The 70,837-nt window shown below is 37.9% G+C and overlaps 2 protein-coding genes and 1 long non-coding RNA gene across 4 annotated transcripts; all 3 read right to left on the reverse strand.

Moving 5' to 3' along the window:
* Nucleotides 1–4,242: 4,242 nt before the first annotated feature.
* LOC139116906 (galactose-3-O-sulfotransferase 3-like) lies at nt 4,243–10,909 on the reverse strand. Its single transcript, XM_070679635.1, has 7 exons — nt 10,839–10,909; nt 10,168–10,295; nt 9,718–9,818; nt 8,026–9,131; nt 7,430–7,570; nt 6,337–6,644; nt 4,243–5,454 (listed from the first exon to the last, which is right to left on the reverse strand). The coding sequence occupies exons 2-7, from the start codon at nt 10,198–10,200 to the stop codon at nt 5,326–5,328; spliced, it is 1,818 nt and encodes a 605-aa protein (XP_070535736.1). The 5' UTR covers nt 10,201–10,295; nt 10,839–10,909; the 3' UTR covers nt 4,243–5,325.
* Nucleotides 10,910–20,557: 9,648 nt separating this feature from the next.
* On the reverse strand, nt 20,558–54,400 carry LOC139116907 (uncharacterized). 2 transcript variants are annotated; one of them, XR_011548414.1, is made up of 5 exons: nt 54,186–54,400; nt 35,650–36,755; nt 35,109–35,249; nt 22,193–22,500; nt 20,558–21,424 (listed from the first exon to the last, which is right to left on the reverse strand). XR_011548414.1 is itself a non-coding variant. In XM_070679636.1 (4 exons), exons 1-4 carry the CDS (start codon nt 35,660–35,662, stop codon nt 21,290–21,292), a joined length of 597 nt encoding a protein of 198 aa, XP_070535737.1. In that variant the 5' UTR covers nt 35,663–36,755; the 3' UTR covers nt 20,558–21,289. The 2 variants fall into 2 exon arrangements, 1 of the variants encoding a protein (XP_070535737.1); XM_070679636.1 differs by lacking the exon at nt 54,186–54,400.
* Nucleotides 38,271–43,223, reverse strand: LOC139116908 (uncharacterized). Its single transcript, XR_011548415.1, has 4 exons — nt 43,135–43,223; nt 42,340–42,482; nt 41,582–41,674; nt 38,271–38,829 (listed from the first exon to the last, which is right to left on the reverse strand). It is a non-coding gene; the product is annotated as an uncharacterized lncRNA (long non-coding RNA).
* Nucleotides 54,401–70,837: the final 16,437 nt, after the last annotated feature.

A 70,837-nucleotide genomic window follows, 5' to 3' on the forward strand; every position in this document is an offset into this window, starting at 1 on the left:
CTCATTAATTATGTGCATATCTAATTTTGAGCGAGCCAATAGAGCCAGAGGTCTGATTTTTGGTTTGTAGGGATAACTTAGCAATACAATTTTTTTGACAAAATGTCATGTGACCTCAATGACCCTTGACCTCAAATATACATATTTGTGCATAACTCAGTAACCACAAGTGCTACACTCTTCATATTTGGTATGAAGGGACACCTTATGACGCCACATATTGTTCCTCATTAATTATGCGCATATCTAACTTTGAGCGAGCCAATAGAGCTAGAGGTATGATTTTTGGTATGTAGGGATAACTTAGCAATACAATTTTTTTGACAAAATGTCATGTGACCTCGGTGACCTTTGACCTCAATACATATTTGTCCATAACTCAGGAACCATTAATGCTACACCCTTCATATTTGGTATGATGGGACACCTTATGACGCCACATATTGTACCTCATTAATTATGTGCATATCTTATTTTGAGCAAGCCAATAGAGGTAAATGTACGATTTTTAGTATATAGGGATAGACTATAGGATAGAAATTTTTTGACAAAATGTCATGTGACCTCTATAACCTTATACCTACAATACACGATAATGTCAATAAATAAGTAACCACAAGTGCTATGTCCTTTATATTGAGTAGGTTGGAAGAACTTATGACAACACATGCTTAACCTCGTTAATTATGCCCATATATAATTGTGGCCAAGCCAATAGAGCTGGAGGTCTGAATTTTGGCATATATGGATTAATTAGCAATACAATGATTTGATTTGATAGGATAATAGACCTTAAGATGTCACATCTTGTACCTCATTTATTATGCACATATGTATTTCTTGGCTGGCCAATACAACTAGAGGTCTGATCTTTTTTCCTGATTTAGAACCATAACTTATACATGCCTCTTGTTTCAAATTGGGAACAATGACATAGACCTATGTGTCCATAGATCTGAACATATACACTCCAGTGATACTTCTTAATGACCTCATTTCCCTGCCCCATCAAGACTAATACTCCTATTACAAGTGGGGACTATGTCATTGACAATGACTTGTTCTATGAAAATTTCAGCTATTATCTTGCGCCATCACAGTCAACTTAACAAATCTGATTTTCTCTCTCTTTTTTGACGGTCAAGCCAGATGTCGTTTGAAGATTGTAATTTTGCTTTGTTTTGTTATAGTTTTTTTCTGAATAACAGTAGAATACTTTTTTTTTTTTTTTTATTTTGAGTTATACCTAAATCGTTACATGTGCGTCGAGTAGGGCTTTTTAAAAGTTTTTTCCCCGTAATCAACATTATAAAGTACTTTTGAGAGGTCTATGCACAATGTTAAGAAGCTACGTAAGTAAGTATATGTTTATGATTTCCCCCAAATCACTGCAAACGGATTTATGTAACGCCTTTCTCCTAATGAAGATCAAAAGAATCTGTAACAATTCGCGATTAAACTGTCCCTTTTTTCGAATTAGATTGTTCTTTTAATTGTTTTTCTTACTTCATTCGAAGCTTCGATCGAAAAACACAGAGTTTTTATCGTACGCCATCTTTATCAGTAAGCGCACTTTCACATATCTGTAACAATTCAGAGATACTTTAAGGTAAACTTGTTCGTATAAAAATAACACCTATAAAAAATGGATCACAAAATTTTGATTAAAAAAATCGTACGCTATTTGTAAGCATCTTTGAAAAATTTATTTAGAAAGCAAAATAGACAGCGTATTTTCACACCAACGGTAAATATGTTTGAAACGGCGCCACATACGCCATACGTTACAGTTACGGTATTACGCGCATCGAAATTGAAAATCTGAAACCTTTGCTTAAACTTTCTGTCAGGAAAGTTTAACCATATCGCTTTCGAAATCGAGAACAACACCAGAAGTCACATTGCAAAATTTGGTACCAGCGAAACAAATTACCCAAGATTTACCGACTCTTGAAATTCAAAATGGAAAGCATCCCTGTGTTAATTCTATTCACTGAAAAGTACGGTAAAGACTTTTATTATTCAACACCTTCAAAATGAGCCCCAACGAGTGGTTGACCAAAAGAATGTTGTAAAAGTTTGAGAGTCCGAACATTTGTCCCTGAGACGCATTCCATTTTAAAGTATAACAGTATTGGATAACAATTGCACGACACAAACGTGAAATATGCAGGATAAGATAAACGTTAGGATATTTCAAAATGTACAGTCAATACTGGGAGGATTAAGAATAAAATAAACCAAAAAGATCATATCTGGTCTTTGTTAAGCGTGTATATGCTACAAAGGATTGTCTTGGAACATGAGACACTATACGTATCCGAATAATTCATTTTAGAACCATTTCTGAAAGGTCACCAATGCACCGAAATATTCACAATGGAATATTTCTGTGCATTGGTGACCTTTCAAAATTTCGCTCAATTTAACTCCAATAGTAGACCTTCAAAAGCACGCACGTGTAGTTTAAAATATTATCTGAAATATACGTAGCAATATAAATTTAGTCTTTGATATTTACAGCGGGACTACGTGACTAGCAAAGGTACATCAAGTTGGAACTTCGGCTCCGCAGAACTTCTTCTCGTAAAAGTAAAGTTTGAGTCTTCTTGCAAAGGTTTGACCTCCCAATACACCTTTAGGGACTGGTCAGTTTCTTCGGCCTGGGGGGCCGGTGGATTCATGGGGGGGGGGGGTCACCCTGTTTTTGACTTTGGTGATAGGGGGGGTCACCATGTTTTTGAAATGCCCAATAGGGGGGGGGGGGTCAGTGTGTTTTTGAATTTCGACACAGGCTCATCATTGCCTAAAATGCATCGTGTCAGCCACAAATTTCATCCAGTTGCATTTTTCGGCGCGCCCTTCGGGCGCGTAACTTTAATAATCAGACATATTTTCAGCACGCCCAACTTTAACATATCAGGCATACATATATCAGAGATATATGTATGTTCAATATTTTTCAGCGTGCTCTTCAAGCGCATTACTTTAATATATCAGACATTTTTCAGCACACCCTTCCTGTGCATTACTTTAATATACAAGACATATATATCAGAGATATCAGGATGTTTCACATTTTTCTTCGCGCCCTTCGGGCGCCATACTTTAATAAATCAGAGATATATGCCAGAGATATCTTGATGTTTGCTAAGTGAAAGTGTACTATTATGAAATCTGCATTTCATATGAAAAGCATGACAAATTCCTGATACTTTTCTGTTCTCTCTATGAGAATTCAGTATGAGAAAGCAACATGCACAATATCAATGTTACAACAAAAGGTCATCTCAAACTCCGCACACATCAGATTTGGCTAAAATGCCTCTCTATTGTTCCTCAGGAGATTTAATTGGATGGCTGGCAAGTCTTAACACCCATCAAAGTTTTTGATTTACTGCTTTTTCCTGTTTGATATTAATGATTGACATTCATTTCTGTACAACAGTTCAGGACATCTGGTTAAGCATAGAAAGTGTGAAATACATTCACAGCTCATTCAAAATGTACTGTATTCAAACTTTAAGATTGACACTTTGAAATTCCTATCTTACAACTGACATGCCAACAATTTCATTAAAACACAGAATGACTTAAAATATAAATGTATGTAAAATAACATAATATATATATATATATATATATATATATATATATATATATATATATATATATATATACATATATATATATATTACAGTATTATATTATTACATATTACAGTTGTCGCGTGCGGGGGGGGGGGTCACCCTGTTTTCAAAATTTGGAATGGGGGGGTCACCCTGTTTTCAAAATTTGGAATAGGGGGGTCAGCCACTTTTTGACGTCGGCAAAAGATAATCCACCGGGCCCCCCCAGGCCAAAGAAACTGACCAGTCCCTTATAATATCTCTTTAAACACATATGAGTAGTTTGAAATGTAATCTGAAAAATTATACATTTAAATTTAGTATGTGATATATACTAACATTAACCTTTTTCCTATAAGCATTTTAGATTGTCCCTGTGTGATAGAGCCATATGCATCAATTTGGACCTGTTTGCAACCTCATTTTATTGATTGCTATATTCATATCCTGTTGTGAACGATGTAACCACTTTTACTTAGTTTTCTTGATTGCCAGCTGGTTAATCACGTGTTGATTCGTGTCGAATGAAACAAACAAGTGTTGGTGTGCGTTGTACACTTGGTTTAGTAACCCTTTATTTTAGAGTGTTATTGAATAAAAGACAAGAAATATTGCAACAGATCTAATAGATTTATAGATAGGCACAGTGACAATACAAAACTAAGAGTGAAAAGACAAAACTACTCCTAAAGTACCCAGTTTAGTCTCTCACACATAAAACGTCTTAGTCTGTAAAGTTTATCTAAACTGAACAATCTGCTGCTGAAAGAGTTTCTTTGGAGAGCAATTTTACTGTATCAAGGATAGAATTGAAATCTCGTTTCTCGTGTCCCAAAAGGGAGACTACAATTAAATCATTTATTGTGTGACGTCTATTTGCCTATCTTACTACACAATTTACCTCAGGCCTTTGCTCCGCTTATTAAATGCCTGGTATATCGAACGTCACAAGCGCCTCAGGACTCAATTGTAACACGTTGATGACGTCACGGGCTGCATAGTCATCGTTTGACTGAAAGGTAACCGGAATTATTTTCAACTTCACAACTTCGGAATTTAAAATGGTAAAGTTACGTTTTACATAGGAAATACTGTTCTTACAAAATTATGCAGAAAAATCGACACCTCGCGTAACAACGATTTAAACATACCAATGCGCCATTCGAAAATGAAAATCATTCTATTTTTTCAACAGATTTTGTCTAACATGAATATAAAGCATATTGTAGTCATTTATTGTAAACCACCAAAAATTAGAGTCAAAATTATGTAAGAGAGGCATGTAAAAAATACTATAGCGCAAACATTGGACTATGTACCCTCGAGGCAGGAGACCATTTGCCTTCCTTACATCGGGCAAATTGTTACCTACATACAGTCGGGTACATTGTCCAATGTTTGGGCGATAATATATATTAATCTATATTTTCGCCACAAAAAAATATAATCTAGGCTCACGACATACACACGTTCACCTTGATGCAACAAACAAAGTATATTAAACCAATGCATTATCTGTTTCATGCTGAATTGTTCTCACAGTGGAGGTTACCTTCCTGGTACATTTATAACTTTCACTAGGGCTAACATGATAATAATAATGGAATATTCACAAAGTAACAACAAGAAAACTTCAAGATGATATATCGTGATATGTTGTTTATATGTACAGGATTAAACTGTAACAAATGTAAAATTAGAGCTCTCTAGTCTGTGATTGACATGGCCAATCTTGCTGTAATGACACATCGTCCAATCCAATGAAGAAGTTGCTAAGTGTGTCTTTGCTTGTAGAAAATTGTCCTGATACGGCTTCAAAGGCTACCTGGGTAATAAAAAGAGACGAAAGGATCAAAGATTGCTAAAAATTGAGCCCCTGGCTTACAATACCACCATACAACAATTATCAGACAGTCTAAGACAAGCCGTCTCGAAAGGGGAATGTTTCGGTGAGCATTTATACCAAACATTTAAGGACAAAAGAAATTCTTTGCTGAGGATTAAACTGCAAAGTAAGTTAGTCATGCACGAAGATTTCTGAAGCATATAATTGATTACAACTTATAGGATTCGGACTTCTGGCCACCTGTGTACGTAACCCTATGCATTTCATGAGATATAACCTTAATTATTGTTATCTTACAATGCAGGCAAGGAATAAATGAATGAATGAATGAATGAATGAATGAATGAATGAATGAATGAATGAATGAATGAATGAATGAATGAATGAATGAATGAATGAATGAATAAATAAATAAATAAATAAATAAATAAATAAATAAATACATTGTATGCTTCTGAAAATATACATTAAAATATGGATGAGAACGAGTTCAAACAGATAAACTTTATTTCTGAAGGGCAGGAAAATTGCCACCTATTCCGCATATTGGAAAAAGCACATTCTGCATACGCATGGAAAACATATATCGATAATAATTTTGGGGAAAGTTTCTGCGAATGAATTGAATCGTGCTTTAACACGAGACAGTTATATGTTTATTTCATCTCACTTATTAATAATGGGTCTGTTACATCAAAATTTTACCTGAAGTTATTTTTAGAGATACGTATGCCTCGCATTATGAACAATATGGCGTTATGCAGTACTTGTGGTGAAGTTATTTTTCGAAGATCAAAAGCCATGAGTACGTGCAGATTTGATAGAAATATAAACTCATTAAATTACATGAAACACACTTACCTGCACTGTGAAGTTGTCGTTTTTTGTTATATTCAACGAAACCGAATTCCATTTACCAAAATAAACAGATGTGTCCATCATTTCCCAAACCGTTACGCAGTTTGCCAATCTCGCCTTTGTGGTTTCAGGGACCAAGCATACTTGGAGAGTGAAGTTTCTTCCAATTATATCCTCACTGGGGTAATAGTAAAAGCTGAGACAGTATTGGCTAGCGTTACGTAAGTATTCTGGTATCATCACACGTGCTCGTCTCTTCTCCTTGGTATCGTTGTTCCCGTTTCCTTTGTATTGGGCAACAAGAAATGTGCCTGGAGTGAAAAGTGATGATTTTATTCTTACTTTAGGGGACATTTAGATTAAGACAAGCGAGCTTATTTCAGAATTTGACGGTTTCATTCCAAAATTGCCCAAGTAGTTACTTTCAGGAAATAATAAATCATCAGGCTAAATGTGTAAGATATGTGGGCGTAAAGGTCATTAAAACGTCTTCCTGTAGTTAAGAAAATGATCTATATTGAGCGATGTCCCCGCGCTTCAAAGATAAAATCGTAATGTCCACGTTAGCTTGTTACATTTCATAGCTTGACCCTTATTGATTTCATCTTGTTACTTTGTTTAATATATTCTTCAACACAGTAGGAAAATCCGCGAGAAAAAATATTTGCCCCTGATATCCATGTGACGTTGTCTGAAGTATGTTGAACACAATATATTTTTGAACATTGCGAAATATTAAAAAACTGCGAAAAAATGCGTCCCCTTGTATCCCTCTGACGGTAGGGTGTTGAAAACAGATTACGAGATTAAGTTCGACTAATGTAGACTTTTCAATTAATGAAACGAATCATCAGTGATGTCCATCAAAAGCTTTGAATTATTGACACCTTCTATGCAATCGTACGAGTTCAATTGGACTTGAACGACAATCGGGTCACCGAATATTGGGCTATTCACATCCTACGCTGTTACAACCTCATTACATCTCTCAATCTAAATAACGTACCATCTGGAGGATTTGACTAACATCGGACACTTCAGGTCATTTCAGTCAAATATTGTTCCGTATCAAAACGCGAAAGCGGTTTAAACGTACCATCGGTAGAGTTTGTGGTAACGTCTTCGATACGGAGTCCTTGGTCGAAAGCCCATTCGTATCCATTTTCCCTGGCAAACTTGAACCCACAATTTGCCCTATATTCAAAACCACATATTTTCTGCTTATGGGAATCTGGATCTGTAGACATAGACAAAACCAATGTGAAAATTCATACACTGGCACTATATTAATGCACATTAAATAACCGTCAAGTGGGTCCAATTATCTGTCAAACATTAAAAATGATTAATTTCGTAACATTTATCATAACCATGCGGCATGATACGATGACTCATTATCAGATATGTAATTCTTCAATACAGTTCGGGTTGCACAAGCTCTTGCGCCTGACTTATTGTCATAGAAGTAAATTTTGAATAACAACTGGAACAGAATATCTGTGACATAAGTGGGACGGCTGGACGATATTGTTGACCAAAGTGCAAAGAGTGTTTCTACTAGACTTCACACTGTAAATTTTGTTTTTGCACCACGTTGGTTCGGTATGCGGAATCGAAATCCAACTCTCAACGTTTAAGAGCATACAAACATTCCGTATGTTGCAGATATATTTCAATAAATATATGACGTACCTTGGGAATCCATTAAATAATAGTACCCTGATGATTGCCTTTGCATTATCCTGTGTATTATGTCTTGGTTGTACTCTGTCAACAGCTTGCACAACGTAAAAGATGAGTTCTGTGTTTTGTAGACAACCTGTTTGCGGCTGCCAGAAGCCTTAGTAGCTGTCGTCACGGTGCAATTTGATAGAGTTTCTCTAAGTTGCCTTTTCATTTTGTCCAGGTCCCTCTTCCAGTCTTTTCCATACGCTTTTACACGTCTCCATAGAGTTTTGTTGAATGTCTGGTACAACATATTGTCCGCACTGTTCCATTCTTTTATCTTCTTACAGAGGTCTGAAGTCAAAGTGGCTCGAGTTGTGTTCAGAGGTCGCATGTTTCTAGCAATGTACATGACGTCTTTCCAATCCCAGCGTAACAGTTTCTTCAGTAATAACAACGACTCGTCGAAGTATTCTGTGATAAGCATCAAATCAATTTCGTCTTCCAATTTTCTTATAAAGGTATTGAGAACATCGGTATCGTTGTGATAGATATGGTCCAATCCAAGATCAAAGGCTTGCACATTGCGTGTAAAAAACATGATCGTCTTTCCGTATTTTGCCTTCGTTTTTTCCCAATAAAATTCTGGATCTCTAAAGTATTCTTGGAGAGTCTCCTCGATACTGATATTCTTTTTGATGCTTTTGACAACAGCCGGTATTTTGTAATACACAAAATCCGATTCAAAGTGTGAGCATGTCTCTCGTAATATTGAGATATACTTGGTGGCTGGATTCATGAATGTTTCAAAAGCTGATCTATTGTAGCGTACATGTACGGTCATCATGTTGTACTTGTAGTTGGTCCAATCTCCGGGCTTCACACCAAGGGGTGGTAGAAATAATTTACGTGGACTGTCTTCACGAATTGGAATAATGTTGAAATGTCCGCTATGTTTGTTAGTCTTCATTAGTGCCAACGACAGGTTGTTGGTCATGGCGAATCGGTTCAAAATGGACGATATTGTTGTACTTGCTGTTTTTCGTGTCTTGATGAAGCAAACATCATATATTGGCATACTCTGGCCTTTTCTCCAAGGAGCAATGTACGTTAATGTTCCCTTATCTAGAAAACTTATGAGAAATACTAAAAATAACGTTTCGTCATACAGACCCAATTAGAAAAGAAAATATGTCCCGTTCAAGCAAATGCAATTCATTGCCTTTAATGCAGCAGGACTCTTATATTGACGGGGCATGTTTGATATCATATTAATGAATAAAATAGCTTCATTAAAAAATGCAAAAAATAAACAACATACATGTATGTTTGGGAAAATATGTTCGTATTTAAAATTACTTAGCACAACACAATTTGGTTTGAGTGTTTGTTACTGCAGTCACTCGTTGACGACAGTGCTATGTTCGAATATGCAGCTTCTATACATGATCGACACCGAGCATATGTCCAAACAGGAATTTCAGTCTATGAGGTACTGGTGTTGCCATGGTATCCACTTCACGGCGAAATGGTGTATGATGCCGAAAAGCTGATGACTGTCCGCTTCCTGCAGCGTTAAACTGTCTACGGTGTCAAGATCGTTGCCCCCCCCTCCCCCCGTCTGAGACACTGCAAATCCTATTAGCGAAAAGTCTCGGACAATGTCGTGTTGCTGTGATAGTAAGGTGTGTCGGGATATTAACGGAAACATCGAGTTACCTTAATGTGTGCCAGCTGGTAATCCTCTGATCCGATAGCATGACTAATGCCACGTAAGAGCACACTCCCACCAGAAAAGTCAGGCAAAATATTTTGAGGACCTTGATGTAGATATGTAGGAAAACAGTGCTTAGCACAAAGGACAGAACATTTACGATGTCACGTGCAGATCCGACATTTACGGACAGCAGTAGAAAAATATTTATTTCGCATGATCAAAAAGACCATTCGATTGTTGTTTTTGTTTACCTATGTTATGATTGGGCTTAGGCATTGCAGCTTCGTATAGAAATGTGTCCCTTATGAATCGTAACAGACTGTCTCTGTAACAGTTCCAATTGCTACGTATTATACACACTGTTTGCGGAATTTGCAGCAAGAATTTACAACAAGACAATTTAAAGGAGAGTAATATACCAGAAATAGAGTTAATGTAAAGAGTTTACTCACTTGTTTGTGCGCCAGCATTTTCTGTTTATACATGCAAACCACCAGTATATATTTCTGTTCAGGTTTTACATACGACGAAGTACCGAACGTTTGACGTCAATTCTATGATTTGTTTACATGGTACAATTCTATATTGAAGAAGTTAATAATCAACTTGTGAAGCGGGATTTTATGAGATACAGTTTTGTCATCAATGACAAACCTTGTAGTTTTTGACTTAATGCAACGTTTATGCGTCTATTTGTGTTATTGTCGTGAATATTTTTCGCTATAGTTTTAATATCCGAAGTGTTCAGAGACATAGCTGATGAAAAACCCTGCACTGCGAAGTCGTGTTGACACGATTACTTTCAGAGATTATGGCAAATATGTCAAGAGTGACAGCTAGATTTTGTCCGGTTAGAAATGCAGAATCGACGTGGTGAAAAATGATTCCATTAGTATGTAACTATGCAGATATTTTCCATTAGTTTAGGCCTTGATAGGGTTCTCCTCCAACTTCTCATCTTACTGCAAGCCCCTCCCCATCCAATAGATGTGTCATGTTATATTAAGCACTCGGGTACAAACCTGGCGAAATACCTAGCAGTGGCTTTTCTCGAGAAGTCATCCAACACCGACAACATAAATTTCGGAATAAATACCGAAGCATTGTTTAACAAACAACTTACCACTGGTTAGGCTGCATAGTTCACCTCTGTGACGTAATCACCGCTGGTTTTCGGCTCTTACCCATGGCTACCGACCATTACATCATCGCTCGATTGTTCCCGTCTGCTGAACAAAGAAAGAAATTATGCAAGAATATATAATTTTCAGTCAGTTGTGTCGCCACCGAGGCGTCAATTAAGAATTTCGTGATTACTTCAAGGCTATATAATACTATGAACTCTTAACCCACATAAAGTAAATAAACGATTGTACATCACAGATTAGTGTTGCGTGGAAACGACGAAAATTAAAGGTTCCACCCACTATACTTTGATGTCTTTCCACAGGGGTTCGTGAACTGCCAATTCAAAGATGATACAGAATAACGCTATTAAACCTAGTTTTGTGTACGGGCCTTTTTTCTTGTTCTCTTCTCTCGCCCCATGCTTCCTTGATCTGTGAGTCATAAAGTCAATAGTACGGGTGCAGTGATTGCGCGCGTTGAATTTATTTCCAGCTTGGGGCTACATTCGAATTCAGATTTCGTATCCCCATGGAGTAATTTTACCCCCATAGTTTCCCGAACCAAACATCCTATGTCAACATTGAATGAACAAAAAAAATCATTTACATTTGAGTCATTGCCGTACATGCGAAAGGAGGGATTGATTGTCTGTCACCATAGTTACCAAGTCACGTCTAAGAAAAATCATAGACGGTAATCGTCATTTCACCGAATGCCATCATAGAAGAACAGAGTCGGAGACTTAAAAGTGAAGCCGTGCAAATAGCTTCAACGTTATTTCAGGCAACCAGTTCAATATGTAGGCTTGTAACCGTGCATTATATGTAACAACCTACGATTTCCAAACAAGTTTGCATATATCTAAATTTTGTTTCCCCTAATATAAATACAGCATTTGTATACAAAGAGCTAGAGTCGCGAGTCAGATTTGAGGTAGAACGCGCCTCAGGGACAGATATTCGGACTCTCAAATTTTTACAATTCTTTTCTTATCTACCACTTATGGAGGGGACTCATTTTAAAGCTCTTGGAAAAAGAAAAACTTTCACAGTCTTAGTTTTTCGTAACCCCGAGATTTATTTTTCCGCATTGAGTTAACACAAGGAGGGCGGCCATTTTGAATGTCAAATATCGCAAAATATTGGGTAATTTGTTTCGCTAGTTCCAAACTTTTCTCAGTGACGCCGATTTTTATTGTTGATTTGGTAAAAGACTGGTTGAGAATTTTACTCAGGAAAGTTTGAGCAAAAATTTAACTCTTTCACTTTCTAGGCGCGTCAAGGTGGAGCTGCACTTTGCGAACAGTTTTTTCAAGGGAATATTTCCCACCTAAGATGACAAGTAAACCCCCTTTTACTATATAAAATCTAAAGTTTAGTTTGGTGGTAATAGTTTACTTAGCTACTTGAAGGATGAAGGGTATATTTGGGTACAAAACCTCGACTTTGGAATTAATGATAAACATTGAACACGATTGGAACTAATTTGGGATAATTGCATTTTCATATTTTTAAAATTTCCCAAATGTGTTAGGTGCTCTATAGCCGATTGTTGCAATACAAAAAATAACTCATAAAAACAAGTGTGCACCTTAAAAAGGAGAGCAGATGAGCTTACATTTGCAGGTTACACAGACATTACTTCACCGTCCAATTATCCCAAATTAGTTCCAATCGTGTTCTATGGTAAGCCAGTCATATTTCGAGGTACCTATGCATTTCATCTGCTCATCCAACGTGGATCACGATTAAATCATGGACCCTAGAGATTAAGTAGGGTCTATGATAAAATACAACTAGAGTTCCACTCTTCACTTTGAAGATAATTCCTTTCATCACAGTTACTCTACCCACGTGGGGTAGAGTAACAATAAACGTGCTTTCATTATATCTGTATAAAAAGTCCATTGTTAAAGTTATGACTTACCGCTTCCGCGAGGACAAAACTACAGACTGCCTCCAGCCACTTGGCTTATCTCGGCAGCATTTACAGTCAGGGGCATTGCTTTCACCCAGCGATCTGCGCAACAGCCCACCACTAAACTTCAACAGTCCGCTCAAGTTTATTCCTCTAATTTACTCTGTATTGATATTTATGCCCAAAGACGTGGAGCAAGTCTAGGACAAAACTTCAAGTTGATATGAATTGGTCTCGAAATTGGGCATCACTTTTTTTCGTCGCCGAGAAGCAAAGAGCACGTTAAACTTGTGTATATGTTGCATCATAGTTCTCGATAAAAATGTCAATTTAAAAACAGAGAAAATTTTGCAATATCATAATTTCTTGTCTTTGGTAGAGCAACTGCAGTGCAACTATTTTGTAACCTATATACTTGTTAGTTAGGTGCAGTATACACAAAACTTACAACAATTTCAAAGTTTAGAGTCAGTTGAGGGTAAAGTACTAGTGGTTTGCAGTTTTGCAATTTTTATACCAACGACATGAAAAATATCAAATGTTGTAATTCAGTGTGTACAACGACAAACGGCTTACAAAACGTTAGCTGAGTGTTCATTTGTTGTTTTTTACGCTTCCAGGTCAGTGATGAAAGGACAGTGTTTTCACAACCATCTGAGTGTTTAGCGATTTTCTGTTTTCAAACCGATGGTTTCTTGTGTAACTTTTTCAAACACGTCAGTCTAAAAGGAACATGCATGCGTCACTGATTCAAAAGTTAGATCCCCTCAGTCTCTCTTTCCGGACCTCGTTCGCTTTCAGGCTGACGCAATTTGAAATCAAGGTAAAGTGCACGGTGCGCCCCTGGCGGTAGGGACAGACAAGGCAAGAAGCCAAGCTCGATTCGCTGTTCATCTTTTACACCCCACCGCTCGCGACGCACTTTACCATGATTGGTAGATCATGCATGAGCAAGATGAAGCGAGATCTGGAAGGCGAGACCACTGTAGTTCCGTTATCCATCCAATAAGATTATGATATGCTTTGAAACTTTTCAACCGAAACCGACTAAAAAGCTCGGTTTTCAAAAGCTCGGTGGAGAAAGCTTACTGTTTCGCACAAAGCAAGAAATGGAGGCTTTATCGAATTTTTAAAGATGTTGAGTTAAGGTACTATGTGTGCTTCGGGAAGGAATATTCAGAGTATCAATTTTTTACAATACTTGTCTGATCTACTGCTGACTGGGGCCTATTTCAAAGTTCTTCTAGTAGTATTGATAACTTTTCAACGTCTTAATTTTTTGAAAATCAAATATTGTTTTTTACCATCGGAGGCAACATAGGCGTGCCATCTAGAATTTTAAATATCGGTAAATATTAAGCAGGTTTTTTTTTTCTCTGGTACCAAATTTTGCACTACGACCTTTAATTTTTATTCTTGACTTGGTAAGATAGTGGTTGAAAGCTTCATTTTGAGCAAAAGTTTAACTTAAAAATCTTTCACTTTCGAGGCTAGGCACAATGAGTGAAAAGAGTAGACAGAAGTGAATGTCTGGGCACTTTTATCTGTCGATTATATCATAAACCAGTGACAGAAGAACTGAATATATCTCATTAAGAGGTCATTGAGAGTGACCATACCGTATGACTAGACCGGCATTCCATCAAAGACGGTATCTAATGGTACTGTCTTTAGTTTCATGTTTCAGTGGTTCTGTAAAGCATTTTGAATTAGGTTCACCTTTCTTAGTGAAATGGGAATTCGAAATAAATGTGGAACTCTCAATTTGGCTAACAAAACACCTTTGACCATTGTTAATGTGCAGAAATGGTTGAATTAGCTACATCTTAAATTTCAGTCGAGACCACTCAATTCTTTCTAAATTAGCTAGAAAGGCATGCTAGCTAAAAGACTTGTTTTTACAAATATTCCCTTCACAAGGGGTGATGGGGGATTTACTGTTGATTAACTATTTACACCTGATCCCTAACGCAAATCGATTGCTTGCCGAAAGACTTTGTCGAAAAGACTGAGAGAAGCTATGATCGTATTCTCGTCCTCCGTGGCTCGTCGCTTGGCTTTTCCTATGCTGCAGTTACTTGCTGGTCATCGCGTTCACCCTACGATGTACCGTGACGCATCAGCATGAAACACGACGGTCTACTGAAGTTTTATCCTTCAGTTCACTCTGTTTAGATATTTACAAGGCCACAGACTTGCAACAAGTCTATATCTCGCCTTACACAAATCTTAGACGGTACAATTTTCGCTTCTACCATGGAATGGACAAGCCCATTAGTCGCCCAGCTTATTGGATGTTGTAATAAAGATTTTTAATCTATCCAGTCATCCCTGTCCCCCATTCCTACTAATCGCTCTTATCTTTTGCTACGTTCGGGATATGTAGTGTGGCTAAGTGTAGTTTGTGGTCGCCACGTAAAGATCGCGACAACACAGCTATTACCATCGTCCAGTCGCACGGGTCATTAGTTCGACTATCTCCTACGCACATCTCTCACGCAACATTAAATCGAGACAAATTTTGCTGATGAAATGTATTTGTTTTATTACGACATAATTAAACCTACAGACTTGGACAAGTCTAACCATAGAGGTAATTGTAGCCTACACTTTAAAATCCAAAGTCGTTAACTTTAGCTCTCCCTTAATCAGCTCTCCCTTAATCAAAGCGATTATTTTACTGCTGTGCTTACGCAGATAAGTCCAACAGACAGACAGACAGACAGACATCGCTGCGACATTAGTTCACGTCTGTGAACACATAAGCTAACCAGATGTGAACTGAAAATGCTCACGTGTTTCATTATATATTGCTGTTTTGTGTAAATTTAACTTTTGCCACAAGTTTGCACTTATTGTGACTGATGCACAGGAAGATTTTACCAGCTCATACCCGGCCATAATAACTGAACGCTCCCCTAGCATAGGTATGATATTGCATTCATTTCATTCACAATCTAAACATATCTGAACACGTCGGAAATTCAAGGTCTGAACACAGGGGCGTATGAATGACCAATTAAATTATAAGAAAGAATAAAGAATGCTCTATTAACAGTATGGGGGTCAACGCAGAAATCCTGTACGAAAAGTGCACCGAGAGAGGGCGCACTACATACTGCATACATGATTACCAATGAATCGTCATGACTTACATGCACAGAGCGAGGAAAAACAAGGGCGAGAGGAGAGAACAAGAAAAAAAGGCTCGTACACAAAACTTGGTTTAAAAGCAGCATTATTTATTCTTTCTTATACTTTAATAGGTCATTCAAAAGCCCCGCTGGTCTGAATAGCAACAACAAGTGCATTTTTGGCAGGTGTCATAAGCTTGTTGACAACCCTGTGAGCGGCTAACATGTATTATTATTATAAATTATTATTAATCTTTATTTCGGGCCATGAATGCCCATAATATAAAATAAATAGATGCAAAAAAAATATACAGGAGTTAAAAATGAGCAAAAAACTTAATAAAGAACCTTTCTACAATGTTTCCAAAAAGCTGAATGAAGCTGTATTAATCTATTCCTCTCTATTTATATATAGGACAAACCCCCATCGGTGTTTGAATCTAGCAAAAGTGGCCAAGGGTTTCAATCGAAGGGGAGAACGTTGGTCGCTTACACGGGAAGTGTTTTCATACATGTCCTTATTTATTACTAGTACTACTCTCTTACCCTCTTATTCAGGAACATCAGTTATCGCCGCAGTGGGGGGGGGGGGGGTTGAGGGGGATATCAGCAGTGTTGTCCTTAGAAGCCGGGTGCCGGGTAAATAACCCGCCTGTTGTGCATTTTTCCCGGCTACTTTTAACGTAATCAGATTGTTTTTATAGACGGCACACGTACGATTAGCAGTTTCGCGACCCCTTTCCCCACTTGGAACTGCACAAACATAAAACAGTCTCTAAATACCCATTTGTGGCTTTTTGAGCCCGATCTTTCACTTATTAAAGAGTGTGATTGGCTGATGGACGCGCCTATGGTGTTGCCTTTGTTACGAGCATCGCGATTGGTTTGATTAGTATGAAGGTCATCTTTGGTCATCTTTAACCTGTTAACGATGGCGTCAAAAAGAAATGTGGCGTCGGCCACTGACATCTTGCCGATGGAATATTTTTTCCCAAAGAAAGCCCGTTCAAAAGGTAAACTTGAATCCAATAATAGATTTAGTTTATGTATGAAAAACTTCAATTTCGCTGAATTTGTGAGAGAAAAGCACTTAAGAGATGTGATTTTGATCGACGATTCGAAGTTCACGAGAGTGGCAAGCCATATGTACTGGTTTTCCGCCGCCGCGCTGGCTGCCAACGTCACTACGAGTATGATAATCTTCTCAACAAATCAAGTTCAGAGCAATACCAACGCATTTTCTAGATTTAAAAAAATGAGCTAGAACTGAAACAACTGTTTATTTGAATGGGTATTTTATTTTAGTTGATTATTTTTACGTACTAGAATCCCACGGTCACAGGCATGTGTGTTGCCGATCCGCCAGTCACAGGCAGTTGTGTTTCCGACCGTTTTAGCTGTTCTCTCTGACAGCCTCGTCTACCTCAGTACTGATACGCTATACGTGTCTGCGTGTATACGCACTGTTAAAATTAAGGGTATGCCAGGATATTTCATTTTACTGGGTGTCATTTTTCGATAATAATGTTCATCGATAGAGTATGTTACTAAAGGACCACGTCAAAAGATCGATGTCGGATAAATATCTAAATTCTTTAAAAAGTTTTTCATCCGACAAAAACGATATTGTAGTTTGATTTGGTTGAGAATACTTAAGAAATGATTATGTAATTAAATATTTTTGCTCCTTAAATTGCTGTAATTGCAACTAGAAAACTTCTTTTTTTTCTAGTTGTCTGTAATAGACATTTTTATATCGATGCATGTGTTTACATTATAGTGAATTATCTTACCCGGTAAGTAGTTTTAACAAAAGTAAATGTGTTTTTCATTAGAATACTGTCGTTTTTGTCAATTTTCCACCCTGATTGTGTTTTAAGTATGACTGGAAATATCACAGTAAATAAAATGGTAACATCTGATAAATATTCATCAATTAAGTTTCAAGAAGAGGGACAAAACTTAAAGAATTAAGTTTTTTATCCGACATCTATCTTTTGACGTGGTCCGTAAGGTTAATTAGCTCTTTTCTGATTGAATTGAATATGAGCCACGTCTAAGACACACAACAAAAGTACTGTTTCCGTCTCAGCTAAATATTCAATGAATTAGTTAAATGTCACCTCAGATTCCACCAGAGAACACCATTTCCAATACAAAATTTCATTTTTCGCCTTGCGAGAGGGGGACACCCCCTCTCGCTCTCTCTCCCCCCTCGTTCGCACCGCTCATTTCACTCGCCGCTTGGTCGCTTCGCTCCCTCGCAGTCCACCCGTCTACTTTCTGAAATTACCTGGCCACTTTTAAATATAAGGACAACACTGATCAGTGACCAAGTTTTTGTTTCCAAACCCCGTCAGTATGATGCTGCAGATCAAATGCATTCTCAATGTAAACTGATCTGTCAATTTCATCTTCGGGTATCGGGTATGGCAATATATTTTTTCGGAGCTAGATAGAATTTTATTTATCATAATGACGTGAAATATACCATGAATTGGGCTTGTAACCAACAACAACAACAAAAACTGCTGTGAGTTGTTTACAAATGATATCCAAACTTTTCAATCTGAATTTTAAATAAAAACAGGATCGATTTTACACGTCAATCATCAATCAATCAATCAATCAATCTATTTATAAAGCGCCTGTATCCTATAAATCAATAGTTCAAAGGCGCTGGACAGAATTAAGCAAAAGCTTTAGTGAATAAGTAAGTTTTCAGGTTCTTTCTGAAGCTGGTGGCTGATGGCATCTGTCTAATTTCAAGAGGAAGTTTATTCCACAGTCTAGGCGCGGCGCGCGAAAATGATCGACCACCATAAGAGTCAAGATTGTAGCTTGGTTCCTTCAAAAGACATTTAGCAGATGAACGGAGAATCCTTGTACATTGCTTTTCCTGGATGAGGTCGGTTATGTAGGTTGGCGCCAATCCGTTGAGTGCTTTATAGGTAGTATAGAGAACTTTGAATTGTATCCTTGACTGCACTGGTAACCAATGAAGCTTCTTGAGAATAGGTGTAATGTGTTGACGTTTCTTGGTACGGGTGACGACTCTTGCAGCGGAATTCTGTGCATGTTGAAGTGGTTTGATGTGGTCGTAAGCTAAGCCATATAAAAGTGCATTACCGTAGTCCAGTTTTGATGAAAGTATAGCTTGGACAAGCTGTTGACAAGTGTTGGTGGTGAGATAATTACGGATATGGCCGATTTTTCGAAGGTGAAAGTAAATAGAACGGCATGTAGTGGATATATGTTTCCGGTAGGAGAGGTGACTATCAAATTCGACGCCAATATTCCGTGCTGAATCTGTGAGTGAAACAGGACTTGAACCAATGATGATGTCAGCAATTTGGCATGGCGCACGGCTAAATTTGGAACGAATAAGTAGCACTTCTGTTTTTTCATCACTTAGTTTTAACATGTTGTGAGTCATCCAGAGCTTGATGTCATGTACTGCCTTTTCCATAATATGACTGAAGACTGGGTATCAGATGGTGCAAAAGATAAGTACAATTGATTGTCATCTGCGTAGAGATGGAATTTAAGGTTGTGTCGTCTGATAAGCTCACCAAGTGGGATGATGTAAATACAGAAAAGGAGAGGACCAAGCACAGATCCTTGTGGGACACCAGACTCCAGTCGCTGTGATGCTGATAGTGTGCCCTCTATGTTCACGCATTGATATCGATTTGTGATGTATGAGGTGAACCATTTCAATGGTATGCCTGAAATACCAAGGTCAGAGAGCCTGGAAATGAGAATGGCGTGATCAATCGTATCAAAGGCTGCTGAGAGGTCCAGAAGCACAAGAAGAACATGCTTGCCTGTGTCGAGTGAATGCAAATGTCATCATGGACTTTGAGAAGAGCCGTTTCCGTACTGTGGAATTTCCTATAGGCAGATTGTAGCGGTTCCAATAACCCGTGCTCCGATAGATACGAACTCAATTGTAACGCAACCACTTTCTCCAGGATTTTAGAGAAAAATGACAGGTTGGAGACCGGCCGGTAGTTTTTGAAATTATTACAGTCACGCGACGCTTTCTTTAGTATTGGCGTTACCATAGCCGATTTGAACAAATCTGGGACAAGACCCTGCTTAAGTGATGCATTTATAATGCCGGACAGGTTCTTTGCGAGTTTATGCGCGCATTGTCTCACAAGTGAAGTTGGAATCGGGTCCAGCATGCAAGATTTAGGTGGAGAAGTGGCAATAATGTGTTGTACCTGTTCTTGATCGATGTCTTGAAATTCATCTAATGTTTTGCCGGCTACTATGTTAATATCAGGCAAATTATATGATTGTCCAGAGAGATTCAGAGTGGAGCGTATGCCTTTGATCTTATTGATGAAGTAACTACTAAACTGATCACGTCAAGGAAGTACATAGAAATTTATGAATTTCATCGTAGTTCACGTTGTCGAAGAAGCAGTCGATGTAAAGAAAAAAGAAATTTACACATTCAAGAGAGCAGTCTGCTGCAATTCACAAAGTAGTCTGCACGATCGGTGGGGGGGGGGGGGGATGAGAGCGCCATCAAGCGTCGGATCTCTCAGTCTAGTCAAAGCGCATTACAGATGATTTATTTAATATATCTAACACAAAGTAATTAAGTGCAATAGTCATTTACAGACCTCGCAATACTTTTGAAAGTAGAGTTGACATAAATTTAGAATTATCTTTCAGTAATTATAAACAAGGCGGTAAAGTCTTATATTTAAAACTAATATTTCATGTACAAGTAAGCTGGTTCGTCTAGACTGTGGTAATTTTTTTCGAAATTAAATGTATACTGTCACCTGTTCCAATTTTGTCACAGTTACCATGGAAAGAGATAATCTAACCAATCACAGATTTTAAGCAGGTGACCTTATAAAAACAGCGCCCTCATATGGGCATTTTGAATACCAAGGAACGCCCCTTTTACCATGTATGGACACATTTAGATTACAGATGACTGTATACCTTTAAAGACAGCTTGCTATCGTGCATAGAAGTTTGGTCAGTTTATTCATCTGATGACCTAGGGTTCTAGTCGATTTGAAAGTTTTTTATATCGCGTTACCTTAGGCCTTTAAAATTTGCAAATAATATCTTGAGCAGTCGCGTGACCTTGGCAGCCATTTTTGATTTTATAAAATACCAATTTAATCTTTAAAAAATTTCAACTCTCCAATGAATCAATTGTTTCATGTTTCGTCTACATTTTGATGATGAATTGTTACCACAATGGAGGTCACCTTCATGGTAAATCTACAACTTCCCCCTGGGCTAACAAGATAATCTTATATCTAATGTAATATTCACATAATAACGACGAGAAAAACTGCAGGATGATATATCGTGATATGTTGTGTATATAGTACAACGTTTGAACTGTACAAATGCAAATTTAAATATCTCTATCTACTGTCTGTGCTGGACACGGCCTATTACGCTGTAATGACACATCGTCCAGTCCAATAAAGAAGTTGTTAAGTGTATCCTTGCTTGCAGAATATTGTCTTGATACGGCTTCAAATGCGACCTGGGTAATGAAAAGAGACGAAAGGATCAACGATTGTTAAAAGTTGAACCCCTGGCTCACAGTACCATCGTACAACAATTATCAAACAGAAGTCAAAGACAAGCCGTCTCTGAATGGGAATATTTCGGAGAGCATTTATACGAAAGAAATTCTTAGCTGCGGATTAAACTGCTCAGTAAGTTAGTCATTCACGAAGATTTCTGAAACATATAATTGATTACAACTTAGGATTCGGACTTCAGACCACCTATGTGTACGTAACCCTATGAATTGCATTAGATATACCCTTAGTTACTGTTATATTATAATGCTGGCAAGGAATAATTAAAAATAAATAAATAAATTGTATGCCTCCGAAATAAGAGAAAAAATAGATTTAAATATAATAGGGATAAGAACCATTTCAAATAGATAAACTTTATTTCTGAAGGGCAGGAAAATTACCATCCAATCATCATACTGGAAAAAGCACATTATGAATACGCATGGAAAAAACAAATATCGATAACAATTTTCTTGAAAGTTTTTGCGAATGAATTGAATCGTGCTTCAATACGAGACAGTTATATGTAAATTTCATCTCACTTATTAATAATGGGTCTGTGACATCAAAATTTTACCTGAAATTATTTTTAGAGATACGTATGCTTTACATTGTTAAAAGCATGGCGTTATGCAGTACTGTTGGTGAAGTTATTTATCTACTATTAAAGCCGTGAGAGACTTAATGGAACTCTAAACTTTTTAAATTACATGAAACACACTTACCTGCACTGTGAAGTTGTTGTTAGTTGTTATATTCAACGAAACGGAATTCCATTCACCAAAGTAAACAAAAGTGTCCATCATTTTCCAAACGGTTACACAGTTTGCCAATCTCGCCGTTTTGGTTTCAGGGACCAGGCATACTTGGAGAGTGAAGTTTCTTCCAATTATATCCTCACTGGGGTAATAGTAAAAGCTGAGACAGTTTTTGCCAGTGTTACGTAGGTGTTCTGGTATCATCACACGTGCTCGTTTCTCCTCTTTGGTATCGTTGTTCCCGTTTCCTTTGTATTGGGCAACAAGAAATGTGCCTGGAGTGAAAAGTGGTGATTTTATTCTTACTTTAGTGGGCATTTAGATTAAGACAAGCTAGGTTATTTCAGAATTTGATGGTTTCACTCAAGTACCTTCCAAGTACCTTCCCGATAGTAATAAATCATGAGGATACATGTGCAAGATATGTGGGCGTATAGGATTTTGAAACGTCTTCCTGTTGATAAGAAAATAATCTATATTGAACGATGCCCTAAAGCTTCAAAAATGCGCAACTTAGATTTAATCGAAATGTTTTCGTCGGCTTGTTACATTTGTCCATAGCTGGACCCTTATTTATTTCACCTTGTTACTTTGTTCAGTTTATTATTCAACACTGCAAAAGAAAATCCGCGACAAAAAATTGTCTCCGGATAACCATGTGACGATGTCTGAAGTGTGTTGAACACAGTATATTGTTAAACGGTAACAGGACAGTTACTCCCTCGACATTTAGTCTCCGGACATTTGCCACCTACCATTTAGCCCCCGGCTATTTACCACCGGACACTTACCACTCGGACACTTACCACACAAGACATTTACCACCCGGACAATTACCCCCTCTCTTAAAAATTAAATTTAAAGGGTGTCTAATTCATTATCTTTATTTTCAAACAGTTTCAAAATATGTTTTGACATAGCATAGACACTGCCTATGATTCAAACAGCCTTATGGAGTGTATTTTATATGTTGGTGATGAAGGAGTTAGTAAATATTTTATGAAACATCTAAAGTACATTCTACCTGTAAAACTTAAGATGTGTGTAACTTTCGATGCAACCCAGTTTTGACTAAAATTGGACAAAAATGGAAAAAAGAGACAAATATTATTAGTTGACTAGTGTTAGGATCAAGGTTAGGTTTAGGCTAAGGCAATAAAATGATTCGTATAGAGACATCATTTTTAGCTCACGTGTGTAAACACGTGGGCTATTGTCATAGCGATGTCTGTCTGTCTGTCCGTGTGTGTGTGTGTGTGTGGTGTGTGTGTGTGTGTCTGTCTGTCTGTCTGTCTGTTTACACGATAACTCAAAAACGCCTGAACGGATTCAAGTCAGATTTGGTACACAGGTACCATATGCTACTTGCAAGAACTGATTAGATTTTGGTTAGTGTGGCTTGCATATTAATGAAGTTATGCAATATCGTTTTTTTCCGTACAATGGTTTCCCTATGGAGACGGTAATGACAGAGTAGACATATATCAAGAAATACTGCACAAAATTCCATGAAACTTTTCACAGATGACAATCTCAGAACATTATGATGGTACTGTGAGTGTCATGTCAATTACCTTCTTATTTGCATATTTAATGAACTTTTGTTATTAGTGAGATAACTCTGAAATTCCTGTTCCAAACTTGATGATACTTGCAACAAATATTGATCTGATATATATCTAATTATACTTTGAAGCATTGGGCAGTGTCAAGTTAATAAATAGGTCATCGGCATATTTTATGAAGTTTTGTAATTAGTCATATAACTCCAATATAACTTGACCAAATGTGAAGAAATCTGCTGCAGATACTGATCCGACTATTATCTAACTGTAGTGTAAAGCAATAAGTAGTGTAAAATTAATTAAGGGTTCATTTGCATATTTAATGAAATTTGTAATTAGGTATATAACTCTGAAATTACGGCACCCAAGTCTTTGAAATTGGGTACAGATATTGTTTTGATAAATATCTAATTGTAATGAGAAGCATTTGGCAGTGTCAAGTTAACAAATAGGTCATTTGCATATTTTATGAAGTTTTGTAATTAGTGATATAACTCCAAGATAACTGCACCAAATGTGATGACATCTGCTTCATATACTGATCCGACAGATATCTAATTGTGGTGTAGAGAATTTACGTGTGTGAAGTTAATTAAGGGTTCATTTGCATATTTAATGAACTTTGTAATTAGTGACATTACTCCAAAATTACAGCGTTAAATTTGATGAAACTTGCTACAGATGTTGATCTGATAAATATCCAATTGTACTGAGAAGCATTGAACAGTGTCAAGGTAATAATTAGCTCATTTGCATATTTCATGAAGTTTTATCATTAGTCATATAACTCCGAAATAACTGCATCAAATGTGATGAAAACTGCTGCATATACTGATCTGACAGCAATCTAACTGTGTTGTAAAGCATTTAGTAGTGTAAAGTTAATTAAGGGTTCATTTGCATATTTAATAAACTTTGTAATTAGGTATATAACTCTGAAATATCGGCACCAAATTTTGTTAAACGTAATACAGATATTGATTTGATAAATATTCAATTGTGCTATGAATCATTGAATAGTGTCAAGTTAATTTAGGGATTATTTGCATATTTAATGAACTTTGTAATTAGTGACATTACTCTAAAATTACAGCATTACATTAAATGAACCGTGCTACAAATGTTGATCTGATGGATATCTAATTGTCCCATGAAGCATTGAGCAGTGTCAAGTTAATTAACAGCTCATTTGCATATTAAATAAAGTTTTGTAATTAGTGATTAAAATCTGAGAGTACAGTGCAATGTTGAAAAAAACCTGCTTCTTATAGTGATAACATATATATCTTATTGTTCTGTGAAGCGCACTGCTATTAATGAACCTGTTGTAAAACACGTGAGCATATTCAGTTCATATCTGGTAATCCGTTAACACCATAAAGTTGTTATTTTAATGCCATTCATAAGCGCGATTTAACGACTCAGCTTTTAGCACTAATGTATTGGAAGGGTCACCATTTTTCAGTAACCGTTGATGCGTGATTTATTTTTAACGTTTACTGATGCTTACTCCGTAGAATTTTAATCATTTTTTTCACTTTGACTGTTTTTACTCTGCAGAAATTTTCATCATTTTAACCATGTACATTTTTACCTAATTTGATTGTTTTTACACTTTACGTTTTTTGTCTTGCTTTGCTGGTATTTTTATCGATTTAAATGTGTAAAGCGCACTGAGACGTATGTGTAGTGCGTTTTTAAAGAAATAAATGTTATTATTATATATTATTATCTATTTATAGTATTCATTTATTATATAATGCGTGGTTAGGCATACAGTGTCAAGTTCAAGATTTACATTTCAAGTGACAGCAGCAGACAACTCCTCGTGGCGTAGTGGTTAGAGAGAGGGTCTTTAGTATCGGGCGTCTCCGGGTACGCTTCCCTGATAGGCATAGGGTAAAAATTAAAATGTACAGTAACACTTGCCAGGCATTGCAAAAGGTAGATCATGTGGCACCCAGCAGGAGACAGTACTAGAAACGATGCGAACGCGGTCTTCGCGATTGTTCGGGAAACTTCTTTTTTCGTCATTTTTGACAAAGCAATGTTGTCGTTATAGTATTAGGGGGTAAATATCAGGATGGTAAATGTCTTTTTGGGTAAATGTCTTGGTGGTAAATTGTTGGTGGTAATTAGCCGGATGGGGGATAAATGTCTGGTGGTTATTGTCCAGAGGGTATTTGTCTGGGTGGTAACTGTCCTAGAACCTGTTAAACACTGCAATAAAATGGGAAAAAAATGCGAAAAAAATGTTTCCATGCAAGTATATTGAAAGCCATGACTGACTTTGGTTCAATATCATGTTGTCATGTGTATTATCATGTTGTGATGTGCATTTAACATATCGTTTAAAGCATTTACAGTGTTGTCCTAGAAATTTACCGTGTTGTCCTGGACATTCAGCATGTTTTTCTAGGCATTTAGAATGTTGTCCTGCCATTCAGTATGTTGTCCTAGACATTTACTATGTTATGCAGATAAGAAAGGACAGTGAAATTGATCTAACTGTTATCACACTTGTGTAATTGGTTTGTAAAGTTGTTTCAAAATTTACTACAGGATCGGTAATTGTTGTTAAGTTACAGCAAACAACAGACGGATGATAGTAGTAGGCTTCCACTGTAATTGTTAATAAAGCAACAAAGCCTGTCAGCAGGTAGGAACTGATTAGTGTCTGTGTGTGTAGGGCAAATATTTCCTGACTTTCCATCCGCGTACATTTTGACAACTTTCTCTGGTACAGCTTCTGGTGTATGTACACCTTTTTTCCGCGGATCGTAATCTTTTTTGCCAAAAACACTTCATACAATGCAAAGGCAACAATCTTGAGTCTAATGACAACTAGACTGACACTCGGCCGTAATACAATATAACTTTAGAGCAGCAGTATATAAGGAATGTAGTAGGATTCTGTGTTTGTGAAGTCCACTGCAAAGGGTACTCCCTGGTAATTTTTTGGGGGATGGGGTCCATCAAAGCTCTTTGATTTTCACCGCAGTTACAACAAATCAGTGCAACTTCTGAGGCAAGTTTTGGAACAAATTTACAAACCAATTACACAAGTGTGAAAACATTTAAAGCAATTTCACTGTCCATTCTTATCTGCATAGCAGTGTAATATGTTGTCCTAACCATTTATCTTATTATCATAGGCATTTGATATAATGTCATAGGCATTCCGTACTTTGTCCTAGATATTTAATATATCGTTCAAGGCATTCATTATGTTGTCCTTGCGATTTAATATATTGTTCTACCCATTCACCTATTGTCCTAGGCATTTTATATGTTGTTCTAGGCATTCAGTATATTGTTCTAGGCATTTACCATGTTGTCCTAGGCATTTAATATGTTGTACTAGGCATTCGGTATGCTGTCCTAGGCATTCAATGTTGTAAGGCATTTAATATATTTTCCTAGGTATTTCGTATGTTGTCTTAGGCATTTTATATATTTTCTAGGCATTCAATTTATTGTCCTAGGCATTTACCATGTTATCATAGGCATTCAATATGTGTGCTAGGCATTGAATGTTGTAAGGCATTTAATGTGTTGTCCTAAACATTACCTTATTGTCTTAGACAGTTAATATATTGTCCTAGGCATTCCGCATGTTGTTCTGGGCATTTCATATGTTGTTCTAGACATTCAGTATGTTTACTTTGGCATTTATTATGTCGTCCTGCGTATTTTACGCTTACTCTCGCTTACTTCTCACAATAAAGCGAGAAAGTGTCCATTTCTTGCAAATTTCTCTCACATTTATGTGCGAGTGGCATTCGCAGCATGTTGCCCTAGGCATTTGAAATGTTGACCTCGGCATTTACTATGTTGTCGTAGGCATTTACTATGTTTTAATAGGCACTAACAATGCTGTTTTAGACATTCAGCATATTCTCCTGGGCATTTAATATGTTCTCATAAGCTTTTAAAATGTTGTCCAAGGCATATAGGCCATATTATGGCCAATTCAATTTGCAATGTCTGTGATACCAAAGGATATAACCCCTCAAGACATAACGGGATGACCCAACGTATATTTGATGATGGAATATTCTAATTACTGTTTTTTGCTTTTATTTTGATAGCGCAATTAAAGTAATCCGTTGGTTTTGATTGTAATTTTATGTAATATTGAACCTCAGGTTATGTGATTTTGTATGAAAACACTTTAATTATTATCTATCTTTTTGCCTCGAAAGGTTAGGTCAGTTCAGTCAAGGCAGACGCTCCCGTATTTTACCCAAGGTTTTGCGGGTTAAATACGACGAGGAAGACTTCGCAATGATGAGACTCCTAATATGGCAGGTGTCCGGTGATGTCGATGTGAGTGGACGTCTCCGCAAAATCCGAATCATCAGCGGAATCATGTGATGAAGTTGCATTCAAAAGGGACATTAGGGGAGCTGGATGTTATTTGATATTATTTGATTTGGACTTCGTGAGATCCCGGCGTGTGAAGAGGTATTTCTATGACACTTTTGAATTTCAAGTCTTCTGTACTTGAACGAAGCGTGGGTGGTTGCCGAAATCGACGATATTTTGGAGACACCGACTGCCGAGATCCGACGATTAGGGATGCTCACACAGGTTTCTCAACGCTGATGCTTCACACATTTAAAGCTGATGCAAGTACGATACAGTCGATGCAAGTCGCATGAAAATCGTACTCGATTTAATAAAGTTACGGCCATTCGAAGTTCTCTGAAGTGGGCGTGAGGAATGCAACGAGCAGCGTAACTCTACGCCGACGTCTGAACTGAGGATGAATCATTTTACTCGACCATGTAAGTACGATTTGCCATTAACAGAACTGACCAAGGCTTTGTTGTTGAGCTTACTTTTGAAGGAACTCTGAGCATTATGGACAAGCGAATTTCACAGTAAAAGGCATACGTGTAATGTCTGTGGGTTATCGCTAAAACCTGTTTTTCCCGATTTTATGTCCATAAACATGGAGATGGACGATACTTTCTAAATCGATGCAGAATAATCGCGGACACTTTGATAGTTATTCTTATTGCTGCTCGAAACTCATTCCGTTTGATTTTGGAAGTTTCTCGACGTGACTGTTGTTTGTTAAGCAACGCCCTCATCGATGAAAGTCGATACTGTTTCTGACGTTTGTTTATGAGCTGCATATTGGTGTTCACGCTGTCCTTATGTGAGTACGCCCTCTATATTCGATATTAACTTTTGAACGACGCCTTGAGTGACTTTTTGGAGGCGAAGCTACGCCTGTTTATTCCAGAAATGCACTCCCTGGAGAGAGCTTAAGTATACCAACGTTACTTTATATGGATTTTCAAGGAACTATTACCATCAACACTGCACTGTTTGCATGAAAACCTTCGAGCCTTTGAACTGATTTATTTGACAAGTAAAAAGCAACGAGTGGTCACTGAACATTGTTTGTATAAGTGCTGCTTGTTCTCAGCGTAACGGGTTTTTGATGGCACTTTGCACTTTTGAATAAATTCCTTGTATTTAATACTTAGACATATCGGGTGCATAGGTGAGCACATTCGATTTAGGAATAGTAAGTTTTGTCAACGAGATTGTGAATTGACACTATTACTCTGTACTGGTACATTTGAGTTTTTATGGAATTATTATTCATTATATTTTATTCTTTCATATCACTTAAAGAGTCAGTGTCATTTGTCCAGTCCCTACACTCGTCTTGGTATAGCCCTACCTGCACTGCAATCGTATTTCCTCGAATTCCACGACCCAACTCACACGAACGATTTTGGTGATTGTTGAGTTTGCTCCTACACAGCTGGCCCGTAAATCACACCGAAATAATCAAAGGTAACATCTATACATCTGCATGCTTTAGTATACAAAAACTGAAGCACTGTTTCAGCTGATATAAAGGTAGTTCATGACTTATTTCTATGTTGTCCTAGTATTCTATTCATACTTGCTGAATTTTTTGAGGGGAGGCCATCATATATTTTCTCCTTTGAAAACAGGGGGTCATCAGTCTTGGTTCTTGATGAGGGGGGGGGGTCCGATCTATATTAAAACCAATGACGTGAACTTGACCCCTCCCCCTTGGCCTGAGTTTTGAAGTTTGACAGGCTTTTAAGCTAGGAGTACAGTCTACCCTAATTTGAGACAGTGCCGCACTGGTCAAGTTTCCTGGGGAGAATTCCACTAAAGTCGCGAATCGTGCGGACCAAACACTGAATCAGAAAAAGTAATGACCCTTTCACGGGACGAAAAAATCTTATAAGATTGAATTTTTAAAGCGGCTGCACTACATTTCTTATAGCGAACATAGGCCCTTCCGAAAGATCAAAGGTACAATACTTGAGTATGTGAATGAGTGTTATAGTCTCAAGCCAAACTTTCTAAGAATTGACGGTTTGTGTTGCAGTACATCTGTGTTGATTACGTGTGCAAATGTTCTATCATACTCAGGACAACAAGTCGTTAACTGCCTAGCAAAACATGTTGAAAGCCTTGCACAACATGGTAAATATCTATAACAACATATTGAATGCTTAGGACAATGTGGTAAACGCCTAGGACAACATATTGAATGGCTAGGACAACAATTCAAATGCCTAGAACAATATGGTAAATACCAAGGACAACACATTGAATGCAAAGGACAACGTATTGAATGCCTAGAGGACAACATATTCAATTCCTAGCGTTACGGTCAAAATCCACATCCCATTATTTGGCCACAGAGTTTAGAAATTCTAGTATTCATCACCAAGAGTTCATTACCCAAATGACTCACGGTCTAATATCTGCAAATTGTTTGTTTACCTTACCTATTACACCTATTACACATGCACAACGCCTTGCATACTGGAACAGGTCGTCCTTGATTTCATTCAGTTAAGTCAGTGTGTGAATGCCCTTGAGGACCTGACGTCGTGGTCTCAGGGAGAAGAAGATAGTTTCTCGTCACAATTTCTTGTGACGACCCTGTTTAAGGATGAGACTTGAACCAATTTTTAGCTCACGCGTTCACACACGTTGGCTAATGTCATAGCGATGTCTATCTTCCTGTCCATGTGTTTGTGTGTGTGTGTGTGTTTGTGTGTATGTGTCTGTCTGTCTGTCTGTCTGTCTTTTTACACGATATAACTCAAAAACGCCTGAAGAGATTCAAGTCAGACTTGATACATAGGTAACATATGCTAGTTGCAAGAACTGATTAGATTTTGGTTAGTGTGGCGTGCATATAAATAAAGCAAAATCATTTTTTCCGTACAATGGTTTCCCTATGGAGACGGTAATGACAGTGTAGACATATTTCAAGAAATACTGCACAAAATTTCATGAAACTTTTCACAGATGGCAATCTCAGAACATTATGATGATACTGTGAGTGTCATGTCAACTATCTGCTTATTTGCCTATTTAATGAACTTTTGTTATTAGTGACATAACTTTGAAATTCCTGCACCCATGCTATGCATGCAATGGATTTTCCTGAGCATACAATATGTTGTTCTAGATATTTACAATAGTGTACGATAGCGAAGGATAACATATTGAATGCCTAGAACAATATGTCAATGCCTTGGACAACATATGGAATGCCTAAGACCTCATCTTGAATGCTAAGGACAACATATTGAATGCCTAGAAAAATGTGGTAAATGCCTGGGACAACACATTCAAATGCATAAGACATTAAATTGCATGCTGCATGCCTATAACAAAATAGTGTATCCATAGGACAACGTATTAAATGCCTAGGACAACATATGTAATGCCTTGGACAACTTTTTTAATGCCTAGAACATTATGGAAAATGCCTAAGACAACATACTAACGGCCTATAGGACAACATATGCAATGCTAGCAGAACATAATAAATGCCTAGGACAACATCGTAAATGCCCTGGACAATATATTAAATCCCTATGACATCATATTGAATACCTGGGATAGCATAGTGAATGCCAAGGACAACAAATTGAATACTTGGAACAATTATGGTAAATGCCGACCGAGGCCAACATATTGAATTCATAGGACCACATATTGAATGCCTAGTAAAACAAATTGAATGCCTAGAACAATATGGTAAATGGGTGTGACAACACATTCAAATGCACGCGACAACATATTACATGCCTAGAACAAAACGTTAAATTCCTAGGACAACATATTGAATGCCTAGGATAGCATATTAAAAGCGTTGGACAACTTTTTTGAATGCCCACACCATTAAGGCAAATGCTTAAGAAATGCTTCTCAGGTATTGTAGGGCTTGTGATTCCTACACTGATTTTCAACTGAGACACAGCTCATTGGCATCAAAATTACTGAGACAAGGATACACAACAAAAAGACTCGTTAGGACTTTCAAAAAGTTATACGGCCGATATGACGACATTGTGACGGGTGTAGCATGCTAGCAGGGTACGCTTACCCATTCCGGACACCTGGTACCACCACTAATTATCAGTGGTTCAGGATGGTCCTACTTAAATTTGTAAATCACAATTGTCCCATGAACCTGGTAATATATTACCTTGAATGGAAACGATTATTGGACCAGTTTAATGTCATATTAGGAGAGCATATTATATGCTTAGGACGACATCCTGAATGCCTAGGACCAAAAATTGAATGTCTTGAAAAACTTTTCGAGTGCGTAGAACAGTATGACAAATGCCTAGGACAACATGTCTAGGACAACATATTGAAGAACGCCTAGGACAACATATTCAATGCCTAGGACAACAAATTGAATACCTAGAACAGTATGGTAATGTTCAGTACAATATATTGAATGTCTAGGACCACATATCGAATGCCTAGAACTATATGGTAAGTGTGTTTGACAACACATTTAAAGGCATAGGATCAACATTGATATTGCATATCTAGAACAAAATGGTAAATTCCTAGGACAACATATTAAATGCCTAGGATTATTAAATGCCCAGAAAAATATAGCAAATGCCTAGGACAACATATTAAAGCCTAAAGGAGAACATATTCAATGCCTAACACAACAGTCAACATAACTAATGCCTAGGACAAATGGTAAATGCCTAGCACATCGCATTAAATCCCTGGGACAACATATTAAATACGTGGGACATCATACTAAATGCCCAGAACAACATGTTAAATGTCTATGACAATAAGGTAAATGGCACAAGATCACTAATTCACTTCCGGGTAACGAAGATAGTTCGGAAGAAAAATAGTGCAGACCTTGAAGTTTTGATATCTGCATGGATGCTTGTTTAGTTTGAACTTTAACGTCAAGAATTTTTGTAAAGATATTTTTCTGCCTGAATCAAAATGCAGACTGTTGCGAATAATGGCTGAAGCATTTGGTGGTAATATGAGGAGTTCTAGGGCTAATAGAAATCATAACAATAAGCCTGAAATTTGTCAAAAACACCACTGAGGGCGCTATTTTCATCGCTATCTCAAAATTTCCGTGGACTTGCCCACACGAAAAATTAATCAGTAGTCAAGCTGACATTGACCTAACACCTGTTAAGAGGATTCGTGCCGCTGAATGTTTTAAAATAGGAAAATCGAGCTCAACGCTACTTTGGTGGCCTATGGGAAATGAATTAGTGGTCTTGTGCCTAATTGATGGCCCAAAGGAAGCCCTATAGGGGGACATATTTCAGTACGTATGATGTCCTATGCTGAAAAATAACAACCTTTTGCACTCTCTATCACTCCGAACAATACTTGGAAATATAAAGGTATGTGGAAACCAGCTCAGACACTAATTTTGATATACTTGGGGGGCCCAAATCCCTGCTGGCGGCCATATTGGACTCTGTCAGGAATAGGGGTATGGCATAGCTTTTTGTTAATTTCATTCCTAATTTAACTTAATTTGTCAAACCAGTACTTTTATTGTTTAGACATACAATTTCTTGCTTTTATATCAAAAATTCGTGCAAATCCATTCATAGCGGTTTTCTACAGAGAAATTTATTATTCAAAATTTCCGTAAAAAGTCGATATAAAAATAGGCCTAGCCCTTGAAAGCGGGGTTTAAATTCGGGGAGAGATTCTATTTGTGAAATCATTATCTTTTGGGGAAGAACACAACTAAGCAATTGTAAAAGTATTCTGATATGAGTGTTTGGGACACAAAATTTGTTTGCCAGGAATGTGTTTTTATGTCATATGGTGTCATATAGCTTGGTACAGAGGTGACGCAAATTGCTGCCATAGGGCCGATGAATGTATGTCTTGAGGCAAGTGTAGCAATTAAAGTGTAAGGTTAAATTTTCTTTTATTTTAGTATTTGAGTCATATCCACCAGTACTTTGATTGGTGTTAAAATTGTGCACTTTTGTGAATTTAAGGTTCAATATATTGGCACAAGATCACTAATTCACTTCCGGGTAACGAAGATAGTTCGGAAGAAAAATAGTGCAGACCTTGAAGTTTTGATATCTGCATGGATGCTTGTTTAGTTTGAACTTTAACGTCAAGAATTTTTGTAAGATATTTTTCTGCCTGAATCAAAATGCAGACTGTTGCGAATAATGGCTGAAGCATTTGGTGGTAATATGAGGAGTTCTAGGGCTAATAGAAATCATAACAATAAGCCTGAAATTTGTCAAAAACACCACTGAGGGCGCTATTTTCATCGCTATCTCAAAATTTCCGTGGACTTGCCCACACGAAAAATTAATCAGTAGTCAAGCTGACATTGACCTAACACCTGTTAAGAGGATTCGTGCCGCTGAATGTTTTAAAATAGGAAAATCGAGCTCAACGCTACTTTGGTGGCCTATGGGAAATGAATTAGTGGTCTTGTGCCAAATGCCCAGGGCAACATATTAAATGCCAAGGTCAACATATCAAATACCTAGAACAATATGGTTCCTGTCTAGGACAACATATTAAATTTCTAGGACAGCATATTGAATGCTTAGCACAACATGCTAAATGCCAAGGGAAACAACGGTAATTCTTATGACAACATTGGAAATGCTTAAACAATATGTTAAATCGCAACTTCTTAATACTCATGACAATATGATATTAGACCACTTAAAATTATAATTAGTCATGGCTTTCCATACATGAACCTTCAGTGTCTTGAAGAAAGATTACGAAGTAAGTTCGACTTACACCTTCTGAGCAATCCTGAGAGTTCAATTAAACTTGAACGACAATCGGGTCATAGAATATTGGGTTCTCCCAATCCTACGCCGTTACAACCCCATTACATCTCTCGATCTAAATAAAGTATCATGTGGTGGATTTTGTCAACATCGGTCATCACTTCAAGTCATTTCTGTCTAGTATCGTTCTAAGCCATAAACGCGAAATAGGTTTAAACTTACCATCGGTAGAGTTTGTTGTAACATCTTCGACACGGAGTCCTTGATCAAAGTCCCATTCGTAACCATTTTCACCGGCAAACGTGAACCCACAATTTGCCCTGTATTCAAAACCACATATTTTCTGTCTATCGGAATCTGGACCTACAGATATAGAAAAAGCCACAGAGAACATTCACGCTGCAGAAGAAATCTGCCATTTCAAATATTCATACACAAGCACTGTATCAATGCAAATCAAGCAACCGTCAATTGTGTTCAATTTGGGTAGAATTATTTGTGAAATATTTAAAAAATGAACCATTTCGTAACATTTATCATGATCATGCGGTATAATACCAGGGTTCGTTATCATACATATAATTTATAGTCAGTGTAAAATGTAATAACAACCGGAATATAATTCTGTGACAAACGTTGGACGGCTTGGCAATATTGTCGATCAATATTGTCGTTCAGTATTCGGACTTGAAATGCAAGTCTCAACGTTTGAGATCGTATAAACATTCCGTTATGTAGCAGATAGCTTTTAAATAAAACAAACCTTGGGAACCCATTAAATAATGGTATCCCGATGATTGTCTTTGAAATATCCTGTATCAGATGCCTGTATTGCCTTGTGTCAACAGCTTGCACAACATAAAAGATGAGTTCTGTGTTTTGTAGACAACCTGTTTGCGTCTGCCAGAATCTCTGATCGCTGTTTTCACGGTGCAGTTGGATAGAGTTTCTCTAAGCTGCCTTTTCATTTTGTCCAGATCCCTCTGCCAGTCTTTTCCATACTCTTTTACACGTCTCCAAAGAGTTTTGTTAAACGTGTGGTACAACATATCGTCCGCACTGTTCCATTCTTTTATTTTCTTGCAGAGGTCGGGAGTCAAAGTGGCTCGAGTTGTGTTCTGGGGTCGCATGTTTCTAGCAATGTACATGACGTCATTCCAATCCCAGCGTAACAGTTTCTTCAGTAATAACAACGATTCGTCGAAGTATTCTGTGATAAGCATCAAATCAATTTCGTCTTCCAATTTTCTTATGAAGGCATCAAGAACAGTGACATTGTTGTGATATTTATGGTCCAGTCCGAGATCAAAGGTTTGCACATTACGTGTATAAAACATGAACGTCTTTCCGTATTTTGACTTCGTTTTTTGCCAATAAAATTCTGGATCTCTAAAGTATTCTTGAAGAGTCTCCTCGACACTAATATTCTCTTTGATGCTTTTGACAACAGCCGGTAGTTTGTAGTACACAAAATCCGATTCAAAATGTGAGCATGTCTCTCGTAATATTGAGATATACTTGGTGCCTGGATTCATGAACGTTTCAAAAGCTGATCTATTGTAGCGTACATGTACGGTCATCATGTTGTACTTGTAGTTGGTCCAGTCACCGGGCTTCACACCAAGGGGTGGTAGAAATAATTTACGTGGACTGTCTTCACGAATTGGAATATCATTGAAATTTCCGGTACGTTTTTTCGTCTTCATTAGTGCCAATGATAGATTGTTGGTCAAGGCGAATCGGTTCAAGACTGACGACAGAGTTGTACTTGCTGTTTTTCGTGTCTTGATGAAACATACATTATGTAATTGCGTACTCTGTTGTCTTCTCCATTGATCATTATAAGTGAGATTTGTTCCACCTGGAGGGCTGATGAGACATTTCAGATTAGTTTAAAGACGAGAATGATAGAACCTCAACTCAAAACAAAACAAAATGAACAGTTACTGTAACCTTCATTCTGCAACTCTTACTCTGATGGGACGTGATTATGATTATGGCGTTGCCAGGTACAAAAAAAAATTAAACAGATGTGAACTGAATATGCTCAAGTGTTTTACAACAGCTTCATTAATAGAAGTACGCTTTACAGGACAATCAGATATCTGTTACATCATTATATGTAGCAGGTATCATCAATTTTCGCACTCACTGATTACAAAATTTTATTCAATATGCAAATGAGCTGTTTATTGACTTCGCACTGCTGAATGCTTCATGGGACAATTAGATATCTATCAGATCAACATCTGTAGCATGTATCATCAAATTTGATGCTTCAATTTTGGAGTAATATCCCTAATTACAAAGTTTATTAAATATGCAAATGAACCTTTACTTAACTTGACACTAGTCGATGTTTCATAGCACAATTAGATATTTATCAGGGCAATATCTGTGGCGGGTTTCACCACATTTGGTGCCGTTATTTCAAAGTTATATACCTAATTACAAGAATCATTAAATATGTAAATGAACCTTACCAGTAGAAATCAAAGTTATGTCACTTTTATCAAAATAGAGTTTTTAACACAAATGGAAAGAACACTAACCAAATATTGTTTGTGCAAAGTTTCAGAGTTTTATTCCATGAACTTCCACATAAATTTGCCATTGAAAAAGCCATACAGAAGCATTTACATTCACATCACTACACTGTACAGTACCGGTACATCTTCAGCCACACATTCTGCACTGAGAGACATGTAAATTGATTGGCAATGGCAAAGTTGCATTTACAGTTATAGAATTACTATAACACAAAGAATGTTTTACTTGTACTGACACATAAAATTAAGATTGATGGATTTTTATTTAGAATTGGTTTCCATGGTAACCATTTTCAAATGGGAATAAGAAAAGAGTTGATGTACGAGCATTGAGCATGTGTGGAATGTACCCCTTCTCACAGGATTACATTTAGAATTGCTGGTTTAATAAACTTGCACTATTGTCATTTTCATGAAAATTTGCAGAAAAGGTCAGTCACAAGAAATAAATAATAGTGATAAAATAAAATTGCATGGTCATCGCACTTAAGCTTGAGATAAACAGCATTGAATGATTTTGTCCATAGAAAAAGCATGGGTGAAAAAATGATCACTCAGCATTTTTTCTCATAAATGTTGAAATTCATGGTCTTGTATCTAAACAAACGAGCGCAATGACCCTCATGTATTATTACGCATTTTGATAATATTTTCAAAGAAGAATCTGAAACTCAACAATTTAGAGAAATGACAACACTTTCAATTTTACCGGTCTTATATTCTTAAGAGACTTCTTTGAGATTTCAAAATGGAAACTAATTTTCCGCAACAGTACATATGGCATTGCAGCAAAAACAGCCTTGAAAATTAAATAATTATGTACCACTGTCATGGGTTCAGGTTAAAAACATACAATGCTTTATTATTATACTAGAGACTAGTGGACAAATTTTTCAACTGAGCTTCATGACAATTTTACATTTCCATGGAAACCAATTTTCTGCAACATCATCCGTGAAGCGAATACAGACATGGTTCAGGTCAAAATGTCCAATGCTTTCATATTATTATCACAAGTCCACATGTGAAAAGACAGTCACTGTATACATCCCATATCAGTGGACAAACTTACAACTTATCTCTTATAATTTTACATTTCCATGGAAACAATTTTACATTTCCATGGAAACTATTTTACTGCAACAGTATCCATAGAGCGAATACAGATATGGGTTCATGTCAAAAAGTCCAATGCCTTCATATTATCACAAGTCCACATGTGAAGACAGTCACTGTATACATCCCATGCTAGTGGATAAACTTTTCAATGAAACTCTATAATAATTTACATTTCCATGGAAACTATTTTTCTGCAATCTATGGAGTGAACACAGACATGGTCTGAATCTTCTGAACTCTTGTAGCTGGAGCACTGGGATTCTTCTTGTGACATACTGAAATATAAGAACAAAATAAAATCATTTTTTTCAGCTGTATTGGAAATATCAAACTGACAAATAAAGTATGCAATGATTAGCTGCCTAAGTTGATCAGTTCATTAGCTAGTGTTGGTTCAGTTACTTGACATCTCTTCAAATAAACATTATGTACAGTGAAAGCTTCAATCACTAGATGATACCCTGTTACAGAAGTGCTAATCTGGAATTGTGTCCAATTTGACTCTATGAGATATAAGTATTGTCCAGGTGTATAATCTGTTTACCAAATGTCTGGTGTCATTCAATGTATCACATCAATCTCCTGAATGAAATTACACTGCTGAAGTGTAAACATCAAGTAAAAGGTTCTATGCTTGCCCCTGTCATTGTGTTTGGAACCATGATCCAAAGATGCATTGGATTAACACACACAGTACAAATAATATGTATGGCCCTGATATGTATTTTGGAGCCCAAGGGATATGGCAGGCCATTCCGGGTCCGATGTTAACTCACAATTATGATAATACTAAACACTACAGATATGTGCAGGAGATACACAGCATAACACCAGATATCAAGTGCAAAGGGCTGTCTTTTTGGCAGCATAACCTTTTCAGTGTGGCTCATATTGGAAATATTTGCTGAAAATGGTCTGCTATGTCAAAAATAACTTGAAATATATTTTCTACATCATATTTTATTACCATCTGACAGGAAATTCAACTACATTATGATCACAATCTTCAATACTGTCTCAAAACACATTCATGGTCCATATATACTATAGGTTATTTAAGGTGACAGGTAAAAAATTGCCCCAAAAAGTTTGTGGATAGTTTGAGTAAAAAAAATTGTGTCAACATCCCTAGGGATTAAAATGTATACAACGTTTATGACTAAAAGGTAAATTTGGGAATAAAATATTACAACTTAATTACACCTAATTAATCAGTGAGTAAGCGATATCCAGCTGTATCTTGTCATGCACTTAGGTTCAAAATTTTTCAGTAATTTGTCTCCACTGAAGATATGTTTTGCATTCCCTGTCCTATCACATGTATATCTAAAATGCTACTTTATCATTCATTGACAACAGACTTGGTCTATCCATAGACCCTAAAAAGCGACAATTGTCACTGAAACTACTATAGACATAAATGGAAGACGTACACAGCATAATAGCAGATAGCAAGTACAAAGGTCTTTTCTTATAGCAGCATTACCGTTTCAGTGTGGCTCATATTAGAAATACAGTATTGGCTGAAATGGTCCGCTGTGTCAAAACTAACCTAAAATGTGTGTTCTGCATCAAATCTCATTTCAAACTGATAGAAATACAACTACATTTTGTTAAAATTTTCTGTAATTTGTACTTTTCTTGCCAAAATACATCATCCATTTTTTGACGATATGTTTTGCATTAATGTCAGTAAGTCATATTATATCTAAAATGTTACTTAATCATTCCTTAGCAATTGACTTGGTCTATCAAATTCAAGAGCATAATTATGTGTTCTCACTGATGGCGGTCATATTTGGCTTGCAAGCCAAAAATTATTTTATTGTTAAAAACCTAAATTGTATGTTTTTTACCAATATTTGAAAACTTTCTGTGGCCAAACTGGAAAGAACTTTGGCTTGAGTGACTTTTGATTTGAAATCATATTAAAAATTCAAGAAGATACAGGTACATTGTAATATGCTTTTAATTCTCATTAATCCTAGCACTTTCATATTTGGATGATTAATTAATGTTATCACCACAATAAACTTTTCTGATTAGTTTCTGTGATCCAAGGACTGTGCCCGCTGTGTTTTGAAATAGATTTGGCTGCATGTGATTCAGCATTGTTAAATAAATTAAAAATACTGAAATTATACGGTGTCGCTCAAATTTGATCCGAATTGGTACATACCAAAGATCAACAATAAGTGTTATTTCTATCTGTTCAGTGCGGGAAAATTATACGTTGATGTTATGACAATTCTGCACAGTACAACCAGAAAAACAACAAGAAATATTTAAACCAGAAAATTAAGAATGACAAAAGTAAAAAAGGTCTGAAACTTTAGGTACTGAAGGTCAACTTTAGCAACATGCATAGCAGAGAATCTTTCAACCATGGATGTACAAAAATAGACATCAATGGTTTCAGCAGATCTGTTAATATGTCACAGTTCATAAACGATGACAGGCAATGACCAATTAGCTGTTTCAGCTACTGCTACTACTCCCAAACATAATAGGTACCCTGCATACAAATAGGTTAAGGTCAAAATCCTCTTATTCAGATGTGAGGGCTAATTCAGTTCACTGCCACCACTGCTGCATATTTGCAGGATTTCCCTTTTTCTTACCTCATTTGCACATTTTTGACATTGACGTGCTCATTTGAACAAATTCACATCTCAACCCTACATCTACCTGTACACCAAATACTGAGACGGTAGCTTTGGCGGTATGGGAGCCTTTGTGTGTGACGGACATACATCCGCACATACATACCCACAAATATACAGACATACAGATGCCACCGACTCATCATATAAGCTCTTTTGATATTTATATATAAAACCAAATATGAGCTAAAAACAGTACTTGTACATCCAAATATGAGCAACATGCCAGGTGTGATGTGGAAGAAACTGCAGATGTGAGGGCACTTATTCCCATAGGTTTATGCAGGTGTACGAATTCTGATATATAATAATCAACAATGCAGACCTTTGTGACATGACATTTATATACAACAACGACACTTACTTTAAATGTGGACAGCAAGGATTTCAGGTAGCCATGGAAAACTATGTTGGCATCAGAATAATTAATTTCAATTTATACACATGGCACTTAAACCTGAAAGAATGAAAAGAAAATTGATTAGTAAACAACAATAAGTTTTTAGGATTTAAGAACAGTCAAAGGTTTTGCAATCAAATCTTGATGAGAATTTTCTATGCAAAATAGGTAGGTGTAGCCTGCTAGCATGCTACAACTGTCAAGATTGAACTAAAGTGATGAGGTAATTGTACAGTAATTCAGCTAGCTATCAAATTACTGTTGTAAGTCCAAGCTGGGCATAAATGTTCTAGAATGCAGTCAATCAATTCATAAAGTAGAAATTTTGAACAAGGTTTTCTGACAGTAAAAAAAGGAACATGACCAAAATCTAATAAAATATTTTCATCATCCACAGAAAATCTGAACACATGCTCTACCACAACAGAACTTATCTGCATGCCAGTTATCAAAACAAACAGTGACATAATTGATTTTACAATTTTAGTGTTTCAAATCTTTCTATTATTTTAGTTCACTTTCTGATCAAGTCACTTTTTATGAATTAACTGCAAACAACATACAAATAAACCCAGGCTGTCTTTATGAACTGAATGCCAAGGCAGTAGCCAATACAAACAGATTTTTTTTAAGTCTGAATAATGAGAAGTACTACTAGTTGAAACAAAACTCTAGCCCCCAATAATATTATCAGCTGTACAAACACAGACAAGTATACTCACGTTATAGACTGCAGTGATGGGTCTGTTAAATCACGTCAACATCATCTTGACAACACAAACTGCAAATAGAGGCCCACTGGTCTATATACTCTCGGACTGGATCATCCCATGGCAACCATTATCTAACCTGAAAGAAAACAAAGCTAAACGAAAACACATAGTGATACAAATTATCGAAAATAAATTGGGTCGACACGCATCGAATGTCAATCATCCAAGCGAGTAGTAGTCAATGGGCGCGCCACGCACCGAGTCGGCATGTCGTCAAAATGAAGTGAAATCGGTCTATTTTCAAAGTTATGAATTTCATAGCTAGGTACTCGACATACTGAAAAAATAATTCATAACGATAGCAGCCTTCAACCAGTTTTAAACATGATTTGGGACGTCTTCACATATTACATGTATGATGTACACAAAAAATCCGAGCCGAGCGAATGTGTGTCGGATTGTTCAATACTGCTGTCACCTTCCTTTGACGTGTGGGTTCGATAGCTGTATGACCATGATGCGAAAACTCAGCCAAATCTCGCTCATTTTCTTCCTTGAAGTCAACAATATATTAAATTTGTGTTCATTAAATTTGTGTTCCGTAAGAGACATGATTACATGTGTTTGACGGCAATTGATCTTGGAAAGTGGCTCAGCTTTTACAAAATCAATTACTTGAATCGAACATATCGACTCGATAATCGAGAACGTGTTTCAGCAAAGGCTACCTGAATTCCACCCGGTCTTGTTTTCAGTTTATTGTTGGCTGTTGCAAATTACTATTAACTGATTAAATATACGTACCTATTCAGTCCATGCCAAAAGGCCATGCCATTCCGTACATATCCGATGACTCGAGGTCCGTGACTGAAGGTTGACATGTTGTAAAACTTCCGGGGCACATAATGACATGACCTGAACTACGACCTCTGCTTGTTTCAACTACGTGCAATGCGGAACTTCTCCTTTACTTTCCATATTTTATTAACGTTCAAAACATACTAGTGCTACATTTTTTGACATTTTTGAAATTATCTCAACAACGGAAAGAAGGAATACTTGCGTATTTGATCATCTACCATCCCAGACATGTGCTCACTTGCTAGACATGTGCTCACTCACAGTACACGCGTACGTACGTACGCATACGAATATTCAGCGCGCTCTATCTCCGTTTGGAACAAGTGACATAATATTCGATTTCTACTGGTGACTGTCACAAATGCTTTACAACACTACGAGGCGCCAAATGTAAAAAAAATAATTTAAACAATCATGCTTACATGTATTTCAGATATAGAACAGATGGAAAATGTATAGAGAAGAATTTTGAATCCGTCCATCCATCCATCCATCCATCCGCCCATCCATCCATCCATCCATCCACCCACCCGCCCATCCATCCACCCACCCACCCCCCACCCCCACCACCCACCCACCAACACACACACACACACACACACATACATACATACATACATACATACATACATACATACATACATACATACATACATACATACATACATACATACATACATACATACATATAAGTTTAAGGATATTGTTTTTCATTAACCAGATAAGAAAAAGCAGTTTTTCAAGATTCTGCCCATGAAGTGAATTTTCTTGTCATTTGATGTGAATACTTACACACCTAGTACCAAAAGGAAACAGGTATAAGCCCCTCCCTGCAAATAAAAATGTTTATGGTCCTTGACATTCAGCAAAAGTGATGCGGCGACGCGTTTTTTATTTTTTTATTTTTTTTTCTTAACAATGCTGGTTTGGAACTATTGATACAACATTGTCTTTTATCACTGGCTGCATAATACTTCCGTTTTCTGTTTAGCATTTTGGACATGCAAACAGGGGTGCTGATTAGTATGTAACCTAAAAGGGTACCATGACAAGCAGGTTCTGAAATGACAAACGCGGTGACCAGAAACCATCTTTTTTTGCCTAAAGGACAACAGTGATACTCAACAGTTTGGTGATCTATTGACAACTTGTTTCATTCTACGAATTGTATGAAAATTTTGATAGTCACCATGAGAACGACCACGACCTTCTCAGCACGTCGAGACTAGACATACTGTAGCAGTGCTAAAAATAGACCATGGGCTTTCTGTAGGGAGGAGGCATATTGCCCGTGATTGATACATTATGATCAAAATGCAATGAAAATGCCTTTTCTTTGGCCACCACTCCAGTGCCTGTCATTCAAGTACGTCAGCTCAGATATTTGACATTGCACGCCAAGTACTGACTGAATTTTATGTCCCGGTCTTTGGTAGTCCGTGTGGGCTACCATTTCATGGATTTTGGTAGCCCCAGGGAAAAGTTGGTAGTCTATGGACGCGGGACTACCGCTAATTTCGAGCCCTGTATATATATATATATATATATATATATATATATATATATATATATATTATATATATATATATATATATATATACGATATATATATACATATATATATATATATATATAATATAATATATATATATATATATATATATTATATATATATATAGTGTGTGTGTGTGTGTGTGTGTGTGTATTTTTGTGTGTATGCATACATATACATACGCATAATCATACACGTACGCATACAGTGTATTCATTCAGACATGTAGAATACATACACATACCGGTACATCATACGTACGCACGTCGAGACATACTGCTGAAAACATTAAGATTCAGCCTCGATTTCATATAGCTGCAAAATTTTATATATTTAGGGGCTCGCTTTCGTAATACAACTGCAAAATTTTATATACAAACTCTTTTTAGACAGCTGAGACTCGGAAATTTATATCTATATACATCCTCGTTTTCGAAACAAGATAGTGACTTCAAAATGTGTAAGCATACATGCATGTTGGTCGCAACTGGCTTTACGTACAAAAAGTTGCGTTCACAATAATGCACACAGTTTGTGTGTTTCACACGACCATAGAAGGACCCTGGCAAGACTAACGCTAATACACGCATGGTGCTCCAAGTTATGCTTTATAAGTGCATTTGAACTTTCCAGTAGCTGAGACTCTCTCAAAGCCCCTAACTAGCTACAACTTGCATGGTCTGGCTCAGCAAGAGCATGCGGAGTTGGTGAAGCCTCGCGCTTCCAAAGCCAGCGTAGCAGGCTGCACCTGCTCACAGAGAACAGGGCTAGGCCTAAAACGATCACAATGCGTAGCAGCCGAGGGGCCAGGCTTAGTCACGGTGTAGGTCTATTTCGGACGGGATTTTTGCCTTTTACGAGCTGATTTTGACTTTTACGTTAAAAACCTATAAATGTAAAAGGCAGAAATCCCGCCCGAAAACACAACAGCTATGGATCAACAGCTAGGCCAGGCTATGAGAGAGTCCAGGACACCAGCTGAGTGTGACATATTAGCTCATGCATGGAGCACGGGGCGTGATGATTAACTGGCAGTGAAGTCATGGCCAGTGCAGTGCAGTTTGTATTCCCTGCCGATCTTATCCCCGCCCATGCTTCGCCGGGATTAGATCGAGATTCAGTTCTGTTACCGATTACACAAATGCTGAGGAAGGGGTTTCGAAATTTCTTGGGGTAGTAGTGGGGGGACTTGAAAGTATAGCTCTGTTATAAGGGGAGACGGGCCGAAAATATTTTGGTTCCTCTTGATTACATTTTCCGAACCAAAGGCCTGGTAGCTCGGTAGTTCAATGAAAAATAAATGACACTTTCATGTCATTCAATGGTTCTAATGTTAGTAATAATCGAACAAAATCTAGAACCGTTTAATGACTTTTGTGTCGAAAAAATCTAAAATCGCATGAATGCCATAGATTTTACCGAAATAAAGTCAAGTAGATTTCGTGGGGCAGAAGCTGCAACTGTTGGTAGTTTTTTTAATATTTTTGCGCAATGTATCAAATGCAGTTTCTTGTTGTCTCTCTACAACATGCTGAAACATACAATGTTTAGTTTAGAGGCAAAGCCTGCATACATTAATACTTGTGATGACTGAATTAAAGTCCAGACTGAAAGTAATTGTCAGTCATAAAAATGCTCGGTACACATATACATGCTGTGTGCAAGATGTATACTGGACAGTTCAATATGATGTATTGAGAAGAACAGCATCGCAGTCCTATAAACTGAAAACAATATTGTCACAATTATCAAATTTAATACAACTACTGCCCTGCTACTGCATATTCTTGCAGTGTCACTGTCACTGCATACCGGTAGAGAGGGTGATAACTCTGACTCTGATGTAGTCGAAGAAGAGTTTCGGGTCAAATGACGCTCCCGACACTAATACTTGAACACAAGATCAGGCCAAAGAGCAACACATGGAAGACCGGGAGACTTGACACTGAGTATATTCCTGATTTTTTAATTCGGGCATATTAAAATTACCAAATATAAAAAACCATGGGGTCACCCTGCTTAATTTTCTAAAACAAAACAATGAAATGTAACAGTTTTTCAGGAAAAATCACTTAAAATCAGTATGTGAAACCATTTATTTCAAGTTCATGAAATGAATGCAATTTCCTCATTCTCATCTTACAATAACACAAAAGTAAAACTGAAACTGTTCACAGAAAATACTTTAATTAAAAAGAAACAAGCGTGACTAAATAAACTTATTGAATTTGTCATTATTATTACTCCCAAAAGTTCAGACATTAAAATGTATATTTGATGGAATACTTTAACCTTCAATTATTGTCGATATTTTTTGAACAGCACGATTTGAACTAATTCTGTATAATTGAATCATTATTTTTTTTAATTTCTAAAAAGTCTTAGATGATCTACATCTGAATGTTGCAATATTACAAATTATTCATAAAAACAAGTGACAGTGCAAGATAAAAAGAAAAGCAGGTGAGGTAACAAGGGCAGATTAAACCGATATTACTTTACCATCCAATTTTCCCAATCTAGTTCCAATCTTGTTTAAAGTTTTTTTAGCAGCATTAAGGTCATATATATCTTGTACTTAAGAAAATAAAATTGTTCGGCAGGTCACTGTGGGGAATATGTATGTATGTATGTATGTATGTATGTATGTATGTATGTATGTATGTATGTATATGTATGTATGTATGTATGTATGTATGTATGTATGTATGTATGTATGTATGTATATGTATGTATGTATGTATATATAAACTTTAACCTTGCGCGTATGATTATGTGTATGAATATGAATACATACATATTTATCAACTATATATATATATATATATATATATATATATATATATATATATATATATATATATATATATATATATATATATATATATATATATATATATATATATATATATATATATATATATATATATATATATATATATATATATATATATATATATATATATATAATCCGATGGTATTTTTCTCTGTTTGACGTTGTCGTATACGAGTGTTTTTCGCGCAGCCGTACAACTTCTCGCCTTCGGCTCGAAGTTGTACGGCTCCACGAAAGACATTCGTATACGATGACGTCAAACAGAGAAACATACCATGGGATTATATATTTATCACATGAACAGTCTTCTTATGTTTCTTTTGACGTAGATGAATCAAAATTATTGTAACAAATTGCATGAATTTCGTCGCGATTTGTGTTTTACTTACGCGGATTGCTTTCATTTAAAGAGTAAAGCGGCCCGTCACCCAGGAGATACTTTCATTCATAAATCCCATCAAGCTGAAATTTGCTACATCAAATGGTATTTCCACCAACCAGACATACGGATTCTGTCACGTGAACGTGTCAATCATTGTCTCGCGCTGTACCGATGCCAAGGCAAGTCGGCCATCAGTACGGTGGACATAACTTTCATCGTGCTAGCGACGGATAGCCATAGTATTCAGAGTTATTCAGAATATTTACAAATAGATTTATGATAGATTTATGCCCTTCAATACAACTCATTTGTCAGTCAGATTGATCATAACGTTTTAGGGGTTCCACAACTTCGCGCAGGATGCATAAACTTTCTTGAGTAACCATCAATGTGACTACCAATTTAACGATGAGTTTTATTAGGCGACGGACTACACGAGACGACACACTACGTCATCAAGCTAGACTCCCAAGGTTATCATTTTGTGTGTATGGAATCTTACCACAGAGACTACCCACTTTTGAAAATATGCGGTGCTGTATCAATGACACCTTACAAAATGACACATAAACCTTGAATTTACCTTCTCATGGTGGCGCAACATATTTTAATGTCTTTTTTGAGATTCATTTGATTTTTGAAATTTGCAAAAGGTGGAAATAGGTGGAATGCTAAATCTAAAAACTGAAGACAGAAAATTCAATAACATTTTTATTGGCCGTTGTTGGACAACATTTCTTCCTTATGAAACTTGTTATAGAGGTTCTAAGAGGTGAACATAACTAAGATTTGTTGACATTTGGTGAAATTTTCATATTTTTTGGTATATTTCTTCCTTTTTTTGGTATAAGAATTTTAGAACCCTGTAGCCTGATATTGTTATGCAGTTCATGATGGGCTACATGGCTCAAATTTGTTGCAGTTATTAGAAAATAGTTCTGATCAAATTGGCGCCATATACTGTCTTATTGGCGGTATTTTTGATAGAGTGACATTTTGTCGGCATGTACTTTCTACTGGGACTTTTTTACCGTTAACTTCTGCTCATACTGCCACTCAAATCATATTTTTATTGTCTTATTTATTTTACAGATTACATCTACAAGACGAAGTCCTCCTACACTACCCAAGAGATTCATTTGGCCGTAAAAAGGCTCAATTTTGACCGCTTGAAGGCTCACATTTGGCCGTTTGAAGGCACATATTTGCACATTTGGTCATTACAAGGCTCACAGAACACCCAGACATTTGGCCATTAGAAGGCTCACATTTCACTATTTACAACAATCACACTAGCTATCATAAGAATCAAATAAATATTTAAAAATTGGAAGATTTGAGTACTTGCTTTAATATTACTGTGACTGCTACAAGATATATATATAGACAAGATACACAGATATAATTATTCATTCTTGGTGTTTTATCAAATAATCCATCCTAGAGAAATACAAGGACAAATTGTACGGGAAATCTTGAGTGAAACAGATTGTATCTTTTTGAAAACTACTTCAATAATCTGAAGGAATCTTATCACATCTGTAACAAGTTGAATACATCAATACAATGAGGGTAAAGAAATTAAGCACAAAGGCCAAAAATGAAAATAAAAAGTTGCATCTCCAACAGAAAAGACAATGTTCACCAAATTCTTATAGAAAGGTTGTAATTGAGGGTGATGGCAATTGTCTATTTAGGGCTATAAGTCAAGGCCTATTTGGAACTCAGATTCGTCATTATACTGTTCGATTACAAACTGTAAACTATATAATTGATCATTGGGATGGATATTAAGATTTCATTAAAGGTGACTATCAGAGATTTGGTGTAAATAATCAAGATGACTACTGGCAGTACTGTTTAAATCTGATCCAGGTTTTGCAAGTTATGCTGGCCATATTGAAATAAATGCAGCTGCTTCAGTATACAATGTGAAGATTGCAATTCATCTAGATATTCTCAATGAACCATTTCACACAGAAGGTGATTCCTTGGTGACAATACACCTGTTATATCATGCAATGCGTGTAAAAGGACGAATTGATAGTGGTCACTATGACTTCCTTGAGATAACAGATACTGATCTTACACAGACACTTGCGGACTCTGATCATGAATCAGGCAAAACACATGATATCACTACAACACATAACATAGACTTTGCAAGTTATAGGGATAGGGAAAAAGAGAGAGGCAAGAAGAAAGCGAAAAAAAAGAAAAATCGTTGAGTTCAGGGAGAGTGAAAAACAAAGAGATTTATCTTACAAAAGAATCAAGAGATCTAATATCTGGTGGAGACAAAATAACAGCAGATAAATTTGGAATCAATGAAATTAAGACGGTGTAATGAAGTGTACAAACAAAGTGAACAGCAGAGAAATGTGCAATCCATCAGATTAAGACGGTGTGATGAAGTTTTCAGACAAAGTCAACGACAGAAAAATAATCAGAAGTCCCCCTAGCTGGTATACAGCACTCTCCTCGAAAGAGAAGAGTCAGTGTTGTTGCCAGAGTTGACAAGGTAATTACATGCTCACATTTTGACACTATTTTGTTTACACAGATAATGACACCAACTTTCCCCAATACATTCCTATGCAAATTAACTGTTTTCCCCATGACAGTGATGACTCATTTGTATAAGAAAGCAGGTTAAAATTCTCATCTTCAGTAATTCTAATTGTTATCAAACAACTCTGCTGGCAAAATGCTCTGGTGACAAGACTTTAATTTCATTGTCATAATTCACATCAAATACTATAACCATACCATACTAAATCTTTTCTTACTCCTAATGCACCACATGACTAGCATTACTTATACCAGTCTGGACACTTTTGCATTGCACACTGTCACCTCACAATTACCTCAAAATTTATTTTCTTTACATTTAGGTGTTACCAGAACAGCAAATAAACAACAAGACTCGCAGAAAAGATGTAGTTCTTACAGATGGAATGCGAACTGTACAGATGAATTTGTGGGGAACACAATGCGACTTACAATACGGATAGTTTTCAATCGGATTCGAACCCACAACATACGGCATCAGTCGCCTAGCTGAGAGGCCAGAGACAGAACTCAATGAAGGCACCAAAGTAAAAGTTGGTCCACTGATTGTTGACAAGTCCAAGGACAACACTCATGTAAACAGCACTGTCTCCACAAAAATACAGGTTAGTACTCACATCCACTTCAAAATTAACATTGTCTTCCCTATTAGTCACGATACCTACTAAAACTACTTATATCAGAGGTTTCAGATCCACTGATGGGTCCCATTATTTTTTATTTCTGACTATAGAAGAGACAGCTGAGATTCTCGATGCCAATGGGACATTCCAGGGAATAGACAGTGACGAGAAGTAAGTCCATCTGCATTATGCCTTTCACACACGTCAACGTGGCATCGTCTTTGGCCAACCACTCACTACTGGACTAATGACACCAATTACAATTCTTCGTATTGGACAACCTATGCTGATCATGTCGTTTGCCAAAAATACAATCTATACACTGTTTTCTGACCGGTCTAACCTGGTTATGTTTAAACCACTTTTACAAACAAGTGGCATCTTTTCAATTTCACATACGTTTAGAATCGTGGAAAAACGTTTTAGTATTCAGGACAAACTAACTCTGATTTCTCAGGACTTGTGAACAATATGATCACAACTCTGTTAGCCACCCCTTCCAAAGTTCTCAAACAAATGCTAAACTCTTCATTTTTTTCTTCCTTAGATGTCTGGTCATAGATGGTGTGTACACACCTTACAACGCAGATATCAGTACCATAGGCTCTAAAGAGGATATTGTATCCAAACTGCCCATGCAGATAGTGTACAAGAAAGACGATGGAACTGTTGTAGAATTGAGGTAAAACTTTTTAAGTCCAGTACATTAAAGTTGCCTTTCCAACACGATTAACTCGAAACAGTAGACCGCAACTGGGTCCCATCTCTAATGATTCATATTCACACTCGTACAAATTATTATCCTCTGATGATGACTGTTCCACATCAAAATCATGTCCAATGCAACAGCATACAATACCACCCTTGTCCCAGATTCCTTCTCCATTTCAAATTAATTATTCTTCTCCTCTCTTCTGGCAACCTCATAGGTTGAGGTTAATTTCATTCTAATATTGCTCTTGACCCTTTCACCTTTCAAAACAATCACAAGTTATTTGTCTCTCTAGTACCAAAGTTTGCACGGTGACCCCTGACTTTTGTTCTTGCTTTGGTAAGAGAATGGTTGGAAGTTTCACTGAGGAAAGTTTGAGCAAAAAGTTTAAGTCTTTCACTTTCGAGGTGCATATTACCTTAACATGAACAATATTGCCAAGGTCCTCATCCCGCAACTCTCGATACATACAAGCGCCCTCAATTACTATGAGCTAGGGAAGGCACCCTCAACAGCGATGGTGCAAAGCACATTCACAGATCTTTCAACACATGAAGGCGCACCTGCTACATCAGAACCCATTCAGTTCCCAGTATCACCCCCAATTCCCTGTACACAGGTCCAAACACCATTGGTAACAATGGGAATCGGCCAAACCACCGTCCGGACGGTGGCCAAACCATGGTGGTGAAAGGGTTAAAGGGACATAAGCTGTAACTTGTGGGAAGTTTTTCAGTATTCTGCTGTATATTTACCACGTCTGACCCTAATCCTCTTGTCATGCTGAAAATTATAGTATTCTTTTTGTCGACACAGCTTGTATGTTGTATAGTGTTTATTGTTTACAAATAAATTCTAGTCCGCACTTCAATATAGTTTTCAACTTAACAATAATGGAGCGAGGCTATACTCATATAGGTTGTATCGATATGTTAAATACTTGTCATTCAATGCAGAGAGTGTAGGGAAACCTGTATCAACACAAAAGTTTTCAAAAAATAGCCAAAAGATACAGCTTATGGAGCTTGAACTCATTGCCCCCCCCAAAAAAAAATACGGCAACAATTCCACAAACATGTTTACATTTCACCATGGTGCAACACACCCAAACCTGACACCATACACACTAGAAACCAAAAAAGATTCCAACACTCGTTTCTCTCATGTTACTGTCAAACAGTCAACCAACCACAGTAACAACTCTACCATGTCCACAATAGTACACGTGAGCATATTCAGTCCGTATCTGGTATTCTTATGCATGAGTGCATTGTATACATTGCCGGTACATGGTCATTACCGATACGATTTACGTGAACAGGCAAAGCCGACCTTCATTGACCGTGGATTTTGTTTAACAAAGCAGACGGTGCTTGTAGTGTTCTTTTGTTCGAGCATTTCTCCAACAGACGTAGCGCTAGCGGGAGAGTCTGCTGGTGAGAAACGCCTGGCTGGCTGGCTGGCGTAGGCACGGTTTTGTGGAGGGACCGTGGCGTAGGTTGCCCCGTGGAGGTACTTACTTGTGTAAGCGGATACGGGGCAGAGATAAGGGATGGCATGGGGACCGCTATTCGATATAAATGATCAGCGTTGTGACGTCAGAGTGTGCCAACCATGACCAAACTGAGGGCGTGGCCTAAGTTTAGCGAATTGACCCCGAATTCATCCCGCGCATAGAAATATAAAAAAATTAGCTCTCGCGCATACTTTTATGTAGAAATTCTGTTGAGTGTGTAACAATATTGCCATCCGGGAGCTAAATAGCTCAGCAGTACAGGTTGATTTCACCAGACCTTTAATAATGTCGACACTGTCATTACTGTCTCCAAAAGGGAAACCAAATGATACCTCATAATTAAATTATGCACGCCTCTAACCAAAATTTGCGTTCATTGCGTTCACATTTGAGCTTTGGATTTGCCGCTTGGGAAAACTGATATAGTATTTTCCTGATTCTATCCGATATATCCTTGGAAAACTTTTTTCATTAAAGTCCGATTTTCTAAACTACAGCTAATTTCTAAATTTAGTTGAAGACGAAGAGAAATACCTTCATCGATCAAAATCAGCTTTATTTATGCTCAAATCAGAAAATTTTATCGATACATTCAATCACTAGACATTCATAGTTGGGTATATGTGCATGGACGCAGTTTCTTCGCCTGTGACCATTTTGGCATGGTTTTTACCACAGTCTCTCTATATTTTTACGATCGAGCGTGACGCTACCCAAGCCACGCTTTGCATGAACTAACTCCTACATGAGCAAAGCTATGTATACCCCGTCCTGGCCTTTAACGGAAAAATATTTGACTTACCTTAATGAACGGTGGCTGTAACTTTGATCCGATAACACCAGTAACAACACACAAGAGCAGATCCCAGAAAGTACTGTCATTAGAAATAGTTTGGAGATCTTTGATTGCGGCATTTGGACTGCCGGCCGTGACAAGAACTGCAGTAGCTTAATAATCAAGTTCGCATGGCCACAATGTTTTCCTTCACCATATTATATAACTATGTTGCATTGACTATACGCCCTTCAAGTATTCAAAGGGTGCCTCTCATGCTTCAAGTATTCAAAGGGTGCCTCTCATGCAGGCTCTCTCATGAAAATCGTTGCCGCTCTGTTGTCCACGTGTCAACTATAAGTTCAATAATTTGCAATTTTTTTCACTTAAATGTTGCGTAATTGAAACACAAATTTAAAACAAGAAATTCAAAGAAAATATTCCATACCAGAAAATCAGTGTCACAAAAAATTGCAGGTATTTCACATGTGTGTTTGTGCGCCAGCATTTTCTGTCAGTGCATGCGAAGCGTCACTAGATATCTGTTCAGTTGTGTGTAGACATCAATGTAAAGATTTTGCTTTGAAATTTCTATCGCGTACTCAAGTACTTAAAGTAATATGTGCCCTGAAAGTGAAAGACTTAAACTTTTGCTCAAACTTTCCTAATGAAACTTTCAACCATTCTCTCACAAAATTTAAAATAGAAATCGGGGTCAGCGTTCAAAGTTAAGAACTGGCGAAACACATCACCAAACATTTTGCGATATTTGAAATTCAAAATGGACGCCATCCCTGTTTAAACTCTATGGGGAAAACAAAATTTTGGATTTTCGACAAAGTAAGACGGGGCTGTACATGAAAAGACGTAACCGAGTACCGGATGTGTACATGAACTGCCGCACTGCACATATCCGCCGCACACTTCCGTAAAAAAACCCCAAAACCGGGTGGTATTTCCTATGACGTACAACAGAGCACTACCCAATGTACCCCAAATCCTCGCCAGAAATTTACACATCCTCAATAGATCAGAAAGATGTAAAAAAGCTTTTCCACAGCCGCCAATGATAGCCTGGAGAAAAGGACGAGACATAGCATCAAGACTGACAAACACACATGCATTGAAAACAGCCACGGGGACAAACCCAGGATCAGCACCGTAACAGCAAGAAATGCGCCATCTGGCCGTATATGGAAGAAACTAGTACATTTAAAGGTCACGATAACTCAAATTATAACATAAGCCACCACAGCAACTGCAAAGCCACCGACCTGGTATATGCAATTTCATGCAGCTTATGCAAACAAATTGTCTACGTAGGGGAAACAGGCCTGGGTGATACACTGTACAACCACTTACAAAACAATCTTTCACTTATCAGAAACAACAACCAAACTGAACCTGTACCGATACACTTTAATGAGAAGCCCTATACAATAGATAATTTCCGAGTAACAGGTATAGAAAAACAGCATCGAAACAACAAAATTTACAGGCAATTAAGAGAATAATTTTGGATTAGAAAACTGGACACAATAAACAACGGAATCAACAGAAAAAAATAGGCTGCCACCCCCACCAGAGGGCATGGACATGCACCAGAAACTGTTACATAATTGTTACATATTTTCTCTTTTGTCATGCAAGACTTTTGAGCTTGACAGTGGCAGTTCCAGATCAGTGACTGTAGTGGACCCAATGAAGAAGAAGGGCTTAGTCCCTTCGAAATATCTGGGATATACAAGCTCAGAGTGGAACAGACTTTCAAATCACAGACATCAAGATATTTCTGACATATTTCTGTGATATATTAATTGACTGCGCCCTTCGGGCGCGCCGAAAAATATTTAACATCCAGATATCTCTAATATATATATATCTGATATATGCAAGTCATGCAGCTGAAGGGCATGCTGAAAAATATGTTTAATATTTTAAAGAAATGCGCCCGAAGAGCGCGCCAAAAAGTTTTAGACATACAGATATCTCAGATATATATATTAGATATATATTAAAGTTTTGCACTAGGACGGGGCTCTGAAAAATATGTCTTATTATTATTAAAGTTACGCGCCCGAAGGTCGCGCCGAAAATGCAACTGGATGATGAAATTTGTGTCTGGCACAATGCATTTTGTATAGGGTAAAGCCTGAGTACGAGGGCTCTTCTGGTATATAAAGTCCAACCCAACGATAAAATGTCGAGGCCGCAGGCCGAGACATTTTATCGTAGGATTGAACTTTATATACCAGAAGAGCCCGAGTACGAGGGTTTTATCCGACCTAAAAACTATCGCCCCTAACTGATATATTTTTAATGTGTTTACGTCAACCGTCCCCTTTGTCAATGTAACTTGTTTAGGATATGAATTAAAACTTTTATTTGTGAAATAGCCTTCCAATGTAATAGAACATCCTATAAATGCCCTAGGGCACATTACTTTATGTTCCACAGCAGATTTTGTGAAATAGCCTTCCAATGTAATGGAACATCCTATAAATGCCCTAGGGCACATTAGTTTATGTTTGTACCACAGCAGATTTTGTGTTTTGCAGCTGGTTTCCGCTGTGTTACCAAATTTGAATATTAAAACTTTATATACCAGAAGAGCCCTCGTACTCAGGCTTTACCCTATACAAAATGCATGTAACGCAGAGAGAGAGAGAGAGAGAGAGAAAGAGAGAGAGAGAGAGAGAGAGAGAGAGAGAGAGAGAGAGAGAGAGAGAGAGAGAGAGAGAGAGAGAGATTTGATTTATCCGCGCTTTGACCAATCTAGTATCGAAGAGCCGGACTAAGGAAGTCGGGCGTGGCTAGATCTGTAAGATTGTGAAATCTCCTATATATTTACCTGCGATATGACAACTTGATAACTAGTAGGGTCTAGTATCGACATTAGATTCAAAAAATCGTCGGGATATATATAGATGATTCCACAGACCCGGCACGCCCAGATAGAAGACACATTATTGTAGTAAGTCTCGTATACTTAGAGTCCGTATATCGTCGATATTCAAGTAATCGGGCAAATCGGCGATTTCGCAGATCAGGCGTGCCAACTAAGATACAAGGCAAGTCATTATAGTATTGTCTAGCATCGATATTAGAGTACCTAAATCGCCGATGAATACTGGGTTAATATCGTCGATATCACAGAAGCAGCGTATAAGGAGACACAAGGCACCCCATTCTGATATCGATATAGTTCCCGATCGATTTGCCGATAAATATCGGGTAAACATCATCGGCGTTGTCGATAATAGAATATCGGCGATTTCAGAGACCCGATTCGCCAGGATACAAGATATATCATTGAAGTAAGGTCTAGTATCGATATTAGAGTCCCAAGTCGGCGGTATTTATCGGATAAATGTCGATGATTTCGCAGACCCGGTACAATGCAAGCCATTACAGTATCGTTTGGTATCGATATTAGAGTCCCCAAATCGCCAATAATGTCGGGCAAAAATTATACAGCATTTCCCAGACACCACTTGCACATATAAAAAGCACATCGTTGTATACTGTAAAACACTGCACATATCGATATTAGAGTCCCAAGTCGGCGGTATTTATCGGATAAATGTCGGTGATTTCGCAGACCCAGTACAATGCAAGCCATTATAGTATCGTTTGGTATCGTGTTATAGTGTTACAAGAGTTGACAGAGCGGCCCTTTGTCGCTTACTTTTTGAAACGCTAGAGTGGTATCTGATCAGTCGCAGGGTAAATTCTTTCTTCAGTTTGTGTTTGTGAATTCAGTGATCTTGTATTGCGTAATTGTCTTTTGCACTCGTGTACGTAATCTTTTGTGTTGACAGGGAGCTATACCACGACCCTTAGGGTTTTTATGTTAATTTGTCTATTGTTTGCAAGTTTATCTATCGCGACTTTTTGGGCACGCGACATATTTTGTTCCCTATCATCATAGACAGTAGAGAAACTGTCTATGCTATCATGAAAGGGTACATCTAGAAGTGAGAGTTTAGTTGCTTCAAGATAACTTTCAAGTTTTGTGTTTTCTGTTGTTCGGGGAGCCCAGTTTGATTTTTTTTGAATGAGTGTTGTTGCGATTGTTTGTGTCTCATAATGTATCGATGTCTTATTTTTTGATGGTATTTGTTGAAATCACGAAGTAGTTGTTTTGTCTTTGGTTTTGTTGGTGTCAAAATAAATTTTCGGCCTTTTAAATTTGCCTAGCACTATTTTTGCGATGTTTGTCAGTTTGTGCGATGATAGGTCTTTGATGGATTTCATATTGTTGAGGTGATGGTTGAGACTTTGTCGTAAGATTCGGAGTGATTTTGTGTCTCTTATTGTTGAGTAACCTCCATTCTAGCGAATGTGGGACAGAGTATGCAAATTTGGGCTCTTTTTTATGATAGATAGACAGGAAGTCTATTATTTTGGAGTGTGTTGTGATTGGTAGGTTATCATAGCTAGATTCTATGTGATTGGTTGTTATTTCAGGCGATTTGATTGGTTGGCGTGTTGGACCCGACGTACCTGATTTTTGTTTTTAGCTGTGAGGAAAGATAGGTGACTCGGGTTGTAAAAAGACCATAGCGTGTTTTCCCAACACTTTTTAGTTTTGTTGTAATGGTAGTTTGATATTGCATCAGTGTCAGGTATCTGCAGGTATGCTTGGCTCTGCTCACTTTCGACTTAAATCAGTTTAGCAGAAAGAAGTAGTGAACGAATGTGTACAAATATGAAAGAGGCTCCCATCTTACTATCCAAAAGTTTGTGTTGCATTGATGTTTGTTTCTTTTCGGAAATGTGTGGAATAGGATCCTCACGTTGCTATCAATTTGTGTTACAATAGTGTTTGTTTCATTTAGGATATGTGTAGGTAAGTTTATTTTAATGGTACAATAGTGTTTTATTTGTGAGGAGAAAGCTTATGGCGAGTTCTCTGCACTGTGTATCGAATAAATTTATTAAGGTTATCGCATTACTAAGTTCGCAAAATACACGGCGTCTTATAATGGTATTTACCACAGCCCCTGGAGGGACTGTGTATTTACGCAGCTGTTGATCAACTACTCGTCGTGTTATTATCTAAATGGGATTCAAGTATTACTAAATATCTTGGTGTAAGAATTTCTTGAGTTTAGTAATTCATTGAGATCAGAGACTCATATGGTCCCAAAAATACTTTCGGTGAATTTCAGGATATGCTTGGCACCGTCTATTGCATTAAGTGTCTGCATATCTCTTCCAATTTCCAGGCTATATCAAACATCAAATATCAGACGCATGGCAGCAGGATAGAAAATGCTTGTGCATTTATCAATCGAGGTATTGACCATACTTTCAGCAACATCGATATCTACCTTCACATTTCTTATTCTTACTGATATCAGACTTTTAAAATTGTACTTCGACGGGTCACGGTCCGGACCGTGGACGGGTCAATAAGGTGGCCCGAGACATACATCTATATCGGCTGATCCGAAAAGTCAACGAAATGACGTCATTGTTTAGACGTGCGCTTGAAGCTCCACGGTCATCAAAGACAATAAAAGTCGAAGATTTGCATGTGTAACTACCCAATATCAAATAGCTTCTTCAGGAGCGGTCAGGAGAGCCAGTACGATCGTCAAGGGTTCGAAATCCCACGTAGGACCTATCCGGAATAGAATAGAACCTGGAAGTAATCCACATCGCATTTGTAATGAAATATCTAGCAGGGCTCAAAATTGGCGGTAGTCCCGCGTCCACCGTGACAGACTTCCAACTTTTCCTTTGGGCTACCAAAATCCATGAATTGGTAGCCCACATGGACTACCAAAGACCGGGACATAAAATTCACTCAGTACTTGGCGTGACATGTGGGGTCTGTCACTTTGAGACGAACTAAATTGCAGTCAAATCCAGTTGGACACAGTAAGGGATGGACCATTAGATCTTGGGAGGGGGTGGTCACCATGCCAGAAAATCCCAAGAGGGTTTGACCGGTTGACCTCGCTGTTAATTTTATGCAGGAAATTACAATAACAATGCTTGGTCGAATGACGCAGTGCCTTGAGGGTGGGATCGCCAGTGGTATAGGGGGAGGAGTACCTTCCCGATGGTGATAAGTGGTGCAGATTACCGTCGCCTAGGTGACTGGCGTATACGCATGCCAAAAGACACCTATGGTTGATTTCCTGTTGACCAGTCGAATGGCAGAGTTGCAAATACCTGGACTGAACCATTTGGTTTTTTTGTGGGTGTCGGTGGTACTTTGACAATAAAAGTAAAGATGCACAGATATTGAGTTTATTGTCTTGTTTATGAGCGGCCGGTATTTCCAACAGCATGAATTACGTGCATTTGCCCTAGAAGAAATAAATAATTTCGAATAAAACATCGCGAATGTAACCACATTCCCTAAGCTTGACGTACACTTAAGTGCCCCAAAGAACCATGGAATCACCAGACTTTCGATCGAAGAGATGAGTTTTGCCAAACCGCGTATACAGAAAAAGTGGCAGATGACTTTATTTTAGAATCATAGACAGTATAGCGAGATGCAAAAAATGTGAAAGAGGCTCTCCACGTATCTATCATAAATGTTTTTGTGTCGAGTTTGTGTTTGATTCGTTTCGAAAATGTGTTCCTACATTCTTATCCGATTGTGTGTGTTAATAAAAATGTTTGTTTCGCTTTGGATATTTGTAGAGAAGTTTGGATTAGTGTGTACGGTAATGTTTTATTGTGTGGGGAAAGCTTATGGCGAGACGCAGCCGGACCTATGTTGTTACAAAAGTTGATAAAGTCGCCCTTTGACGCTCGCGTTTCGAAACCCGAGTGTGGTTTCATCAGTCGCAGTGTTGATTCATTCCTTAGTTTGTGTATGTGAATATTTATTTTAACGCATTTTAGTGGTCTTGGTTTTCGATTAGCGAGGCAAGTATATTAATTTTTGGTCACGTTGTGAGTCCGTTTGGTGGTTCGGTTTGTTTGTTCTATGTTTCTTTACTTCGGTAAATTTTGTTTTGACTGGTGTGTCTTTTAGATTTTTGCGGAGGTTTGTGAATTTTTAGGCAATAAGTACCACTGCGGGGTACGGATTTTATGTTTATTGGATCAAGATACTTACAAGTATCCTGGTTGATGTGCTTGTTCTCGTACATTTTGATTAATAGTTCGTTTACTTTGTTTACTGTTTGTTCTGGCTTGTTGTGTATAATACTGAGTGTTGCGTAATTGCCTTTCGCATTCGAGTACGTAATCGTTTGTGTTGACAATGACGAAAACCCGACCCTTGTCGAAGGGGTTTTTTTTCCCGAAATTTGTCTATTGTTTGCAAGCTGGTTTATCGCGATTCTTTTAGCGCGCGACATGTTTTGTTTCCTTGTTTGAAAGGGTATCTCTAGAAGTGCGAGTTTAGCAGCTTCAGATAGCTTTCAAGGTTTTGTTTTTTGTTGTTCGTGGAGCCCAATTTGACTTTTCTTTGAATTGGTGTTGTTGCGATTGTTTGTGTCTCACGACGTAGCGTAGTCATATTTTACGACTTTATTTGTTGAAATCCTGAGGTGGTTTTATTCTGTTTGGTTTTGTTGGTGTCCGAATTAATTTAAGGCTTTTGCCTAGTACTATTTTACGGAGTTTCATAGTTTGAGCGATGATAGGTTCTTGTTGAATTTCATGTTGCTGTCGGCTTTTTTTTGGAAATAGCTGATTTATTTCCACTGCCATTTTTTCTGTTACGTTACGGTGATTGTTTATTTTGTATTTAATGTTGTGTTACAGTTGTTTGTTATGTGTACGATTTTTGTTTGTGTGTTCTATGTAATTGTTTTTTTAGTAGTTCTCTTTTTGGAGTATTTGGTGGCCCTGAAAAGGGCCGCATGGTATGGGTTTTGCATAGACTCTCGGCGCTTGGCGCGTTTGTTTTGGCGATAAGCCTAGCTTTTCTATGCTTCTTTTCGCCGATTCGATGTGCTTGGTGAGTAGGTGTTTGCCGCCTTCTTGTCACTGTGTGTGCGTACATGGACGGTCTGCATAGCTCTTGAATGTGGTATCGATTTTACAATCAAACTTACAATTTAGGAGTATATATCAAAACTGATAAATGATTTTTGTTTTCACATGGGTTCACAAAATTTTACGGCTCGGACTATGATTTTACAAGTTTCTATAAAAAGTATAAGGCGCGGGGTATTATATATTGACTGATTACTGTAGCTATGATAGGCTACATTCAGGACGGGCAGTAATTAGTAGGCAAAACAGGTGGTTTTCACCGTGGGCAGAACTCGGTGCAATGATACTGAACATTAATAGTAAGCCTGTCACCTTGAAGGTAATGCTGTAGGTGAAACAAAGACTTCAAACGCACGATGGCACAAACAACACCACAAGTGAAACGTACACACATAGAAATACAAGCGTTCCTACGTTGTGCCCACCCGGGCCACGCGATTAAAATATGACTGATAATGCTGGATAGTGTTAATTGGGTCGGTAAACAGTCAATTAATAGTTTAATTGACTACCTGGGTGATTGGCAGGTCGTGTCTAACGACGCATATGCAAAGCAGGCCAAAAGACAAAAGCCCCCAAAGATATTGACAGCTGGCCAGGGGTCACCATGAATACGTAATGACGCTTCACTACGCAGAAACTGCGTAGTCAAGGCATTTTCCCTCATGACAATGAAATTGTGAAATTTTTTACTATTGCAAATTTCTAAATTACAGTGACCTAGCGGTGACCTCTCAACTTATTATCTTATAAACACAAACTGAGAGATTACGGCCGGCATCCGCGCCCCATGAACAATCACAGATCCCAGGACTGAACTATTTTGATTTCAGTTATGTGAGACTGGCAATGTCCATAGGACGAACGATGGTCATCGATATCACACGATGAATTACTCAGTTTGTTTTTTATAAGTTGAGAGGTCACCGCTACGTCACTGTACAGGGGCGTAGGAAGCACTTCGCGGTTGGGGGGGGGGGGCAAAGGTAACCTATATTCTGGTGATGAATGAATTACGATCTAAAATTTGCATATATGAATAAATTAAAATATTAAATCATACACGAATAAATTAAAACAGGCCAAAATCAATCTAAATAGTGAAACATGTAATGAAAGCACCACTACTTTCACATACGGCAATGTCTCAATATTTGTGTTTTTATGTATTAGGCTGTGTAAAGAAAATTCTTTGTTTGCCGTCCTTGGATTTTTGAAAAACCTACCAGCCAGCCAGCAAAAAACAAACAAACACACAACATAGATCAATCGCATAAACTTTAACTTTCCCATCGGTTTATTGGTCACAAGTATGAAAAATCATGTGTTACATTTACAATGCAGTGTTTTTATGCTCTTCATTAAGCATGTTGAAAGCAATGCTTGGAAACAAAGGTTATATTTGTATAAGTACAACAAGCATACTTAGAGTTAGGTGACTCTGAGTCTGAATAAAAATTCCATAATAAACAATGGCAATAAACACTATACCAGTACATAGGCCCTAGTGTACCACATGTACAGTGTGATAGTAATCAACTGGTTGTGTTACGCAGATCTATAGTTTGTCTCTGACGGAGGTTTATGCACAAGGTAGTGATAGGCAAGAGTAAATCTATTAAAATAACAAGATCATAGTATGAATAAAAAGCATATTTGCGACAAATGTAAAAGATGCAAATTACGTATTACGACGATGTTTACGAAGTTTTGAAGAAAACAAAATATATTTGAATCAACACCTAATGAAGGAACATAAGAACTTCACCGTTTACGCAATGGCTTCAATTTTGCAACGTGTCGGTGACATTTGTATATTAATTATGACATGTACATTTAAGATCGAGATCTGCATTGATGTTTATGATTGGACGTATATTTCCATCTTTAATTCATATCTATCATATGATCCAAACCAAGCCTTAAACATAACGTTTAAAATCCCATTCTAAAATAATACGGGAAAGGGAATACAAAGGACAAGAGAGAAAATACAACAGACAGGGCAGGAGGACAGACAATTGGAGAAGCGTATCTTGGGCGATGGCAGCTGTCAAGCTTGTCTACCGAGAAATAAAGTCTATGTAGTACCAACGAACTCTGAACATCTCGTGTAGTCAATCGAAGATTACCAGCACCTCTCAGCAAGCTAAGACGAGTCCATGAGTAAAAGCAGGCCAAGATGAGGTAATGAGATAATAGGAGAAAAACGAGTAGTAACAGTTGTTTTCACAACTGTACACTATGTATTTCAACACGATGTTGGGGTAAGCTTAGAACAAAAAGGTGTTCTTGCAAAACCTGAAAATTCCAAATATAAATCTGCAAAAGTTACTGAGTATAACAAAGTATGAAGTTGTTACTCAGAAAACAAATGCTAAACACCTTGGTAAAAGGTGAAACTACTATCTCTTCCATACAATTACAATTTTTACAGTAAGAAGAGTGGGTAGCTGAACAAATCATAACAGCCTTGAGTACAAATCCTCCTTTTTAAGTGTCAAATAAATACTAGTCCTGATCACTGTTTCTGTTGAGTTAAATGCTCCATTAGCTGTAACTTTAAAGGCCATTTACTCTGAATTTTGTGTATCAACTACTTTTTTAGCTGAATTCCAATAGCGCTGATCTCGATGTAAGGTTTGTCACTAAATATAGCTGCATGCGCGACTTCAGACACCGCTGCTGAAATTCGGACAAATTTTTTCATGCGCGGTCGTTGTTGCAGCTCAATTGTAGTCTGAGCCATAAATTCATAGGAATTAGTGTGAGTTTTTGTATTCATTATAACACTAGCAGGTTTTGATATCATCGTTCTTGCCGAAAATGCGGACTAATAGTTATTTTTGCATATTAATGACAGAAAACTGACGCTATTGCATACTAAAATGCTAAACATTCTGCTTGTCAAGACAGCAATGCCGAATGGCCATTGCTATTTTGAAAACTGAATTCTAATCCGGACTTATGAAATGTCCAAATCGTTTTTTAGCAGAAAAAAATGTTCAAAGTATAGGCAACTTCCACCGCGTACGAACTATTTGGAGCATTCAACAACGAACATTTCACCGGCGGTACCTGCTTGCCACGGTGCAGATCCAACATCGTGATCAATCGCGGATCGTGGAAAAGCTGATGGAAATTCAGTTCCGTTCCTTATTCGAAGCTAAACCAGTCAAGAATTGTTTTCGATCCGTCTTGTATGGAGACCAAAAAGATTTTACGCACTTCCGCCGATTTGAAAACTTTGAGGGAGAAATCAACTTGTGAAACGGTCGATTGATCTTCACTTACGGTACACTGCAGTCCGCTACAACAGGAGGTGCACATGTACACTTTACGTACAGCGGTTGATGTACCCCTTTAAGATAGGTAATCTGATTTGTATGGAAACGATCGTACGACATTTGCGTTTTTGCGACATTAAAGTAAATTACTGCGACATCGCGAACAAAGGAAGGGCACATCCCGCCGTATTTTCGATCATACGATCTGTGTTTGTTTTTCAGATTTCGTCCAAAAACCTACCCGCACGCGGACGGCAAACAAAGAATTTATTTTACGGCGCCTTAACTCCAGTTGTTTGTTTAACTCCCTACATAGCACTCAGCAATAGTTGGGACAGCTAGCCGTAGTCAATGTGTATTTGTAAAAGTTGGGGGGGGGGGGGGGGGCAAAAGTATACCTTTGCCCCCCCCCCCCAACTTCAGCATTGGGGGGGGGCCGCCCCCCCCCCTGCCCCCCGGTTCCTACGCCTATGCTGTAGTGACGTTCTGCAGAGAGCCTCGGCAGTTTTACGCCAGCAAAGTGGCGGTCTCCGGGTAGTCATGTCGGTTGAAGCTAGAAAAAAGGCGATATTTCAGTGAATTTTAAGCGGATTTCTGGTCGTGGTGAGTCCCTAATAACAAAGTTGTCGATGAGTGTTGGCAATTTGTAATTTCGATGGAAACTTTTCGAAATATCGCCGAACAAAGTTGCGACAAGGGTGCTGTCGGGCGTAACGTGGACGCTATTCTACGCATTTTCCCATAGCTGTGGTGGCGGCATTAAAATCGTAAAAGTCAAAACCTGCCCGTAAAAGGCAGGAATCCCGTCTGAAGGCACCACAGCTATGGACCCACAGCTACGTATACTCGTGTTTTTCACGGAGCCGCACAACTTCTTGCTTTCGGCTCGAAGTTGTACGGCTCCGCGAAAAACACTCGTATACGATGACGTCAAACAGAGAAAAATACCATGGGATTATATATAATTTATCCTTGATATCCCTGTTTGCATGTCCAAAAATGCTAAACAGAAAACGGAAGTATTATGCAGCCAATGATAAAAGACAATAGCTGTTGCATCAACTGTGCCAAACCAGCATTGTATACCTCCATGTTAAAGGGAAACTAAGTCTAGCGACATTGACCGTTTATCCCTTCCAAAATCACCCTTGAATAAAATGCAGCTCAAATTTGCAACATAATTGCACGCGCTGACGACTACGGAGCGACGAAAAGAGAAGTTGAAGTAGACGACATTTATGAAAATGAGCTCGGAATCCCATGAGCGCGAAAGGGCTCATGGGAGAAGCGTGCGTGACGTCATCGGCGATACAGACGATTGCAGCTTGCAGCTGGAGGAGTACCGTGAACAGTTCAGCGCGTTCGTAAGACGACTCTGGAGAGTTCGGACCGCGATATTTCTTACATCGAGTATTACTTTTCCCCGACTGAAATCAAACCATACTAAGGGAGCGTTCAGTTTTTACGGCCTGGGGGGGGGGGGCGGCAAAATCTTGTCGCCGGTGTTCAAAATAATATAGACCCCCCTGCATTTTTTGTGAAAAAAGATGACCCCCCCCCTTTGTCAGACGAAAAAATTGATGACCCCCCCCCCGAAAAATAACCAAAACCCATATGTCAAATTTACCCGCATGGTTTGGATTTGAACTGCGGTACGCGGCGCACTTTATTCGTGTAGCAGAGATGCCAGTGCACAAACTTCTCAGCCACATCCATTGAAACGTCTATTAATTAGGACGACTGTAAGGCAATTTTTAACTTCATTTCCATAGACAACTTATGTCCATGGACATTGTATAAAGTAAACTTTATTGGAGTGGTTCGCCAAAGGCAGCCCTCCGGTTAAGAGGGTCATGGGCCATTACGTAAAGTCAACTTTATTCTAGTGGGCCACCAAAGGTGGCCCGCCGGTAAAGAGGGTCGATCATGGCTATTGCATAAAGTAGACTTTACTGGACAGGGCCGCTGAAGGCGCACGGCCATTACCATTATTCAGTGCGTGATCCCAGGGGTCCCTCAAAAATGTTTCTAATACAAGCCGCGGCTTCAATTGGGAATTTTACAGTAAGATTGCCGTGGGGTATTACATAAAGTCAATTTATTGTAGTGGGCCGCCGCAGGCGGCCCGCCGGTAAAGAGGGTCGGATCATTGCCATTGCATGAAATAAACCTAATTGGAGTGGGCCGCCAAAGGCGTCTGCCCGTTAAGAGGGTCATGGGTAATACATAATGTATATTTATTGTAGTGGGCCGCCGAAGGCGGCCCGCCGGTAAAGAGGGTCGATCATGGCCATGGCATAAAGTGAACTTTATTGTTTGTATTATGTTTTTGAAAATGTGGTGACCCCCCCTTTCCTACCAGTGAAAAAGCGATGACCCCCCCTTTGCGGATTCCAAAATTACGATGACCCCCCCTGGATTTTGCCGGCCCCCCCGGCCGTAAAAACTGAACGGTCCCTAATTTGAACCAAGATATGTAATAATGGGAAAGCATTTCCACTGTGCTTGTACCTACTGACCCCGAACTGGATTGGAGACACTGAGTGACTCTGCGATCCTTCAGCGCTACGTTTCTAAAAGAGAGTTTTCTTTATCAGTCGCTTAAAATTAATTTTTGGTTCGTGAATGATACGTAAGTCGAGCTTGGATCTTTAAGGTTGCGAAATCTTCGATATATATCGGAAAATATTTATTCGCAATTTGACAAATGTATAGTGTCGTCTTTTTTTCGAAATTGGTGTCGAAGTCAGATCTACAAAGTGATGAAATCTCCGATATAATGGATATTTGCCCGCTATTGAAAACAAAAGTATCGTCTATATTGTTGTAAAGAATGAATTTCATACAAGACCAGCCAAAATCTCGATGATGTCCGATATTGTTCAAGTCCCGATCGCCAAGTAAAAATGTATTAGGGCCTACATGTAAAGAATGTAATTCGTGCAAGGCGCTCCCCAACTCACGGTGATATCCGATCGGCCCTCTGGACGAAGTTCCGATTGTAGTGTATGAAAGTTCGTGTGGAAATTTAATGAAAAAAATCCTTTACATGTAAAAAATGTATTTCGTGCATGAATAATTCTAATAATGTAAAACATACAGTATTCTTGACTATCGGCCACGGATGCTATGAACTAAGAGTCGGACAGAGGTGGTCGGGTGGTCAGAACTGTTAGGCACGTGGTGAAATTTACCCACATTTTGACAAAGTATCGTCTAGTATCAGAGTTAATGTCCAAAGTCGCCGATATTTATCGGATAAATATCCGTGATTTCGCAGACCCAGCGTGCCGACACCACACAGTGCACGTAAATCTAGTATCGTCTGGTATCGATATCGATATTAGCCAAGGAGTCCCGGCGCAATTGATATTTATTGGGTAAATATAATATCGGCGATTTCTCAGACCCGGCGTGCCGATCGAGACACATCATTCTCGACCGCGGGCCATCCGGGTACTTGCGGATTCTTACGTCATTTTTGCGTCATAGCGCCGTTGGAAGTTCGAATTTTTCAACCACCAAAGAAATATTCAAAGTTTCAATATACATAAATGACATAACTTTTAGTTCTGCTTTTTTCCACACAATTTCTGTATCATTCGCTCTTCTGTATCGTCTGATCTCTCATTCACCTCGTTCGTATGTGTTTCACCTACTGACGTCACTCCGCGGTCGAGAATAGGCAAGAAGTCATTCCAGTATCTTGTTGTAATATCAATATTACCAGGTATAGTCACGAAATTGCCTATATTTATCGGGTATATAAGGGCGATTTCGCAGATCCGGGCTGTCGAGATGAGAGACGCTTTACGGTAGTTTCGTCTTCGGATTTTAGAGTCCCGTAATCGCCAATATTAACATTTATCTGGATAAAACCGGCGATAGTAGGCTGACTCAGCATGTCAAGATGACCGCATTGTGTAGTATCGTCTTGTATCGGTATCAGAGTCCCGAAATCCCTTATAAAACAATCATCCTGAAAGAAGTAGAACATAACTTTGTATCTTTTGAAAACTCGCCCGACTTTCTTTAGTCACTGTCTTCGAAAAAGCAGTTCTGTGGGACGACGATAAAAGCTGACTCCGTTTGTTCTTCCTTGAGTGATTTTTGCACTCAACTGAACAACAGTTAATCATTTTTTATGCTACTGAGTACCGTGCAGAACTGCACTCCTGCAGTCATAGACTCCAATGCTTTGGTAAGCGGTCACACACGTTCGTGTATCACCGATGACGTCACGCACGCTTCTCCCATGAGCCCTTTCGCGCCCATGGGATTCCGAGCTCATTTCCATAAATGTCGTCTACTTCAATGTCTCTTTTCGTCGCTCCGTAGTCGTCGGCGCGTGCAATTATGTTGCAAATTTGAGCTGCATTTTATTCAAGGGTAATTTTGGAAGGGATAAACGGTCAATGTCGCTGGACTTAGGTTTCCCTTTAAGAATAAAGAGGGAAAAAAAAGAAAACCGCGTCACTTTTGCTGAATGTCAATGACCAGAAACAATTTTTTTTTTGGGGGGGAGGGGGCTTATACCTGTTTCCTTTTGGTATTAGGTGCGTAAGTATTCACATCAAAAGACTAGAAAATTCACTTCATGGGCAGAATCTTGAAAACGTGCTCTTTCTTGTATGGTTAATGAAAAACAATATCCCTACATGGGCTACTAGCCATTGTCACTGGGCTACCAACTTCAGAAAATGGTAGCCAAAGTGGACTACCAGGTGAAAAAGTTAATTTCGAGCTCTGTCTAAGGAGGACAATATTCAAAATAATACCTGCAGGCAGAATTGAAGTCGCAATCAGTTTCTTCTTTTTTTAAAACAGCTGTGACTTTTATATTTCTAAATTTTTCGTTTGACTCGTTTTTTCCTCTTTTCTGAAACTGAAGTACCTCTTTTTCTTACGTTTAACCGGGAAGCAGGTTCCATCATGCTTTGATGAGCCAGATAATTCGTTTGGAAGTGCAGGGGATGTTTCAGCCTAGTCTGATATATGCCGGCTATGCAACGTATCACGGTCCCTCCACAAACAAAACCGGAGCGGAAAGTGACGGTTTCGCGGCATATAAAGTAGACATGTACGTATCGCCGGTTATGTTGTGGTTACGTAACGGTTAATGAAGGGAAATGCATGTGACCATTACGTAACCATGCAGTGCATGTAGGTGGTATCCGTAGTAAGTAATTGTAAATTTGTCATTTTAGTTAGTGAAAACATTCCTTAACAAGCCGATCTGCCATTGTGCCTTATTACTAGTGCCACTCTCTTATTCTCTTATTCAGGAACACCTGTCACCAGCCTTAGGGAGGGGTTTGAGTGGGGATATCAGTGACCACGTTTTTGTTTCCAAACCCTGCCAGTATGATGCTGCAGATCAAATGCATTCTCAATGTTACAATGCTCGGGACCAGTCAT

This window comes from Ptychodera flava, chromosome 18 (assembly GCF_041260155.1).
Source record: "Ptychodera flava strain L36383 chromosome 18, AS_Pfla_20210202, whole genome shotgun sequence".
Taxonomy (NCBI): domain Eukaryota; kingdom Metazoa; phylum Hemichordata; class Enteropneusta; family Ptychoderidae; genus Ptychodera; species Ptychodera flava.

Coding starts and splice junctions, on each gene's coding strand:
- LOC139116906 (XM_070679635.1), bottom strand. CDS start 10,200: ATGTATAAACAGAAAATGCTGGCGCACAAACAA. Junction 9,132..9,717: donor ACCAGCTGGCACACATTAAG/GTAACTCGATGT, acceptor ATTTCTCATAAG/TTTTCTAGATAAGGGAACAT. Junction 7,571..8,025: donor TTATTTAATGGATTCCCAAG/GTACGTCATATA, acceptor CTATGTCTACAG/ATCCAGATTCCCATAAGCAG.
- LOC139116907 (XM_070679636.1), bottom strand. Junction 22,501..35,108: donor TACAACAAACTCTACCGATG/GTAAGTTTAAAC, acceptor TTTTCACTCCAG/GCACATTTCTTGTTGCCCAA. Junction 21,425..22,192: donor ACAACAACTTCACAGTGCAG/GTAAGTGTGTTT, acceptor TTCATTACCCAG/GTCGCATTTGAAGCCGTATC.